Source organism: Cibotium barometz, chromosome 15 (genome assembly GCF_041138505.1).
Source record: "Cibotium barometz isolate CiBa-2024 chromosome 15, ASM4113850v1, whole genome shotgun sequence".
NCBI lineage: Eukaryota > Viridiplantae > Streptophyta > Polypodiopsida > Cyatheales > Cibotiaceae > Cibotium > Cibotium barometz.
The window spans coordinates 22,534,797-22,595,744 of record NC_141060.1 but is presented as its reverse complement, the minus strand read 5'-3'; the positions used below and the strand labels follow the sequence as shown (position 1 = coordinate 22,595,744).

Below are 60,948 nucleotides of genomic sequence, written 5' to 3'. Positions count from 1 at the left end.
AATCTTCTTCGAGGAGCTCAATTAACACTTTGAGAGGAGCTAAGATCAACCATGGCCATAAAGAGGAAGCAAAGTGACTTTATCTTTTATCTTCTATACCATAACGAAAGTTAAATTTATTGCATGTAAGGTTAGTAGGACTTTCAACGGTTATATAGCTTTGTTGTACAACTCAAAACATGTAGAATTTTGTATGGTTGGGTTCTAAGTGAGAGCTTTTTCCAAAGATAGCAATGTTGCAAGACCTATGGAATCCATTATTCTTAAGCCCCTATCATAAAAGCATGATTTCTTGTCCCACCATACCATGTTAAATACTTGCATCACTTTTTTTAAATTTTATTTTTATTCTTGGTTTGAGAGAAAGATTAGGATAACTTTATTTGTGAGACTAATCCTATCCACTTGTCTAGCTAAAGTTTGAGAACACATAGCCCAGAGTGCATTCACAAACTACTTGTTAATGTTTACGCATGCATAATTTTCGTGATAGGTCCTTGCAAAGGTATTCGTAATTTTGTATTAAATAGAGATTCTTGCTTTTCCTTTGAAGAAATTGAAGGCAAAGTAATGTGATGGCCAATAATATGTGCTAACAAAAATCAATGTGTGAAGTTATTCCACTATTTAAAAGGTGAGATTTACGGGTTCCTTACTAAATTCAATTTCATCAAGTAGTTTTTGTAGCATTTGTTAGTATCTTGTTTCCATGGTGATTTAAACTCACAGTCGGTTGCAACTTGGGAGAGGATCGAGATAAAAATGCCCAAAAATCTTGTATAGCTGGCGAGCTCAACACATAGAATTTTCGAACTACTAGATTGAAATTGGTTGCTAACCATGCTGATTTTGGTGAAAATTGGTCCTAGGTATTTTATAGGAGGCTTGAGATTTATAGGGTTTTAACTACAATTCAGTTAGGCAATTTTAGTTGCATACGAGTTAATTTTGCATATATATAAGTAACCATAGTAGAAATATGGCTAGAGTAATCTCTTGATTAATAAATGCAAAAAAATTGTAGAAATTTTTCCAAATTGATAGGCCACAAATTTCAATGGTTTAAATAAACCTTACTGTTGGTTGATTAATTAGTGGTAATATATTTTTTCATTAGAGAGAAGTCTTCCCTTTCTGTATGACACCGCTATGGTCACTCCCGTCTCGTGATGACGATGATGGCTAGAGCATTGGAAGTAAGTTAATCGACAGAAAAAGAACCCTAATTTGTTCTTAATGAGTGCACATAACCCGATTTGCGCCATGGCGTGAGATTTAATCGAGCTTCCATGCCTTTCAACCAGAGCTTGCATGCTTTTCAGCTAGATTTTTTGTTGCTCCCATCCTCCTTATGTTGTTTTTATGACTTAACCGTGATTTTTTTGTTGCTTTTATGCCGTTGATCAGATTCTCAAATGATTTTTTGTTGCTTCCATGCTCGTAATCTTGATATTTATGCTTGATTTTTTTGTTCTGTTGATCAGATTCTCAAATGTTTTTTTTTTCTTTTGGCAGGAGGACGAAGAGATGCTATCCGCCGCTCCAGACGGAGTCGAACAGACGGAAGGTACACAGATTTTAATCTCTCTTTTTTCTGTATTATTTATTTCATATCTTCCAGAAGAATCGATATGTTTTTCTTTCTTTTCACTGCCTTAGCATCCATGCAATGTCTATCACGTGTATCATCATCATCACCATTTAACATCTAATGTTCATCTTGTGCACGTTTGATCATCAGCGCCACAATCGGATGCAGTCCCTACAGTTGAGAACCAGCCCCAGCAGGTGGAAGACCCCCTCCATGGCAAGTTCACATGGCCGATTGAGAATTTCTCAAAACTCAACGCACGCAAATACTACTCAGATACATTTATCATTGGCGGATACAAATGGTAACACTTTCTAGATCCACAAAACCCATTTCAATCCCCATCAATTGGCACACGGTTGTATGGGAAGTCAAACTCGTGTTGGATCATGCAGGCGCATCCTTATCTTCCCAACGGGAAACACTGTGGATCACCTTTCAATGTATCTGGATGTGGCGGACTCGGCTGTTTTACCCTATGGCTGGAGCCGATTTTCACACTTCAACCTCGCCGTGTTAAATCAGTTGGATCCCAAACTAACTATAAGAAAAGGTACAAGTCAATTTTTATTGATTGTGTGGTTTTTTGGGGTTATTTGGCCAGTTTTTACTCGATTTGGGGTAATGAGGCTAATGAAGAGTTATATTAAGCTGTAGGGCAACAACGTTGTATCTATTATTAATTAATTATGCTATTTAGGGTAATGAGGCTAATGAAGAGTTATATTAAGCTGTAGGGCAACAACATTGTATCTATCATTAATTAATTATGCTATTTGGGGTTTTAGCATCAATATTGTGTGTGTGTGTGTGTGTGTGTGTGTGCACGCGCGCGCGATTTTATGCAAGGGTGGGTGTGTATGTGTGTGAGACCTTTAGGCTTGGGTTACTAGTAACTTGGGGACCTTTAGCTTTACAGTATACAACTGTTTTTATGTTGTAGACAGCCAGCATCAATTCACAGCTCGTGAGAGCGACTGGGGGTTCACATCCTTTATGTCCCTCCACGATCTCTATGATCCATCCCGGGGCTACTTGGTAAACGACACATTGATAGTAGAAGCAGACGTCAGTGTCCGGAAGATGGCCGATTACTGGGCGTACGACTCCAAAAAGGAGACGGGGTTTGTAGGTTTGAAGAATCAGGGGGCCACATGCTACATGAACTCCCTCCTTCAAACTTTGTATCATATTCCTTACTTTCGAAAGGTTTTTTACTATACCTTTTGTTCTCATGTTCGCTCTTTCCTTTTGACTGTGTCCGCCTATGGATCATTTGTTGCTAATTGTTTTTGACAGGCAGTGTACCATATGCCCACTACCGAAAATGATGTCCCTTCAAATAGCATTCCGCTGGCTCTCCAGAGTCTGTTTTATAAAATCCAGTACACAGATACCAGTGTTGCAACAAAAGACCTTACAAAATCTTTCGGTTGGGACACATATGATTCTTTTATGCAACATGATGTACAGGAGCTGAATCGAGTCCTATGTGAAAAACTGGAAGATAAAATGAAGGTATGAACATGGGTCACAGTTAAAGTAGCAGTTATGGCAGTTTTAGGCTCTCACATATGCTGTCTGCAACAGGGAACAGCAGTGGAAGGCACAATCCAGCAGCTCTTTGAAGGACACAACATAAACTATATCGAGTGTATCAATGTTGATTACAAATCAACTCGCAAAGAGTCGTTTTATGGTATCAGCTTTGCCTCATGTGTTGGTTCACATCAGTCTTAGGATTGGCTTACAGCAATGGTACCATGTGTCCAGCTGAACCCGTTCATGCACTAGACTAGTTAAAAAGCTGCCACACCAGCCAGCAGGCTCTATCTAGCCCAAGTGGTATTGCCTTCCCCTCTGACGTGCAGGTACAGGGTTTGAACCTATGGCACCTACATAATTATGTAATTATGATTACTCTCTCTCTCTCTTAAAGAAGAAGAAGAAAAAAGCTGCACAACAGCATCAGCAAATGGGAGTAGCCAGGTTGGTAAAGTGTCCTAGCACAGCTGTATGAAATAGTATGCTCTCTGCCTTGTGTCCGTCCAAGGAAGGTTAGAAGCTTTTTATGAAAAGACCCTTCCACTCGGTGGCCCCTTCTCCAACTGCTGCCCAGACACTGTAAACCCAGATGCCAGACTATCAAACAAGATTTTGCCATGTCGGCCACAGGGTTGGCAGAAAGCTCCAATCCGGGCCTTATTTTACAGTATCATCAAGTTTGATCTCTTGGAGCAAGTGTTTGCTATCAATGTCAAGTTCCTGTTTTTAACGTGCCATGTTGGCATGTTGTCTGTAGACTTGCAACTGGATGTTAAAGGCTGCAAGGATGTCTATGCCTCCTTTGACAAGTATGTGGAGGTGGAGAAGTTGGAGGGTGACAATAAATACCATGCTGAGCAGCATGGTTTACAGGTTGATGGCCAAATTTAAGCTCTGATGTATTCATATCATTGTCTCAATTTTTATGTCATCATATTTAGCTTGTGTGTTTGCTGGTTTTTTTAAATATAGGATGCCAGGAAGGGAGTTCTTTTCTCCGATTTTCCACCTGTACTTCAGCTGCAGTTGAAGCGCTTCGAATATGATTTTGCACGGGATGTCATGGTTAAGGTTGGCTATCCTTTGCCATCAACATGCCTCTTATGATTGTGCTATTGTCATCTTAAAGGGGTTGCATTGCAGTTATTTTTTCTCCTTCTACTTATTCCCTTTAATCATTTTCAAGGATAAAGGTAATTTGCTCACTTCGGAGGTTCAAAGAGATTTTTTTTCATTGCTTTATTAATTTGGCTGTCAATTAAAACTGGGATAGTGTTCTTTGGAGTGTTGGCATCGATAACATGCTTTTGGTCTCCATGCATAAAACCGGGATGGTATTCTTTGGGGTGCTGGCATTGATAACATGCTTTTGGCCTCTATGCATAAAAGTGTTTTCCTTATTAACTCTTGCGAGGGTCAAGTCGCTCATGCCATGGCATACCAAGCAATACATGACATCCTTGAAGTGGGGCAATGAGAAGGTTTTCATGATCCAAATATTCCTAAATGTGAATGTGAAGCTTTCCAATCACATGGATAGTTTTACATCCTTTTCCTTCAAAAGATGAGCATGGATGTGCCAATGGGTATGTAGCCTTGTGGTGTGGTTTTGTGACCAGGAAGGGGAAAGTGTCAGAATACGTAGTGGAGATGATGACAAAATCTGGAAACACAAGAGCAAGTGCAGAACAAACAACAATGGAGAGAGAGGCGTGTAACTCTACTATATATACACAAGATCCCGGAATGATACAAGATGAAATGGCAAGGGGTGTGGGGGTCCATTATATATGGACCCCAGGCAGCAGTTGGCCCGCTCCAGAGGCAGCCGACAGGGTCCAATCCTCCATGACCAGCTACAAGGGCCAGCGGCCAGCATACATGAGTCGGCCAGAACTGTACATAAGTTGGGTACAGTTGGCTAGAGGAAAAAACGCCTGCCAGCTCATGACTGCCCCCCCAAGCCATAGATAAATGGGAAAAATACGGGGAGTGAGGAAAAATGAGAAAAGCACCTACAAGGGCGGGCACACCCACAACAGAGGCCTTGGTGTCTCAGTAAAGACAGGAGATGACTTCTAACACCCCCTCTCAGCTCCTGGCCCTGAAACCAACCACAGGGAGCTGGGGTGCCGCCTGAGCAAATCCTAAGATAGCGACTTTGTGAAGAGGTCCACCGTACTGTCCTCCGTCAAACAGAACTCCAGCAAGATGTCATCAGCAACGATCTGTTCATGAACAAAGTGCCTTTGGGTGACCGTGGGTTCCTTCAGTGGAAGCCCAATCCTGCCATGCAACCTCTGCAACCTCACCACCTCACAAACAGCATCACAAGCAGTCCGGTACTCTGCCTCTGTCGATGACAAGGCAAAAGATGACTGCCTCTTTCTGCTCCATAAAACTGCCCCTGGGCCACCTGAAGTAGATCTCCTTGTGTCCGGATCTCCTCACCAATCTGAGTCACTCCAACCGTGGAGTTGGACTCCATCCATCAATCCCCCTCCTGTGTAAAAGAGTCCATGATCCTTTGCATGCTGCAGAAATCACAAGATACGCAATCCTACCTCCCAAAGAGTCATATGCAACCATGAGCTCAACTGCCTCATCAGGAAACTCACGTCCAATCTGGTGTCCATCAACCAAATCAATGAACCATTTTGCTTCCGAGTCAAAGAGGCATCACACTGCTCACAAGGATCAAGACCTGTTACGGTGGAAAGCCAAGTCCTGGAAACTTGCTGAAGACCACGCAAGGCCTTCTGAAACCTGTCAACCACCCCCTCTGAGTCCGGAACCACTAAGCCTGGAGAATCCACCTCCTTTTGCAAGTAATCAACTGCCACCTGCCTGAGGTCCCCGTGGAAAGAACATCCTCATCTACAGGAGTTTCTTTGTCCTGAATACTACGAGACATTAGAGCATAAGTCACCTGTAAATTTTTCTCTGACTGACGAACACAAGAACCACCAACATCCTCGAAAGTTCCTGCCAGCTGCTGCCATCAATTGGCAAGCTATCCTCCATCTGGTCCCGGAAAGCCTGCACCTGCAGCGTATCCACACTTAAGTGGCCATTACCAGACTGCCACTCATCACAAGACTGAGGACCTCGGAGAGAGTGTGCTGAAAGCTTGTAAACTCCATTCTCCACTCCGCCTTCCCAAACTACCTGGCCTGTTGCCTTGTCCCGGAGAGCAACAAAATGCTCATCAAACTCCACCCATACGCCAGTCTTGCTAACCTGATGCACTGACAACAGATGAAAACCAAGTGTCGGAACATACAACACCTGGGAGGAATGCTTCCCCCCTCTGCCACCATCGGGAACTATCTCCAACTTGCCCTCACTGTGAATTGGGATAGTGGATGTATCCCCAATAAGAATGTGACCAGAATACCTGCAGAGATCTTGTAAATCTGAACGGGAAGGAGTCATGTGCTTGGAAGCACCACTGTCTAGAATCCACTCCCGAGTATCCGTTTCCGGAGTGTCCTCGAACCTCCTCCCTGCCTGAAGAAAATGAAACATCAGTGTCCATCACCTCCAAGTGCACAAAAGCCGGAGTCTTCATGTTTGTTGCTGAGGAATCCACACCCTTCTCGGTCTTCCGCTTGGGACACTGCCTCCAATAGTGGCCTTTCTCGCCACAATCATTACAGGTCCTCTTTGCCTTTAGTTTCTCGCGGTCAGTGTCGGACTTCTTCTCAGAAGACTTCTCCGATGAAGCCTTTCCTTTGCTCGTGTTACGGCCTTTCAACCGTTGGCCAGTTAAGGCCTCCGAACCTCCACCCTGAGGAGGGTTCGAGAATCTTTCCTCCTGGTCCAAGACCATGGGCACAAGCTCCTCCCATGTGATGGTGTTGAGCCTGCCACTGGTAATCAAAGACGAGTAAAATGCTGAGTACTGAGAGGGCAAATGCGACAGCAACGTTATGGCCATGTCCTCTGACGATATCTCCTTCCCAGCTTGGAGAACTTCTTGCTGAAGAGCCTACAGCTTGTTAATATGCTCCCGTATCGTCAACGTTATGGCCATGTCCTCTGACGATATCTCCTTCCCAGCTTGGAGAACTTCTTGCTGAAGAGCCTACAGCTTGTTAATATGCTCCCGTATCGTCAACGACTTTGCAGGACTCATAACCCGCATCTGTACTTCCAAGGAAATCCTCTTCATGGGCGATACCCTATTATAAAGAGAACCCAAATGCTGCCATATACCTTTGGCCAGCGTCATATGCTTGATATGATTGATTACCTGTGGTGTGCAGTTGAGGAAGATAAATGAATGGACCCTGGCGTTGACACGATCCCACAACTGTGCCTGTGCCTCCCGGTCCTTACGAATTGACGGTAACTCCCCTTCCTCTACCTCCGGCCGTGGAACCCCAACAATGATGAAATCAGCAAGGTCGTAAGACTCCAGAATAGATTCCATCATAACCTTCCATATGCCGTAGTTGTTTCCGTCCAACTGACGGTCCATCGGGAACGTGGGGAGTGTAGGGATCTTCACATGCCTCTCAGCCATCTCTAACAAATCTGCCATTGCGGGGATGTAATCTGAAAAAAGGGTGGGTGGGAACAAAGAAGAGCTTACACCTGCAAGTGGTTGTCCAGCAAATCAGCCCACCATTCTCTTGCTTCTCTTCTCGAACAGTCCACCAATCAGCAACACAACAGTCCCCCTCTTGCTCACACAAATCCCAAGAACAATCAAGAGTCTAGGGCTCTGATACCATGTCGGAATACACAGCGGAGATGATGACAAAATCTGGAAACACAAGAGTAAGTGTAGAAAAAACAGCAATGGAGAGAGAGGCGTGTAACTCTACTATATATACACAAGATCCCGGAATGATACAAGATGAAATGGCAAGGGGTGTGGGGGTCCATTATATATGGACCCCAGGCAGCAGTCAGCCCGCTCCAGAGGCAGCCGACAGGGTCCAATCCTCCACGACTAGCTACAAGGGCCAATCGGCCAGCATATATGAGTCGGCCAGGACTGTACGTAAGTCGGGTATTGTTGGCCAGAGGAAAAAACGCGAGGAAAAAACGCCTGCCAGCTCACGACTGCCCCCCCAAGCCATAGATAAATGGGAAAAATATGGGGAAAAATACGGGGAGTGAGGAAAAATGAGAAAGGCACCTACAAGGGCGGGCACACCCACAACAGAGGCCCTGGTGTCTCAGTAAAGACAGGAGATGACTTCTAACAGAAAGTCCTATGTTCAAATCTCCGTAGGCTTTGGGCCTCGATCATGAACAACCTCTAGTCCTCTGGACTAACTCCATCATTTCTTAAAGTCTAATTTCTTGGACCGACTATATCATTTCTTAAAGTCTAATTTCTCAAGTTGCTAGGATCTACTCAAGGGGAAGAAAAAAAGTATGGGCATGTTCCTAGATTCATCTAGGTATATCTTTATGCTGTATTAGCAAACATGCAAATTTCTACCTATATCTTCTCTAGGTTATAAATTGCACTTTCTTATAAGGTGAATTTGGGCATGTTCCTAGATTCATCTAGGTATATCTTTATGCTATATTAGCGGACATGCAAATATCACATTGTGAATTTTCGTCCAAGTTGCAGCCAGTTGATATTGTGTTAATTCTTTCTATCTTTCGTGGTGCATATGCCGTATCAACTACCTTTTTGTTGTAATTATTCTTTCTATTTGTTATGATCCTTAGTGCTAGGCTTCATTATGGTTGAGTTTGCCCTGTATCTCTGGAGCTTTGACAGAAACCCAGTACACAGACCTTGTATGAATGTATGCTCTTATGTGAGCCCGCGCGCGTGGGGTGTGTGTGTGTGTGGGAGCATATATTGATACCAAGTTCTACACCCACTATTGGACATTGATGACGTTAGTGGGGATGTCGTAGTATTTGGTCCATACTATGCATGATGGAGTTGATGATTTATTGTCTTGTGGATGACTACCATGAGGTTATAAATTGCACTTTTCTTATAAGGTGAATTTGGGCATGTTCCTAGATTCATCTAGGTATATATATGTATATATGAGTATGGATGTATCTCTGTACCCAAGTCTTTCAATCCCAAGGCTTCAGCCATATGGGTGGAAATGAAGTTAATAGTGGATTAATTGTTGATTGTTTTGCATAACTCGCAAGTCTTCTCTAGTGTTCCCTTGCACAATAGGTACTACATTCACATGAGCCTTCTTATCACAAGGCTTACTTGCATCAGGAACTCATATGGTCTTTGCTACCACATCGGGTCTTTCAAGAGGTAGTTCTCCTGGCAATGCATCGGCAGAACAATCTTTAGATGCATTAAGAAAATTCAGCCTATCTTGAGTCAATACATCCACATTTACATTACTTTGTTCAATTTTGTCACGAACAAAAACCAAGTAGCGGAAAGACTCTTTCATTGCCTTGTTAATTTGGATGTGAGATACAACTGGGATGGAATCCCCTTCTTTGCCAGCATCAATGACATGCATGCGGCCTTTATGCATAAAAGTGATCTTGTTGGTTTTATATTCTTTGCGGGGATTAAGCCTATGATGCCAAGGCTTACCAAGCAATACATCACATCCATTCAGTGGAGCAATCAAGAAATGCTCATGATCCAAATAACCCTGCATATGTATGCGCAACTTGCCGATAAGAGGAGTCACTTGCACCACTTTGCCAACAAAAGCAGCCTCTGCCTCAATCTGGGGTCCCATGTCCCTAATCTCCATGCCCAAGGTGGTTGCCATCTTTGTAGAGATGAAGTTATTTGTTCCACAATCATCAAACATAAACAAGGCAAGCTGATTCTTGATTTGTTTCCAAGCTTTGCATACCACCCTCTCTTTACCATCATGTGCAGTGTTACCCTGCACATCGAGAATGGCATGCGCATTTGCCTTGGGTGGCTTGCCCTCTTGCTTTTGCTTGCGGGTAGGGCATTGCCTAAACATGTGCTCTTTACTACCACAAGAAAAGCATTTCCTCTCTTTTGCATATTGCTCCTTTGCTCGGGGGTCAAGCCAAACTTGTTCTTCTTTACTCCAATGTCCTTAGCTTTACCTCCCTTTGGGGCTTCCTGAAAGCTCTTTTTAGGTGGCTGTCCACCTTTTTGCAGGTTTGGGACAGCCCTCTCTTTGCTCTTAGAACCCCCTTGATCTTGCTTAATTTTAAGAATCAATTTCTCCGTAGCAAGAGCAGATGCTATGAGCCACTGAAGGGTGTGTTTCGGGTGCAATTCGATGCCCGAACTTTAAGCTGGTTGCAACCCAGAGCGAAACTTCCTTTTCTTTTCATCTTCGGAGAGTTGCATAAAGGGAGTAACCTCAAGCAAGACTTTCCAAAATTTGTTGACATATTGTTGCACACTCTCATTATCTTTTTGCTCAAGTCTATCCCACTTTTGTGTGAGAGATTGCTCCGCATTTGGAGGCAAAAATTGGACATAAAATTTGTTCTTGAACTCTTTCCAAGTACAAATGGGATCTTTGGTGGTCTTTTCAGTGATCCACCAATGGGCAGCTGTCCCCTTCAAAAACATGCTTGCATGATGAATTTTAGACTTCTCAGTGAAGTCCTCATCACTCAAAGCAATGTCAAACTGAGCCATGAAAGCAAGCACTTTGGAGGCATCATACTCTCCATGAAAGGCATCAAACTTCACGGACTTGTCTCCTGTCTTAAACTCCTCGAGCTTTTTGGGATGTGATTCATGTTCTTTCTTCTCTCTTTCCCCATATCCAACAAGGCAGCCCTCTTTGCATGGGCTTCATGGGCAACCAAAGATGTTTCACGAGGCACGGTGGCATGTGCATTATGAATCTGTCGCCCAGATGCATGTGACCCTCCCCAAATGATGCAATGTCTCACCATGAGACAACTCAATGGGCAAAGTCTTTCGGCTTGCATGTCGACCACTCTCTCCATGATAAACATGCTTTGAATCCACAAGGCCATCATGTCGCCCACTAGCTCCAACATGCACAAAATGTTTCCTCCTGTCCCATGAGGAGTAGATGCATGGCGAGAAGTGACGGATACCTCCCCGGGGTGAATCCCTTGGGGCTGACCAAGGTTCACACATGTACAACATTTTTTTTTTTTGAGAAAAAGATCCTTCAATTAGTTAAAGAAAAAACAGCCACAAAGGGCTAGATACAACCACAGAGGGCTAAATACAAACTCGCCTCATTTAAGGGCGGGAATCAAATGATCATGAGGGGAAGAGACACTTCTCCTCCGTCTGGCTGCTCTATAAGAAGAAGGCTATCTCATAAGAGGGGGGGGGGGAAACAACCACACAGGTGGTCTTTAATGCCAAATGGGGTCACTGTCTCTATCTGTGAGGAAAGGGCTAGGCCTCCAAAGTCTCAAGAAAGCTTCCTGCTGCGTCTGCATGCGGTTAGAACCTCCTTGTAACTTCCCCCATTGATTGCGGAGGCATGAGAGTGTGAATGATATCAAGCCATATGCTCCTGATGGTTTCCGTCGGCGGAGTGTGGGTACCCTTGATGGCCTTGCTGCATCTAGCACGCCAAATGTGCCAGCTGCTATGCTACTGTAAATCTCCCATGTCTGGCATGAGCCTGGCCGCCAGTTGCTTATAGGTGGGGCTGTGATTGGTACTGCCGCAATACGATGGTGAGAGATCTGATGGCCTAGCCCTCCCCCATTCTCCTCATAAGCCTTGACCACTCTTGTCTCTGTGGCCCAAGTGAGAATACCCACATGTACAAGCTTTTATGCAACCTTTTTATACCATATGAATAAAAGAAAACCCTGACCCCAATCTCTCTCTTCTTCTCTCTCCTCTGTTTTAATCATGCTTAATTAGCGTGAATGTTCTTTATCAGGGTTAGGGCTTTGGATCAGTACAACAAGGCTTCTGCGCATGCAACACCAAGCCCATGACGTGGCAAGGTTTGTGGATGCTTTTGGCAAAGCATTTTGCCATGATAGTGGCCTACTGGAAACTGCAAGATTTGAGCATGTTGGGGAAAATGTTTGAGCGATACTTGAACGACTTTCGTACTTATGTGGCGCAGTGTAAAGTGGAACCTTTCCATTGTTTACGCATGGGTTAGATCCAGATTACAAGTTGGAGGTCTTTAGGAATGGAGCCAAGACTCTAGAGGATGCTATTAAATTTGCCCAAGACTATGATAATATCCATGGTCACAAAAACCCCCCCCCCAGCAAGGATTTGGCAATAAAAAGTGATCCCATGATGGCACTAAAAGCTCATCCGAACCCCAATAGTGGACCGATCAACCTAGCAAAGTACAAAGATTCCCAACTGCCTGTCTAGGGCTTGCACACCTTGGAGAACTCTCTCCGTGCCAAACTCACTTATATAGCAATAACCAGGCTATTATTGGCCCATTGCTTTTATTATAAGCTTTTAGTCGCTATAAGTCTCTAGTAGCTTTTTATTGACTCTTCCCGACCTCATCCTTGCTAGCCCTCAGTCCTTGGGTAGGTTCTATTAGTCCCACACTTGGCTTAGCCCTAATCCTAATCTTGGGCTAGCACATCCCCTTAACCTCGGGTTATCCTAACGCTCGGTTAACATTGGTCCAAGGCCTACTTAGGGATGTAACATTTATCCTAACTCCCGGTTAACATTGGCCCAAGGCCTAGTTAGGGATGTAACATCACCTCCTTGTTTCTCTAACACAAGTTGCATTAGGCAATCTGAAATTGCTTCTCATTGGAGACCAACCACAATCGGAAAACAATTGCACAAAAACTTAGATCACTTAACAATTATGAACAACATAAGTATCCACAAATCTGAAAATGACCATACACAACTTGACATCACCACTGGGGCCGGAAAGGCCCTCCCCCCCCCCCCCCCCCCCCCCCCTCAATACAAATTGTATTTCTTGGAGTATTTGATGATTACAAGTTTCATGGGCTTATGAGCCAGATTCTTCAAACATGGAGTGAATACAAATGAATCCAATACAATAGATGTTGCCGGTGAAGAGAGAATTTGTTGATGAAGACAATGTCATAGGCAATCTTCCACCTTCATTGGGCTAGGCACGCGCACTACACTGGTCTTCCGGGACCGTGCACCAATAGGCACACCTGTACTAACACCTGGCAGGGTGATTCACCGCGGAGGGAGGAAAACCTGGTTCTCCCAATAAATTTGCTTCTAAATTTCCCAAGCCCACTGACCTTCACTGGCTCTCAAAGCTTGAGAGCACGGTCAGGGCAAGTCCAGGGAAATAGGACTTCATAGAATCCCAAAAGAAAGAGAGAAAAGAAATATTTGCAATAGAAATTTTGCAAAACAAAATAGATAAATTTGATTTGCACAAATCTTGCTATACAAGAGAGGAGAAAACATGGTTTTTATTGAATGAATGAACCACTGCCATTTCCACTTGAAGTGTGCAAGCAGTTCAATATTTTGGTTGCAATTGGCGGGTACAGGCTGTGTAGAGTAATACGGAGCAGGTACCAACAGCAAATAGGGCCTCTACAATAGGTAGAAAAGGGTTGTACGGTTGCAGTACAGAATCAGGTACTGGTGGTAGCCTTTGAAAAGAGAGAGAGAGAGAGCGGTCGGGTTCCTTCGAAGAGAGAGACTGTAGCACCTTTGAAGGAAGAGAGAGAGAGAGAGAGAGAGAGAGAGAGCAGTCGGGTTCCTTCGAAGAGAGAGACTATAGCACCTTCGAAGTGAGAGAGAGAGCGCAATTCCTTCGAAGAGAGAGAGACTGCAGCACCTTCGAAGAGAGAGAGAGAGAGCAATTGGGTTCCTTCGAAGAGAGAGTGTAGCAGGAGAAGGTAGTTGCCACCTTTCCTCCTTGTCTTCACCCATACATGGCCTCCCCCAGAAGAGTTACATGTGTAATTTTCATGGTACGTACACGACTTTCTTTAAATGATTTATGGGCACCCACACTTATTATTGCCCATGGCTAAAAGTTTTAATGAATGTGAACACACAACCTTATAAATACAAAGGTTAGTATTAGTTATAAATATAACCTTAGAAGGTGGTTTTAAAAGAATACTAACCACTTGTTCACATGCAACAAAACATGTCAGAAGACAGGGCAAACTTCATGGCTCACTCGCAGGCGTCCCCACTCAGTAATTGGCACGTCATAGCAGGCAGATACACAAATACAAGTCACGCCAAAACAGTTTCAGACATGCAAAGATGAATGCACGTGCACATGTAATGGACGAAATCAGACTTTCATGAAACTTGTACAAAACATACTAGTTGGGCACAGATCTCGTGCAACAGAATGTGAAAACCTTGGCCTTCCTATGGAGTAACAGTCCCATAGGCAAGACGCGATACAAACACGGATTCTTCCGTGGAGTGACAATCCCATGGACAAGATATCGTCCTGGTCATACACGGGTGGCACGATACAGGCTCCCATCCATATGGCACGATCTTGGTCACACACGGGTGGCACGAAACTAGCTCCCATCCATGTGACACAAAATGACTGGCCCTTTCATGTGAGACATTGGCTTGGCCTCATGTGAACATGGCACAAATCTGGCCGCTCTATGGAGTGATAGTCCCATAGAAGTAGCACCAGAAATGGAGATGGATCGAATGGGTGGCCAAATGGTGACACAATCTCCCATTCTCATAAGCTTGTACCTTCATTGTTGGGCTCAAGCACGGCCACCAAGCCCATGTGCCTCGCCAAGTCCATCCTATTTCATCAACGAGTTCTCATAAATCATTAGTCATGGTTATTGTCCAGCTTGTGACAATCCCAGTGTGGTGTTGTCGGTGTTGGCATTGTGGTCATTTCAAATTGTGTCTAATTGTGTAGTTAATTAAGTTAATAATTAATTGCTCCAAGATCTGCACTCTCCATTACATTTGCTCGAACAGTAATACAGAAATGTGTAGTAGGCTATTGGACGTGCTTGTATTTGTGTAATTTTAGTCTTATGCCTTCATTTTCCCTCTCTTAAATGTTTGCATCTAGCTAGTAACCTTAGAATGAAGAAGTTTGTATCTTCTTTGCAAAAGTATTATTTTAAAGATTTTTGATTGTTGATAATGTTTATAAAAAAATCCTGGTTTGCTTGTGTTATAGATCAATGATCGCTATGAGTTCCCATTGGAACTTGATTTGGATAGAGAAAATGGTCGGTATTTGTCTCCAGGATCGGATCGAAGCATTCGCAACCTGTATACGCTGCATAGGTGAGTATCACAACTCAAATTTTGTATGCATAGGCGATAATTTTGTATGCATAGGCGATAATTCCTGAATGACATCTAATTCTGTAATGGTGTGCTGGTTTGTATTGGTTAATTGTAATTCCAGATTGACATCTACTGTTGTTATCTGTTGTGATAGTGTGCTGGTTCATAGTGGCGGTGTGCACGGTGGCCATTATTATGCTTTTATCAGACCAACACTTACCGATCAATGGTATGCAGCTCTGCTGTAGATTTACATGCATGCAACTATATGTATGTCTTTTAAGTTCAAGACCAAATTTGTTAAGTCTTTCATGCTCGCACATGTTGGCTGGTTTTCCATTGCCTGTTTCTTGTAGGATTCAAAGATGCTTGTGCTTGTACTTAGTCTGTGAATGAGAAGCTTTTGAATTTTTGGTTTGGCAGGTTTAAGTTTGATGATGAGCGTGTCACGAAAGAAGAGGTAAAACGAGCTCTAGAGGAGCAATATGGTGGTGAGGAAGAGGTAAGCATGCAGAGGCTAGGCTGGGTGCTGTGAGCAGTTGGTTGAAATGGCAGTGTCAGCAAACAATTTGTATGGTAATCTGCTGACTGTTTTTGTGTACTTGGTACTGTCCAGCTCCCTCAAATGAACCCGGGGCTAAACAACACGCCTTTTAGGTTTACAAAGTATTCAAATGCATACATGCTTGTTTACATCAGAGAGTCAGACAAGGAGAAGGTTATATGCAACGTCGACAAGAGGGATATTGCTGAACACTTACAGGTATTGTTCTTTGATTCATGAGAAACTCACAAGATTTGTATTCCATGTACAACTTGGCTTTATAGTTGCATACAAAAGGCGCAACTAACCTTATTTTTCCGTACTGTAAGTATGCTCTGAACCACATGGTCTGTTTGTGTTATACATTCTGCCTGGTACAAGATGCTCTGTACGGTATAGGATGCACCATATATGTACAGAAGAAATATTAGGGCAAGTTTTTACTTTTTCTTCAGAGCTTCTCGTACAGCACATTGAATTCTTATTCATATCCAGGTGAGACTGAAAAAGGAACAGGATGAAAAAGAAAGGAAGAGGAAGGAAAAAGCAGAGGCACATTTGTACACAATCATCAAGGTTGGAACCTAGGTCCGTCCATTTTGTCTAACACTAAAATGTCTTTGTTTTTTCACTGCTTGTAGCCCCTAATGGTGTGTTTTTCAGGTAGCATGTGATGATGATCTTGCTGGTCAAATTGGAAAGGACATTTTCTTTGACTTGGTGGATCATGATAAGGTCCGGAGTTTCAGAATACAAAAGCAGACGCCTTTCAAAGCTTTCAAGGTATGTTAAAAGGTGTCAGAGATCCACACGACAGAAATTTCACTTTATGAGAAATTGCAGCTTGGATGGATGAAGTTATGGGCTAAGTTCTGGATAGGCACCTCTAAGGCATAACTCCTTGTATACGATCAATTGTGCCTGTGCTTGGGAGCTTTCTTGCATTTTTCTTTGTTTGGCATTTTTCCTTATTTTTTGCTATTGTACTTCTGATGAAGTGCTTGCTTGTATATACTTTTTATGTATCATAGCTTTTCATGCAGTAACCTTTATTTGTCCCATCCTCAGGAAGAGAAAGCCAAGGAGTTGGGTGTTCCAGTGGAATACCAACGATTCTGGATTTGGGCAAAGCGGCAAAATCATACTTACCGCCCAAATCGGCCCTTGACTGACTCAGAGGAGTCTCAGTCTGTAAGTGTGCTAACATAGAGATGTCCCCTGTTAAGGTGAATGGTTGCAGAGGATTGACTACCTACACTAACATTGCAGGTAGGTTTTCTAAAGGAGAGCTCAAACAAAGCTTACAATGCAGACTTGAAGCTGTTTCTGGAAGTCAACAGAAGCAAGGTATCCTAATTGGGGGCAGTTTGAAATCTTTGTGAAATAGTGGTCTGCACAAGGGCTCAACAAGCGTAGTTTCTCCATGTTTAATGTATCAGGATCAAGGAGTTCTTCAGCGTCCTCCTGATAGAACCAGAGAGGATATTTTACTTTTTTTCAAGCTCTATGATCCAACAAAGGAAGAATTTCGGTAATTTTCTTACCCACTACCCTTAGGCTTTCTTTGCTGGTACCTAGGCTCTATTTTGAGATTGCCTGAGGGGATGAATGCTCTTCCTAGAAAAACTTGGGGTGGTTGCTTGGAAGTAGGTAAAGACTTCTGGACAAAGTCTGAAAAGGCTTTCAATCATAATGACATCATAGAAATCTTTCATAATAATATAGAGTAGCTATTCTTAGAGAAGTTGTCGTTGTCATTGTGCCAATAATAAGTTTAACTGCCTTTGTTGATAATTATTTGGGACATAGTTACAGCTGATATGTCTATGTTTCTTAAGTTACAGCTGATATGTCTATGTTTCTTACCTTAGCCTTTTCGAAGCATTTGTCGTTCGGTCTTGCCTTTAAGCCGCAAATGCAACTTCCTATGTGGGTGCGCTAGTTTCTCTATTGCGTCCTCACTCCGTTGTCACATTGGAATGCTCTTTTGCCAAAGGGGTGCAGGGAGAGCTCTTAATGCCTTGATGGAGGCAAGAAGAGATCCGTCTTCTCTCTCACAAAAGGCGGGCGAAGAAGAGGAAGCTAAGGCAAGAAAAAACCCTGAAGTCAAACCTATCCAGCATGCAATCAAGCAAGCAAAATTCAATAGCAAGTAAGAAGAGGGAAGAAGGAGAGCTCACAAGAAAACTATTCCAGGGGAATGATTGTATATGGATTATTTTCAAAAATGACTAATGTTTTGTACCCTGGCCAAGTATGAAACGTTTCATACCCATTTTTTTTCCAGGCAGTTTTTTTTTCCCCATGTTATAAGATAAGGCTCTCTGATAGCGACCCACATATCATACTACAAACAAAAAACGATGGCTGCGAGCTTTTGTGCATGAAACACATCTACATGGGAAGCTTGTTTTTCAGATTTTTGGTCCCTGACATGCATCTCCATGCCTGGGGGACTTCTTGCATGAATATTTGAGGTAGAAACAATCTACACATTGCTTTTGTTAATTTTTTCCAAAAAATCAGATTTTGAAGTTGGGGTTTTTTGTACCAGGCTGTCTCAATCTCTCCCAAAAATCAGAATGCATTAGCATCTAGGAATATGCCTCGTGCCAGGGATGTTGCATGGGAGCATGTCACAAAGTTGTCAAGCTATGAGAAAATAGGATCAGAGAAATGGAAGTACACGTTTTTTGCTTTGATAGCAGGTGGTAGTGTAAGCTGTGTGAAGGCACACTTATTGGGTTTGAAAAGGGAAGGGGTTTCCTCATGCAAGGATGTTTCCAAGTAGGTGTATGAGTGGGCACTGGGAATGACATGGGCAGCCAATCTGATTTTCCTAGTCAAAGTGTATCTGGTAACATTGGATGTAGCTCAGCTTCAGGAGCCCATAGGACTGCCTTGCCCACCAGAGGCTCCCTACAAGAACATGGTGCCCTTGCATGAACAGACAAGAATGCTACAAACATTACTCTTCTCCACATCTGTCCACCCGTCACACAAAACAAGGCAACCATACTTCACCCATGTGGCCTTCAAAGGCTCCATCTCTTGCTTCACATGCGATGTCTCCCTTCTTAGCTCTTTGGTATGCAAGGACTTGTAACTGGGTCCCTCCCACTCATGTCCTTTGTGGCTGATTGCTTTAATTGCTTTCTTGCAACGAGGGGTGCGTACCATGTTAAATGACAAAGCACATTGTATGAAGAGCTTTGTCAACTCCCTAGTAGCTTCATTTAAAGCCTGCTTCTACAGACCTGACGTGATGTTAGTTCATTTGGAGGAAGCTGCGTGAGGCGGTGATCCTGGGCGAGTTTCCACGGTCCATGTGCAGCCCAGAGCTTGGATTTGCTCATTGAGGATGTTGGCGAAATTGGGTGGGTTAGTTAGATCTTTAACACATCTCGCAGCAGGGTGAAATTCGTCACAAAGAGGCCCAAAGTTCTTGCAATCTATCGGGCTAATAGTGATTTGGATCTTCACAAGCCATCAAAGACCAGATTTGCATACATGTCATTGTAGTTGGGAGGTTGGTCAGAGTATGCCATGGGCTCTTGCGTACTGTTGTCTTCAGAGAGTGGCAGGTTTGGGAGCATTGTAACCAGCCCAAAGCAGTGGCATTTACAAGGTTAGTGATGAATAATGCATAGTGGGCAAAGGCCGAGAATCCTTTGTACAATGTGCTATGCATCACTGATATAGAGGGCAACACTCTTGGACTCTTATATGAGTTCATGGACAGGATCGGTGAAGCACTTAACCGATGTGGTAACCAATGACATTAGGGACTTTGAAGTTGACAATATGCAACCATGGCTGTTGTTTCCCTTTTTTGAATCATACCATGACTGTTTTTTAGGGTCCAAGACATTCGAGAGGTGTCGAATCGTCGATGGGATTGGTTCCATAAACCAATCCATGCGGTTGCCCATATGCTGCACCCTTTGTGGCACAATGAGGGCCAATACAACTACGAGACAGGAGGTGATGTTTGATGTTGAAAACTGGGCATCTATTCCACTTTGCTCACTCGCCTGTCCTTTTACACAACAATGGTCTTCTTTACTAGGATGATCATGCCTTTGCTCCACCCTGGGAACTGTTCCTGAGAGCCTCTGGTATGTCTCCTTGAGCATACAACTCCCAGGGCTGCTTTCTTGTGGTTTTGCCTGTGGCCGACTAGCTCCATATTTGCTACATCGGTTGCATTTCTTACTATGGATTTGTGCATCTTCTTGGGACTTCTAGTGCTTAGCTTGGTCGAGCATGATGCTTAGATACCAATGTGAAATGCGGAAGCAAGGTAGGATCAAAATGTACCGTACGGATCCAATCCGTACCGTACACCCGTACAGTACGGGGATCCGTACGTTTTTTTCCTTTTTTTTTTTCCTTTTCGTTTTTCGTTTTGTCCTTCTGTGTGGCGTGCCTGCGCCTTGCGTCTGGACCCTGGAGGCCGTACGACCTCAACCTTCCGGTGAGGGCCAGCCGCCATGCTCTCTCTCCTCTACAGTCGCACTGTCTCTCTGTTCGCTACTGTCGCCGCCACCTTCTCCCTGGGCTGCCCCCTGCTCACCGTTGCCTCAGTTCGCCTCTGCCCTCACCGCCCCTGTTCGCTTCGCGCCTCTGTGCGTAGCCGCCCTCTCTGTTCGCCCCCACTGGCCCGCATCGTTTTCCCCCCGTTTTCCCCACCCACCGTTGCTCAGGCCCCCAAGGCAGCAACATAACTCTCTCTCTCTCTCTCACAAGAACAGATCGGTAGAGCTGAATAAAGTTAAAGAAGCAAGAAAGAATGGCAAATGGGCAATATACAGAGGAGGACAAGCAATCATTAAAGAATTCCGTATCCCACCCCCCTCAAGAGCAAATCCATCCATGGATGAAATATAGCTATTTTTATTTTGAACCTCAATTTCGAACTAGATGCAATAGAACCCATTGTAATTTAAACTCTTAAGAGTCTTAAGAGTTCATTTTGAGTAATTTTTTTTTCAGTTTTATGCCTCTTTGGCATCGATACCCAGAGTGGAATGTAAATGGATGTACCTGATCTGTCCCATAGGTCGGATTCGGCCTCCCGTGGACGTTAATATAACTTTCTTTCTTTCTTTCTTTCTCTCTCTCTCTCTCTCTCTCTCTCTCTCTCTCAGAGCCTTAGCCCACCATCTGTGGACCGTGCATTGAGCTCTCAGCCTCTCTCTCCTTCAAGTCTCTCTCTCTCTCTCTCTCTCTCTCTCTCTCTCACAGCTGAGCTGCCCACTAAATATTATGCATTGGTACGTATTTTTATGTATTTTTACCAATGGTACGTATTTTACGTACAGTACGTATGGATCCGTACAGTACATAACGTTTGGTACCACCTTGTGCGGAAGCGTTGTCTTACTTGATCCAGCTCTAAGTCTACTCATTAAAAACACTAATGCAAAAGCAATGATTAGATAGAGAGAAGAGGAGGTTCTTTAAAAAAAAGAAAAATAAAAAAGAAAATCCTTGTTTGATATTATTGTCTTTGGCAATCCTTCTATGGGGTACCAATGGTGAATGAACAAGTGAGCTTCGGTTGTGGCCGTTTGCTTGCACGTGATCAACATGCAAAACTTACTGAATCGGTCCACAATGGTCATGCACTGTGTTCCGAGATCCTAATGCAGCGGGAAGACGTCTAATAAAGTTCATGGTGATGTCTTGGAAAGGGCCTTCGTGAAGTGGAAAAGGTTGAAGCAACCTTATCTGTTTCGTATGAGGAACCTTCACTTTCTAGCATATCTGGTATGCTTGGATATGTTGATAGACATCCCGTCTCATGTTAGGTCAATAGAATGATTGCTCAAGCTTCTCTGTTGATACCTCGATGACCTCCGACGAGAGTGTCATGAAGAAGTGCCTGTTGCTTTTTCCTTAGTATGCACAACCGGTTCTTGTAAAATAACTAGTCATCATGGATGGTATAGGGACCTAGTTTTGACTGCAGGGCCAATCTGTACTAGTCGCGAATTTCAAAGAATCCTCGTACTGTGCCTTTATATATTTTTCTTGTATTTAAGCACAGTGGATTCTTGCAAATTTTGAATTGTGCCTTTCTGACTTAGAGTATTGGCAACGGGGTTATTCTTGTTACAAATGTATTCAATCATACCTCCAAACTTTTGGAAGATCTGACTCCATCTGACTTATCTATCACTCCATTGGGTACTAGGCATGGTTTACAACCATTTAAGTGCCTGATGATCTTGTCTTAATTGTGAACTCTCTCTTGTAAAGGAAATGTTTCCAATGTTTAAGAGTTGTCATCACCTCCAATAACTCCTTGTCATACACAGGATAATTATTTTCTGCATCATTTAATTTCCGGCTATAATAAGCCACCGGGAGTGCCTTCTTGCTGGAGGACAACTTCTATGACTAAATTGCTGGCATTGGTAATCACCTCGAAAGGATCATCCCATGAAGCCAATTTGAGAACCAAAGACTCAGAGGTAACTTTCTTCATTGCATGGAATGTCTTGAGTGCTTTGTTCGTGAAGACAGACACTTTCTCTCGACGCGTCTTCATACCCTTGAGCAGATCTGTAAGAGGTACTATAAGATTGAAAAACTTGTCCATTTGCGAACTATATGCTTGACAGATACCGACAAAAGAGCGGATCTCTTGAGCATTTTTGGGAACATCTCATTGAAGAATTGCCCTTACCTTTTCAGGGTCGAGGCTAATCCTATGTGCACTGATAACATATTCCAGATAATGAAATATGTTCTCCAAATTTGCTCTTTTTTGCATTGATGTAGAGTGTATCGTGTTTTAAAGTTCAGGTTCTTTATGACACTGGAGAAGAAATTCTAATTCTCAAGGACAAAAACCAGAGTATAACATAGACTTGTATAAATTAAAAGCATAAACCTTAATAAATAAAATTAAATAAACAAGAGAGAAAATGAGAAAGAGATTACCGTCGACACAAGATTGGGTTGAATCTCTCTTGGATGAGCGTTACTCTTGTACCACTGACCCATATTTATATTGTATTAGAAAGCTTTCTTTTCAAAAAGATAACTCTAAAAACAAAGCAGTGTTTTTGAGTTTTTGAGCGTAAAAGCTCTTATAAGAAATATAGCAAGCTACAAATATAAAGTCTTAGGTCTATCAAAAATATAAAATATTAATTGGTATGTATAAACGTTTGAGATCTTAGCCTTACAAAAATATTAATGAAACCCTAAAAGATGTTCACATGTCTTTTAAAATATCTCATAGTGGTTCTAGACACGTTCCATCCGCAATTAATATATAATCCACCACTCAATTATCGCCTACCGTCTACATCCAAAATAATATTAGTCAATGCACATAGCTGATTAAACACTTTAATCCTTACTCTGCCATACTAGCACACATTATTGATTAAACACATTAATCCTGGTAGATGATATAAATAAAAGGCGCATCTAAAATAAAATATCTCGAAATAAAATAATAGGCGTTCCCATAGAGATTATGGCTAGCTAACGCGTGGAGTAATGGTCTCATGGTCAATGATAGACTCAAGCACAAGATGTTCTTCTTCATCTACCAATTCAGGAGGTTGTTCTAATGTAGGATGAGAAGGTAGAAGTTCTTTTACTTCGGGATATTTTATTTTGGATGCGTCTTTTATTTATATCAGCTGTGTGTGCTGGTCTGGTATAGTTAAGTTTAATGTGTTTAATCGGCTGTGTATACTGACTAATATTATTTTGGATGTAGGCGGTAGGCGATGATTGAGTGGCGGATTATGTGTTAATCGCGGGTGGAATATGTGTTGTATCACTATGAGATATTTTGGAAGACATATGAACACCTTTTATGGTTTCATATTTTGGCATTAATATTTTTGTAAGATTACATACCAATTAATATTTTATACTTTTGGTAGGTCCAAGACTTTATATTTATAGCTTGCTATATCTTGTGCTTTGTTTTGGGAGTTATCTTTTTGAAAAGTAAGCTTTCTAATACATATAAATATGGATGAGTAGTATAAGGGTCACAGAGATTCAATCCAATCTTGTATCGACGATGATCTCTTTCCTATTTTTTTTTCTCTCTCTTGTTTATTTAATTTTGTAAGGTTTATGCTTTTATTTTATGCAAGTCTATATTATGCTCTAATCTTTGTGCTTGAGAATTAGAATTTCTTCTCTAAGTGTCATAAAAGTCGTGACACACTTTTCTATAAGTTCCACAAAAACCCGAGATATTATCTTGTTAAACGTTGTCGCCAGTGCATTGGTGAGTTCCGGACACATTTTACACCTTTTATCTCAGACTCGTTGAATCTTTTGCAAGACGTTAATATATCTTCTTCTTCTCCTTCTCTCTCTCACGGCCACGCCGCCACAGGAAGTACGGGCCATCATCTCCCATCATCACAGGACCTTCTCGTGCCAGCTCAGTTTTACCACCTTGAGTACCATGTCACAACGGTCCATGAGGGATGTATTAGGGTGATATGAGAGCTCTCTGCTCATGTACTCGGATCAGATTTTAAAGTTCAAGATTTTTGTTATCTTTCTTTATTACTATTTTGTATCCAGGATGATGTACCTCATGGATATGATGTAACATTTTGGTCTCATAGGTTACTTTGGAAGACGTTAATATAACATTTCATTTCATCTCATTTTATTTAAATTTTGGAATACTATCTTTTTTATTTTTTTAAATTGTACTTTTTAGTAAACGTTGGGTTCATTTAAGAGTCCAAGTACTTTTGAAACCGAGTGACTAACTCATGCTTGGGTTGCTGATGAGAGCATGAGTATTGCTTGGCTTACCAAGTGAACCTTAAGTTGTATTTTTTCTTTATGTTCTTGTATTATTTACAAAACTTGTTCTTGTGATATCTTGTTTATTTTTGTTCGTTGTTAAGTGCATGCAATTATTCGCTCAATATGTAAGATCTCATGAAGTTATATCTTTTTAGTTCTTATGTTGGTACGTGCAAAGATTGATAACTTCGTTGGTTTCAAAATTTTGACAGCTATGTAGGGAGCACTTTTGTGAAGGCTGGAAGTAAGCCTCAGGAGATGGTAGACAAACTCAATGAAATGGTTGGATTCTCTCCAAATGAGGAGGTTGACCTTTATGAGGTTTGCTATTCAGCTACTCAGTATTGTTCGCCATTTGATCTTAAGTACAAAAAAGAAAGTGTTTTTGTGTGTTTTTTTTAAATTGCATTTCAATGAGTTGGGTTTGCTTCATTGTCTCAAAGTGCACCCAACTTCTTGTTATCCTCTCTAATTTGAAAGTAGGAGGTGGTGAGTGCGTCTTGGGTGGTCTCTTTAGGAGGTGTGATGGATGATTGATCTCTTTAGTTTTCTTTAAGCCTTTTTACCATGAAGAGGAAGAAGACCATGCATCTCTGATTGGAGTATTGGACATGTGGATTTGCAAATACCTTTATCTTTGCTTATTTCAAAGTGTATTGATAGGAACTCACACAATTTCCACTCTATACAATTCTAGAGATTATGAGAGAGAAAGAAGGAAAGATTTATTAACGTTTTCTAGGGCCAAAATGGCATGTGAGACCTATCTGAAGGTCCTCTAAATGGTATCACACCGAAGAAATGATATAATTAACTGACTTCTGAACTAGGATGTACCAAAGAAGCCTTGTGATTTACTAGCGGGTTCTGGACGTTACCGCATTGTTGATGTGCAAGCTCATTCGGTGCGAAAGGAATAGGGTTACAAAGATAGCAAAACAGCTCATCTTTTAAGGCTTGGAGGGTGCATCTCATCTTTTAAGGTTTAAGGGCTTCGAGGGTGCACTTTCCATGTCTACACAATGATTGTTGTCTCGTGAGTCTTGTAGATGCTTCATAATTTCGTGTGGGTTATAGTCTAAGGGATACGTCAAGTCTTTAAGATGTCTTGAGACAAGCTCCTTGTGAGCAGTCCTTTGGTCTGGTAACATTCAGCTTGCCCAACCTATGTTGACTAATCCATGCAAAGAAAGGAGTAAGGAGTCATGAGTGCTTGGTTGGTGTCTTCTTGCATGCACCCTATGCCTATGAATGCCATGCAGAGAGGATCACACATTTTAGGTCCTTATACTTGATGATTCTCTCTAAAGGACCAAATTCCTACTCGAACAACAAAGAAACAATATATTTTAAAGGACTTTTGAACTAGGATGTGTCAAAAAAGCCTTGTGATTTACTAGTGGGTTTTAGACATTCTTGCTTTGTTGATGTGCAATCTTAATCGGTGCCAAAGGAATAGGGTTACAAGACTAGAAGGATCTCATCTTTTAAGGTTTGAGGGCTTAAAAGGTTAAACACTACATGTCTACACAATGATTGCTGTTTCGTTAGTCTTGTAGAATCTTCACGATTTCCTGTGGGGTATAGTCTAAGGGATACTTCAAGTCTTTAAGATGTCTCAAGACAAGCTCCGTATGAGCAGTCCTTTGGTTTGGTATCAGTCAGCTCGCTCAATCTATGTTGACCAATCCATGAAAAAAAGGATTGAGGAGTCATGAGTTCTTGGTTGGTGTCTTCTTGCACCCTATACCTATGAACGCCATGCACAAAGGGTCGCACATCTTAGGTTCTTATACTTGATGATTCTCTCTAAAGGACCATAACAATGATAGGTCCCTTGAATATCTAATATGCTGAATAATGGAGTAAATCTGTCTCCATCTCCTATGTAGTGCATACTGTAACTTGGTTGAACACAATGCTAATCAATACACTTAAATACACTAAGAATTGATGGACACTTACTCAAATACAAGAAGTAATTTGCTGAATTGACAAGAGACACACAATGAGCCGGAACAGGCGACCCCTCCCTCAAATAAAGTATATTGATCTTGGGAGAATCAAGTGCATAGTGTCATGGGCATTTCTGACTAGATTTCCATACCAATGCATATAAATACAATATTGCAAACAAGTGGTTGTCGATGTAGACTTGCAATCCACACTCCTCTCTCAAGTACCCATGTTTCCTACCATCTGCTCTCTATTGTTCCACCAACACATGGTAGCAACAATGTGCAAGAGAGCACGTAGGACAAGAGAACACTACACAGGGTATGTGATCTTGTAATCCGGTTCCTCCCTCTTGCTACTTGCTTCCATATTTAAGCATAAAAGCTTACCAATTGCAAGTAGAGTCGATGACAGCGGAAGTCTTCGTGATGGAAGTCCTTGGAGTGATAAGATCTTCGATTTGTCGCATTTCTTCGTGACAAAACTCTTCAAGAAGATGAAGGGAACCTTGGGAAAGCTTCCCTATGGTTCAACTTGAGAAAGGAGGGCTGAAATTAGGGTTTTCAGCAGAAAGACTAGAAATTACAGCAATAAAGAGAGCTGTTTTGCTGAATTTCAGTCATTGGGAGTGTGTAGGAGAGTGATTAGCATCCGGAAACACTCTTGGAAGCTTGAGAAACACCTTAGCAAGCTTGGAAATGGAGTTGGGAAGGAGAAAGTGCGGAAAATGCAGCCCAACAGCCCTCATGAAGGAGGCGCCAATCTCTAGAGAGAGGAGGAGTGAGGTGGTGAGTTGTCTAGTGTAGGTGGCAGGCAGGTGCTTTGTGGAGCAAGCTAGAGTGGACACATGGCTGGTTACTCTCTTTGTACAAAGGGGATAAGGTCTGGGCGGTGGACATTGGGTTATGTCCACCTCGGAACATCAGTGTGTGTGAACACCGGGCTGGTCATAATTTATAAGTGAGTTTTGGTTGCCCAAAACTTAATGAATTGTGTACACACCCACTTATAAATTAGTGCCAACTCCTAACGCTAGGTTTATGACCAATACTTACTACCTGTCACATGTCACATAACCATGTCGGCAGACAGTTTCACACGCACGGTTCGCGGGCGGGCGTCCCCTTACTCGGAACTACACATTGGTCAAGCAAGCATGAAAACAGCATGCAATTTCAATCGCAAGGAAGCACATAAAGATGCTATGCAATGCAGCATTGGTATGGACAATCCTCGTTCGTGAGACTATACCAAAATAGACGTGCTCCAGGCAAGTACACGAAGTACCAGACCCAATGGAACACCAATCCACCAGGCATTTCCGGGCATGTACACAGAGGCACAAGTCCCAACGGAAAGCCAAGTCCATAGTATCACATGAATGGCATCAATCCCCGGCATATACAACTGCCATGGACACCAGTCCAATGTACATACATGATAAGAAAGCACGGGCGGACCAATTGGGTGGCCAAATGGTGACATCCCCCCGGCTTCTAAACAGTTGTCCGCAACTGAAAAGCATTCAAATATGTCTGAAGCACATGCGGGCAATCTTTGAAGAACTCTTCATCTACCCATTTAGCATCAATGGGAAGATAGTTCTTAAACTTGACAAGGTAACGTCTGACAACTTTGCTTGCAGCAAGCTTGCGTTCCTTATGATACACAATCTGCTCTGGCTGCAAGATCTCCTCAAGCTCATCCACTTGTGGTGGATCCTCAATGACCGTTTCACTCGGCTTCGGCCCTACATACTTGCGAAGGAGACTCACATGAAAAGCATTGTGTATGTGCCAATGACTAGGTAATGCCAATCTGAAAGTCACTTCATCGATCTTCTCGATCACTCGAAAAGGCCCATAGTACCTGGTTGCAAGCTTAGGGTATGCGCCCTCTTTGCCAGGCCTCTTTGCAAGTCTTGCTTTCTCAAATGTCAGCAATACCCAATCCTTCTCTTTAGCATCCAATTGCCTTCTATGCTTGTCGGTAGCCTTTTTATGCTTGTCTTGTGACCTTACAATGGCTGTCCGCACCTGAGCAAAAGCAATATCCAAGTCTCTTACATACTCATCACATAGTAACATGGGACGGGTAACGGGATGGGGATTCCTGGGAACCAAGACGAGGAACGGGGACGGCATACAAAATATGCAATTTTAAGTAAGCACTCATTTAAGAAACTTAACAATACTAAAACAAAGTCACTTTACACTTCCAAAGCATCAATATTAAGTCATACTAGCAAAAAAATGGGTGTTACAAAAAAGGAGATCGGGCGCCCAGGACCCAGTCGCCAAAGGCTAAAGCAAAAGACAAGGACAAAGGCCTAGGCCCTAACCACGTAAGTGGCATACAAAAAAGAGACTATCACTAGAGTAGTAAATATGTCAAAAAGCCTCAAGGGGCATGTGAAGTGCTGGCCTCACGATCATGGGTCCTTGCAATGCGTGTAGGCTCCATAGAGATGTCCTCCACTTGCTCCTCCAACTCCTCATCATCTTGAGACATCTCCCACTTGGTAAATGCATCAGCCTTTGCAGTTACACTCTTGCAAAGCATTCGCAAGTTTGCATTCACAAAGACTAGATCATTTGCCCGTTCCACCCCAAGACAGTTCCTCTTCTTCGATGCAATGTGATTGTATGAGCTCCAAAGTTGCTCTAGGCAAGAGGAACTCACTGCCTGGCTAAGAATGCGGATGGCTAGATACTGAAGCTCAGGTCCATCCGAACCAAAATCTTCCCACCACAAAGCATCCCCAACTTTGAAGCGATCATCCTATGCATCCATGTCTCCATAAGAGCCCTGAAAGCTCCTATACCTAGACAATTGGTCACGGATCTTCCGCCTAACATTTGGGTCAGGCACAAGTCGAGTCAAGACAAGTCTCCATAGCTTGCTCACCTCTGCGTCACTTTCTTGCCTCGTACCTGTCCTCATCTGGCTCCAAATCCCTCAGCTTCTTTATCTTGCTGTCCATAGCCTCATATACCTTGCCGATGCATGGCTTCATACCATCCACAAGCCTCATCAAGTGGACAATAGGTTGAACCATAGCATCAATGCACTTCACTTTTTCCCAAAAATCAGGGCTCTCTGCTTTTTCCTTGCATAGAGCTCCTGTCTCAGTGGAAGCCAATGGTGAAGAAGTGAACTCGTCACTAATGAACAACTGTCTCAATGCACCACTACACTCTTTCAATCGGTGGAGCATCAAGAAGTTGTAGGCAAACCTTGTATCTGAGTATTTGAGGAGCTGACGGCTAGATTTTTTGGAGAATTCATGGCGTAGGAACTGATGGTTTGTGACATTGGGCCTCCCATGAGCTAAAATGGCAAGAGAAGGCTACGATGACAAGTGGAGAGCCACACAATAGCTGAAGTGACAAGTGTGAGGCCACTTGTCTCACTTTGATCCATTTTCTAACAAGTGTCAGGCCACTTGTCTCACTTTGGTCCACCTCCTTGCCACATGTCCCAATCTAAGAGATGGGTCCTTCCATAAACTTTATCTCTAAAAATATCCCAACCGGTAGACATTCTGTCATAGGCACTTTGTCAACTCTTGGTATCTGCTTAATTCCAGATGTAATGACGCGAACAGAATTTCCATCGGAGTCGGGCCAAAAATAGCAACTCTCCTAAATTTTAGGAGTGTGGTCCTTTGTATTCTAGGATAATCCCCCATTCCCAAAGCTTGTACTTTCCAAATATTTAAACATCCTGGAGTCCACCAGACCCCTTTCAGACTGGAAAATGTCCATGCTAGTGACATCCTCCCCAGCTTCTTAAAAGTTGTCCGCAACTTTAAGCTTGAAGCCATATATTCAAGATATAATCATGTCCCATTAAGTGGGTGAGACAAGACCGTCTCAAAAATCCAATATAACTGAAGAATCCATGTCCCAAAGAAATGGGCGAGACTAAATAAGTCTCCATAATACCAATATCAAAATCATGTCCCAAGATAAACGGGGGAGACAAAAAACAATCCCATAAGTCCAGATATCATAATCATGTCCCAAGGTAAATGGGCGAGACAAAACAGTCCCATAAGTCCAGATATCATAATCCATGTCCCAAGTAAATGGACGAGACAAAATAAGTCTCCTGCTAATAAGACATCGGTCCACATGACCCTTGGCATAGACATAAGTCCCATCATGTCCACTTTACCACTTGCACTCTGTGTTGGTACTCTGACCACACACCTTGGATGAGAGGTGGGCTCAAGTAACAAGATAAAACAATCACCAGCAGGCATAGATAACCTGGTGTTCCATAAGCATTTCTGCTACACATAGTTTATAGGCATTTCGGCCACCAACTCACACTACCCTCTCAAGTGCCCATGTTCCCTTCCATCTGCTCTCTATTGTTCTACCCACACATGGTAGAAACAATCTTCAAGAGAGCACGTAGGACAAGAGAACACTACACAGGGTATGTTGTGCTTGTCACTACCCTTTGAAGTGCCCATGTTCCCTTCCATCTGCTCTCTATTGTTCCATCCACACATGGTAGAAACAATCTTCAAGAGAGCACGTAGGACAAGAGAACACTACACAGGGTATGTGAACCATGAGTTCCATAAGTCCAATGCATCCCAAATAAAGGGAGCCAAAAAGAATAATCCATAAACCTGAGGATAGATCCAAAGAAGTCCAAGAATCCATAGACCTGTAAACCATAATCCTTGTATACGATAACTCTTACCACATACTCCGTGCTAACCACACACCTTGGAGTAGAGGTGGACTTTATCCATAAAAGCATCATATCCATGAGATATCCAAAGATTTCTTCTCTATAAACTCGGACAGATTTGTCCATAGAAATTGCTTGTGAAGCCCAATATCTATATAAATCTCGTCCAAGAAAGAAATCTCCATAGATATAATCCATCCCAATAAAGGGAGCCATGAAAAGAATTCATCCCATTAAAGGGAGCCATAAACAATGTTTCCCTGAAACCATCTCAAGGCAAACAACAACACCTTTCTCCTTGCATAGCTATACAAGGGTTAGTGTACATCAAAAACACTTCATAGTAAATAGCAAAATCACCAACTTTGCAAACTCAAAGTATACTTAGCTTTTCTTTGCCAGGTTGGTCATGAAGCCAAAAGAAATATCTCGTCACCATATCCTTAACATATCCTGAGATATATCTCCATATAGCTTGCCTGTAAGCTTGATAATATAATCCACAATATCCATATGGAAAGAGTGCTAAATGTGTGCACATAAAGCCAACTCCACACTTCCACGATAAAATTCTGTGAATTCATAAATCCTTAGATCAAGCTGTCTATTGCTCATGCTCTTGCTTCATAGGCTCTGAAGTGGCTGGCCATGCTTAATAGCAATGATGGTAAGTGTGGTCCCCACTTGAGATCTTTTCTCTTCCTTATTGATAGAAGAAAGCCTCCGATTCCAAGGAAGTCTATGCTCTGATACCAATGTAACTCGCGGCGGCGGGTGCCCGGGGGACTAGGGCCTTTGACACACTTGTTGATACCATCAATGCATATTAAAACATTTAAACATGGCCACAGCCTTAACACATATCCATCATCACTTTGCATAAAACATAAAGCTGGACAAAACATCCATAAATGCTGAAAATGGAGCTTGCACGTGTGACACCGCATAGAGGTCGGAATGGGCCGACCCCCCCCCCCTTGGAGTATTTTATTACCCAAGGAGAATAATATCATGTACAAGCTTTAGGGCCTTACTCTCCCCACGGGAGATGCCGGATTATCCCTATACAAATGCCATAACACAGCCCAACACAAGGCAACCAAGCCGGAACATAGGCTGTAGAAATGCTGAGCCAACAATGTAATCCATATACCTCCGTGTGGGTACTGATTCTTCCCCAAAAACCACGGGTCTTCATGCAATAGAGCTGGTACAGCAAGTACAACTCTTCATTCAGCCGGTACAGCAGGTACAATGGCTGGTACAACAGGTTCGGTGGTTGGTACAGCAGGTACAACAAGTACAAATGCTGGTACAGCAGGTACAATGACTAGTACAGCAGGTACAACGGCTGGTACAGCAGGTACGATGGCTGGTACAGCAGGTACAGCAAGTACAAATGCTGGTGCAACAAGTACAATGGCTAGAAATCATAATAAATGATTAAATACCCTTGCCTTCAGTATTTCTTCACGATGGAAGCCTCCAAAACAGTCCCCAACAGCCGGTATTCTTCATGGGCAGCCTTCAAGAGAGAGAGAAAGAGAGTAGCCATCATTCGGGCAGCCTGTAACGGTGGTAGAGGCTAGTGTGTAGCAAGAGAGCCTCTCTTAATGAAGAGAGAGGGCTCCAATTTATAGATTTGGGCCTCCCATGAGCTAAAATGGCAAGAGAAGGCTACGATGACAAGTGGAGAGCCACACAATAGCTGAAGTGACAAGTGTGAGGCCACTTGTCTCACTTTGATCCATTTTCTAACAAGTGTCAGGCCACTTGTCTCACTTTGGTCCACCTCCTTGCCACATGTCCCAATCTAAGAGATGGGTCCTTCCATAAACTTTATCTCTAAAAATATCCCAACCGGTAGACATTCTGTCATAGGCACTTTGTCAACTCTTGGTATCTGCTTAATTCCAGATGTAATGATGCGAACAGAATTTCCATCGGAGTCGGGCCAAAAATAGCAACTCTCCTAAATTTTAGGAGTGTGGTCCTTTGTATTCTAGGATAATCCCCCATTCCCAAAGCTTGTACTTTCCAAATATTTAAACATCCTGGAGTCCACCAGACCCCTTTCAGACTGGAAAATGTCCAGGCTAGTGACATCAGGCTTGTGAAATTTGCAAATTTTGACCTAAAATTGCTAAAAATTAGCAAATTAGCTTCATTATCTCTGGGGCTTTTCACCGTTGAGCCTGCAATTGCAACATTGGCATTGATTTCAACAGATTTGGTGCATAATTGCACTAGAAATTTGGGGATTTAGCAGAAATTGGCACTATTTTGTAGAAATTGGCACGATTTTGCAGAAATTGACACGATTTTGCAAAAATTGGCACTATTTGGAGGCAATTTTGGGTATTACAGGCACATTTGGTTGGCATTGGGACATTTCCCCCAAAGTTTTGGGTATTACAGGCACATTTGGTTGGCATTGGGGCATTTTTTCCAATTTTGTGCATTACAGCATTTGGTATAGGCGACAATCGCATTAGCAGATTTACAGGATTTGCACACTTGCAGCTCTTACAGGTGTCAGTTGATTGTGTTATTCACGGCAGATGTATACATTTGTGGTTTGCTGCAGTATATGTATGCCATTGTGGACACTTTGACAGATTTGCATTATCATGCAGTACACTTGCAAATTTGGGACATGCATATGTATTTCTCGTGGTGAAGGAGTTCCCTTTCAGTCCATTGGTTATCTTGCTAATTATCTCCCGCATTCTTACGGTTTTGCTGGGCATTGCCTACTCTTGGTGACTGTGACAGATTTGCTGTGCTATCATGGCCAATAATAATAATGACCTCTTTGGAATGATATCTCAAGAGGACAAGCTCAATGGGGACAACTACCCTATGTGGGCTTATATGATGCGTCATGTTTTGGTTGCCAAAAATGTATGGCTGTATGTGGATGGCATTGAGGAGCGTCCTCTTGCACCTGCTCAAGCGGAAGGTGAAGTGATTTCCGCTCACCCTCATGCAGGTCCACCTCCTCGTCTTCCTCCTACTCAGCAGCATCGTACTTGGGATGCTAGGGATGCTCAGGTCCATACAATGATTGCTCTCTCGTGCCGCAGGCATATCATTCCGCACATTCATTCTTGCACCACTGCAAAGGGTGCTTGGGATACCTTGGCGGCATTGTATGCAGGTCACAATGAGGCTCATGTAGCTTACCTTCAGGGCAAGCTTAAGACTGACCGCATGCTTGAAGGAGACTCTATCGATCAGTACCTTACGCATGTGGAGGACCTACGAGAGCAGCTCATTAACATTGATGAGGTCTTGACAGATGGCTATCTTGTTCAGACAGTTTTGCGTAACTTGCCTGACTCTTATCAGACATTTGGCACCACTTTGCGGTTGTTGGCTGGCAATGCACCTAATGCGGTCACTTTTGACAACCTTGTGACTCTCTTGCTCAGTGAAGAGCAATCTCGTTCCAACAGGAACAACATGATGTCTGTTGAGTCAGCAATGGCTGCTCCCTTTCGTGGGAATATATCTGGGCCTAAACCTAGCCCATCGGATCCTCCCAAGACAGACGACAAGCTTGAAAAGAAAAATCGCTATAACTATTGCAGGAAAACAGGGCCCACCATAGAGGAATGCAGGAAGTGTATTGAGAGTGAAAAAAAGAAGAAGCTGGCATCTTCTTCTACAAGTGTAGATTAGGCCAATTTGGCTACAGATGTGTCAGCCTTGACCCTTACATCTTCATCGCCTGCAGAGTTGTCTTTTGATGCCATTGCTTTTGATGACTATGCTTTATAGTCTCTACTCCATGGTATGCATTGTTTGGCAGATGCATTTCAGGAGGGATTTTACTTGCCCACATGCAGTTGGTGATGCCTCATGGTCACTTATGCTTGTTGACCCTTGTGCTGGTCTATGCTAGATGCTTTCTCTGATGTAATGTCTATTGGAGATGCCTTTTATGCTGTTTTCCCTTGCAGCCCAGCGAGATTGTTTCTACAGTGTTGACATTGTCACTTTCTCACATGTGATGTTTACTGGGAGTGCCTTTTACACACTTGGCCAGTGTTGTCTTGCTCTCATGGTTTTGACATGTCACATGTATATTATTCATTGTGGGATTATGCATCTTTAAACTTGCCATACATGCCACTGATCATGGCATCGTTGAGAGTTTACCTATCCTCTCATAGCATTGGCTGATGCCTGCCTGGAGTCCCCACTTTTTCTCCCCATTTTCAGCTTTTCCCATTGCTGAATTTTTACTTTTATTAGCCCTACCATTGCTGATTTTTTCCTCATCGGATCCTCCATTGACGAGTTTCACTTTTGCAGCTTACATTGCATGTCTCACAAGCATGACTTTTGGATCCTGTTGCCTTTTCACTTGTGTATATTTGCAACCTCTTCTTATGCTTATCACACTGGTGCAGTTACAGAGCATTGATGTGGATTACATGGAGTTCAGCTTGGTATTATGTGATGCCTCTTGATTTGATGCAGCTGATGTCCACACGATCTTTGCCATGCATTTCTGGTGATGCATATATGTACTACTGTGCTCTAGCATTAGCACTATGACATTGGGGATTCTCCTTTTCCCCGTCATATAGTGCTTGCTTTTTCCATTGGCACTAGAGTTCACTCTTACTGTGGCGCATAGTGCAGGTTAGCATTCACAGCTTCATCACCCTGCTGTTACCCTTTCACACCATTCACTTGAGGGGGTTTTGTTGGTCATGTCCACTCCCGGCTAGTTCAGGTGTGAACCCAGCTTACTCACGGGCACTTTTTCCTTGTGACTGGACACATGTTTTTTCCCCGTGTGAACACACTTATGTGTGTTGGGCACTTTTGTCAAATCCCCACCGGATCTCCTCGTGATCGTTCTTGGTACGAGACTCGAAACCTGCAAACCAACAAACAAACAAACAACAAGGGGGTGCAGGCCTGACTCACCTCCCAACCATGACAACCGTGGGCAAGCCCACAGTCTTGGCTGTCCCCACCGAGCCACGAGCTGAGCTAACTAGGTTGCATGATACATCGCAGTTGGACTAACAAGGGGTTCTTCTGAAGGACAGCCTTGGTTGGAACCTGTGAAAATGGGTCTGAAAATGGTATTGAAATTGGAACACGAAAATACTGTTGCTCATGGTGGATTGAGTGTAAATCTCCAGGGGGAAGAGGGGGCAGTTTTTAGACTACAATTGGTTTGTTGAAATTTAGTATTTTCGGGCTTCAAATGCACACATGCTGCAGAAATAGGTACATGCTTTTATAGAATGGTTCTCTTTAATTGTCGCATGTATGTGCAGGAGATCAAATTTGAGCCAAATGTGATGTGTGAACCCATTGACAAGAATGCGACTTTCAAAGCTTGCCAGGTAAGTTTTGAACGTACATGTTGTAGGTTATGGATGTGTTGCCAGGTAAGTTTTGAAAGTACATGAATTTAGGGTCATGGGTTTATGGATGTGTTGTCTGCATTAATGTGGCTGCATCTCTAGTGTGGTCTTGTTTCTGCTTTGTGTCCTTTCAATTTTGAAAGGCTTCTGGAAAGTGAGGTCATGTCTATTTACCATTGATTTGATTCTACTCAAAATTGATGTGTTGCTCTTGTGCTTCTGATGTAGCTAGAAGATGGTGACATCATTTGCTTTCAGAAATCCCTCACTACAGAAGAGATAGCACAGTGCCGCTTTCCAAATGTTCCATCGTATTTGGAGTATGTGCACAATAGGCAGGTATAGTCATATAAATACAGCTTTTCTTTCAAGTATGACTTACTTTTCCATGAAACTCATCACTCTTTCTGGTTGCTTTGTTGATTGGACTCCATCATATTAAAACCATGATTAAAACCTCATGTTATAGCAAGCATTGACTGTGCCCCTTTCCTTTTTGTACACCCCATATTGCTTCCCAATTCCTAAATTTGAATTGACATTCTTTTGAAGATTGTACATTTCCGTCGGTTAGAGGCACCAAAAGAAGAAGGATTTTTTCTAGAATTGTAAGTATCTCTACCTGCTACTACTGTAAGTTGTGAGCACAAAGCTTTGTGCAAAACTATTCATTTGCATCGTGTCTACCAGGTCTAAACATCACACGTATGATGATGTCGTGGAGAGAGTTGCATATGAATTGGGTGTTGATGATCCGTCCAAAATTAGGCTGACCGCACACAACTGCTATTCACAACATCCCAAGCCACAACCAATCAAGTACCGTGGTGTCGACCGGCTAAGTGATATGCTTGTACACTATACACAGGTTCATTCTATCATTTTGTATTCAAGGATTTGGTCTTTCTGATTCACACTTAAGGACACATTGCTTGGCAGTTGGTATGTGCTGAAGTTTGCTTTCTCTACAGGTCTCAGACATACTGTACTTTGAAGCATTGGATATTCCCCTACCTGAGCTGCAAGGTTTGAAAACATTGAAAGTGACGTATCACAATAACAGTACCGAAGAGGTGAGTAGGATGTTGAACTTCTTGTGTTGGATGAATCATAAGACAATGTGTCAGGTTGGTTACACATAAAGGTCCCTTCCCAAGGGAGGGACCTATCGTGCTCCCACAAAGTTTGGACGGGATTGCCATCTATCCGTATTTAGCCTTATGAGCTTAATCATCTTATGCGAAACCATTGTTTGGAATTCAGGTCTCAGTGTTGAGTATTAGGCTTCCAAAGCAGAGCACCATCGGTGATGTTATTAATGAGCTTAAAGGAAAGGTAACTTTATGGAACCCTGTTTTCAGGTTTGCTAGGACACTCACATAAGTCACCCTTTTCCATGCATGCTTATGGGCTAATATGGAAACTTGTGCAGTTTTAATGGCATGTAGAAGAGCCTGCTTGCATTCAAATGATAGCTATATATCTAACACAGTTGTTACTTCTTAAAGGTAAATTTATCCAGTCCACAAGCAGAACTACGAATACTTGAGGTTTTCTACCATAAGATCTACAAGGTGAGATACTCCCTGTTGTAATACTGACCATGTACATGAAGTCAAGTAGCTAACATTTGCTAGATTTTGCAGGTTTTTGCTTTGAATGAGAAGATTGAGAATATAAACGATCAATACTGGACCTTGCGGGCTGAAGAGGTTCGACCTTTTTCCCCAATCAGAAAGGCCTTAAAAGGTGTTCATTCTCTACAGCACCATTTTGACCATCTTTTAACGCATGCAGATTCCAGAAGAGGAGATGCAGATGGGTCCTCATAGCAGGGCCATACATGTGTACCACTTCACACGTGATGCCACACAGAATCAAACGGTGCCCCCTTTATCACTTAAGGCTGTTGTTGCCTTTTGACAACACTGGCAATTTTTAATGAATGGCTTTTTTGCAGTTACAAAATTTTGGAGAGCCGTTCTTCTTAGTTGTGCATGAGGATGAGACACTGGCTACGCTCAAAGAGCGTATGAAAAAGAAGCTGCAAGTACCAGACGAAGAATTCTCAAAGGTGGTGCAGCTTGTGCATTCTTCTCCATTTTAAGTTACACAGCTTCTTTATGGGAGCCATGAAAGCTCATAGAAAGAAATGATAAATTGTTCTTGTGGAGCACCTATAAACAGTTTTTTTTTTTTTTGGGGGGGGTGGGGGGTGGGTTTACCTTCGCAGTGGAAATTTGCCTTTGTTTCATTAGGGCGCCCAGAGTACCTTCAAGACAATGATGTCGTAGCAAGCGGTTTTTCGGTATGTCTTGTGGTTCCTCTATATGTCTAGTTGTCGGCTCAAGTTTTTGTCTATTATTTTGAGTGTAAAGAACATGCATGTTTTAAGTATTAGATACATTTTAGGAGGTTATCTTTGATTGAACATGCACGTTCAAGTATTAGATACATTTGAGGAGGTTATTTTGATTGAACAGAAACGAGATACATATGGTGCTTGGGAGCACTACTTGGGATTGGAGCACTCTGATAGTGCGCCGAGGAGACCTCATCAGGCTAATCAGGTTTGCTGTCTGAACTGGTGAGAATTCATTTGATGTAGTAAATATTTTTTAACAGTCGTATGCGTTAAATGCAGAATCGACATGCTTATGAGAAGCCCGTGAAGATTTATAACTGATGTGAGCTCATGATATATTTACTTGTGGTCATGAGGCCATTCTTTTCACAAGGTCCCCCCTCCAAAGACATCACATTGAGAGATGTGCAGGGTGCCTGTTCCAACACTCGGTTACGTATTTTACTTCATCGAGGGCGGGCATGGTTAAGGAAATATCTCATCTTCCCCATCATTAAAAGCTGCAGTTTGCACCACTGTAGTAGGATGGGACATCCTAACCTAAGGATTTGAGCCTTTTATACCAACAACATGCAGAGTGTAGACTCATTTTTTACTCAAAGTCAAGCTTGGTTTGCAGCTATTGGTCTTAGCACTGGCTTTTTTGAAGGTTGGCCACTAGTTGGGACTCAAATGTGAGTTGCTTTTTGTGTATCTTTACAGCTTGGTTATTTTCCCACTATGTATTTAGTGGTGAGCTTGACAATAATATACTCTTTGTAATAACGTTGAGAGCCATTTTTGGTGGCTATTGACGTGGAAGGGTTTTCTGGAGATTTTCCACGTGCGTCTCATGTAATATATCAGCCTTTGAGCGCAAGGCATCTGTCAACTGAACATTCAATTCTTGAATAGTTTTGCTTAGCTTCATCAGAAGCTAGAGTGGCTTCTAAGTCAATTCTTGAACAGTTTTGCTTTAGCTTCATCAGAAGCTAGAGTGGCTTCCAAGTGCCCTTAGAGTTTTCTAGGCAGAAATGAAGCCACCCTCTATCGGACCTTATCTATTGATGTCTCCACACCAGAAGAGAATTGACAAAGTTGTAAGCAACACTAATATCAAGAAGCAGATCAAGTTTATTACCATTTATGATCCCCTTTGAACGTGGAACATGAATGTAAGGTTTGGAATTTTCTGCTTGTGAAATAGCATGAGAGATTTTTTCCACTAAACAATGCAAGTGCAAATGCAAACAGGTGGGAAACGTTGTATATAAACTTTTACACTATTCCTCATGCATTTCAGAGTTTAGTATGAGGTCTCCACCATGATGTTTCTTTTCCCTTTACATGCACGTGCAATAGAAATCTTGAAAATGACTACCCCAAATCATTAAGCTACTATTTGTACCTTATCCTAGTTTCAAAAGGCAATATTTTGATATTGAATGGGGAAGCAACCTGATGCTTGTCGAGTAAGATACTCTTTGCGACAGGTTAGCCTGTCTGTTGAAAGCTGATTGTGGCTTGGTACATGCTGACCTTGATTTTGAACTCTGCATGGTTCCATGCCTTCATGCTTGTAGTTGTGTGGATACAATGTATTGAGGAGCACAACATTTTTCCTGGCCAATAAGGCTTAATTGGCACCATAATAGTTGGGGGTTTTATGATGTTTCGATGGAGTATGTGTGGGTTTTTGAAATCGAGACCCAAGTCTAGAGAAAGGCTATTCTTGTAAACTTTTTCAGCTTGGCTTTGTTTAGCAAAGAACATTCTGTTGCACACTAATTAGTGCAGCGCATATAATCCATACATGTTAGGTGTAGTTTAGGCTTCCAGTGAGCTTTGGGAAATTGGTTTAATCATCCCACAAAAAGAGGCAATGGGTGCGGACACAAGCTCACAGCGTAGATTTGGATCTTGATAGCTTTTGTAGAGGTGGATTACCAGATCTCCTAAATACTAATCATTGTATGTGACATGACTTGATGGTACATGTGAGGGTTAAGTGGTTTATATTCTAGCAGCATAATAGAATCGAACTCTTGAATGCTTGAGGAAGGCTTTGAGTTACAATTGGGTTGGTGTGTTGTCAATTTTTTTCTCGTCTCTAATGTTTATGTTTGTACTCGCCAGCTTTATCATGCAATCGGTCTCCCCATATAAAGGGGCCAGCTCAGAGTCTCATCACACCAGCTTGAGATTGAGGCAGGTAGTGCAGCACGGATCCCCAGAGCAGAGAGGCTATGCAGACTATGCCATGAGGAGGTTGAGAGTGAGGAAAATTATGTATGCAGATGCAGAGCATATAGTGTCATTAGAGAGAGATACACCACCATCTTCAGTGGACATCCCTCACTCCGCCAGATCATGGAGTCCGCAGACCAGCGCAGATTTGGCCAGTTCTTGCTAGAGACACAGCGCCACAGAGAGACACTGCTACGGACTCATACCACAGGGAGAGGTGGGCGACAGCTCCAGCTCATTGATTTCTTCCAGAGATCTATCCCAATGCCTACCCTGACACAGGAGGGGGTTACACTTCAGCGCGCTGCGGACCTCCGAGCCAGACGGAGACCGAGAGCACCAGGCTACCAAACTCCCAGACTACATCAGAGGGAGATCACAGAGATACGGGCTTGACATCAGCACCATATCCAGGAGCGGCTACCTCACTTACACTCACACCCGAAGATCATGCTCCGAGGTATTTTTGCTTCACCATCACTTATGTATCACATATTACACCCCCATTATGGTACTGGTTGGAGCTAGACAGATCTGCATTGCATTCTTGTATACCCTACGCATATAGGTTGCATACTGAGCCTCTAGCAGTAGTGCTCTATCCATCACACCCCCCCACTAGCTCAGTACTTTCATAGTTTATTTCATGTTCATTTTGTCCTCTTTTTTTTTTTTTGTGGACATCCAGAAGACATTAATAGTTGTACATTGATTTGCCTCATAGGTCGAGTTCGGCCTCTAGTAGATGTTAATACAGCTCTCTCTCTCTCTCTCTCTCTCTCTCTCTCTCGTCCTCAATTCCCCTCAACTTTTCTCGCTCTCTCTCTCTCTCTCTCTCTCTCTCTCTCTCTCTCTCTAGTCCTCAATTCCCCTCAACTTTTCTCGCGCTCTCTCTCAACCCCTTGTTTGCTCTCTCTCGTCTTGTTTTCTTTCTCTCTTCATCTGTACATGCACAAGCACACACACACACACATAGAATAATGCTTTAGCTCTCTTGCTTTTTTTCTTTCTTTCGTTCTTTATCTACACACACACACACACACACACACACACACACACACACACACATAGAACAATGCTTCCACACAAGATAAAATAGCTCTCTCTCGCTCTCCCTCTCTCTTCCACTCTCTCTCTCTCTCTCTCTCTCTCTCTCTCTCTCTCTCTTTGCAATGAGGAAAGCTATACACATCGATACAGAAAATGGAAAAGGCCCTGACAAAGAGTACGAACAAAAAAAAGAAGGTGATGGACAATGCCCTCAACATTGTCTAAAAGGGCCTATCGGAGAAGATGGCAAAGCTCAAGGTGGAATGTGCAATATTGTGCCACAATGCGGAGATCCAAGCAACAGAGATTTCCACTCTCTGGGATGAGAAAGCTACCCTTCAAGTGGAAGTCCAACAATTGAAGGAAGAAGTCACCATGCTTACCACTGGCCCCACCATCAAAAGGAGAATCCCACATGATGTCATATCAAAAATTGCGGAGCTCAAAAAGGTAAAAGAGTTTCTCAAGAAGAAGACGACCAAAGTGAAAGCCTCCATGATATTGAGAGCCACAAAGAGTTGAGGTCATTATCCAAATTCATATTAATAGACATTTTACCCAATTAAGGAAAAATGTTTCGCCTCTCCATGATCATGAAAGCCACAGAAGATTGCAAGGTTATTATCCATATTTATACTATCCAAGTCAAGGTTTATTTGATTCAAGATGAGGAGAATTTACCTTATTATAGAATAACAAGAGTTCAAGCTATTCAACATAATTACCTCACAAAACACCCTCTTGTTAGCCCATTATCACAAGACTAAGTTTAAAAACTAGGATGTCCCCAATAGCATTGACACCCTTATGGCCCAATCAAACATCGATGTGGCTCAAGATGGACATCAAAATCAAATCAAGTGAGGTGATCAAAATACCAATTTGATGTCCAAAGCTCTACTCATGTGAGGAGACCACTAGGTTATGATCACCATCCCAACGATTACACTTCAAGGTCACCCAATATTGTATTGGCAAAGGTCTAGCCGCCTTAGACAACACTAGCATAACCTAGCCCTTGTGTATGCGATTCGCTCCTACATGCGACCTTGGCTTACTCCTTGATCAATGGTGCCCTAGGTAGACTTACAAATGAATAGACATGGGCAAACATAGTCTAACAAAATAGCTATCAAAACAAATCACTTTTACATACTCAGAAGAGAAGCTATCACATGGTTTCTTGCCCTTGTCACAAAGATGGAATGGTGACATCTCCCTCTTCTTCTTGCTCTCAAAAGACGGCTACAAAAGATAAGGAAAAAAAGTGATAGCTTCCTACATCACACTCCTTAATCAGATACAATATCCAATCATATCAACTTGGCACATTCCCTCAACACACACCATGAATAGATACGGCCCATAAAACATGTGAAAAAATACATAAAATCCCAATAAAAGGCACAGTTCCCAAAACATTGAGATGCACAATATTTTAACACCCCCTTTGCAACTCATAGTGTGTAAAGGTCTGAAGAAGATGAGTTGATGAAGATGCAACCATGGACACTCTAGTATTGTGCAGTACCGGATACACCTCGGAAAGAGCACTTGCCAACCTGACTCCTCGAAATAGAATTCCACATGAATAGCAAAGAAATCTGCTTGGATCTAAATTCCCACATGAGTATGTAGTGAGTTCCAAGTATATAGAATGATGATGAACCATACCCATAATTCCCCAACAGTGGACTGTGAACACATCATGTCCCAAAACCTTAGACATCCTATCCATACCAAAGTTGACCTTGTTTTGCCAGATTTTTAATGCTTGGAACTCTGACTCACAGTTCCTATGCACCAAAAATGAAGCTCCTAACAACCCCCTCTCCCACCCACAAGTCTCCTCTGGTTGGAAGCACATGGGGGAAACTATCTATATAACTAGAGAAGAACACCATCTTGGTCTTCCTGAGACGGAAGCACCCTAGGAGCTCTAGATGAGTCATTAGAAGTATCTGTATCATTGTCCTGTGTTGTGCCTTTGCCCTTCTTCTAAGATAAAGACTTGCCCTTGCACTTATCCTTCTTCTTGGGACAAGCAGTCCTTAGACAAATGTCCTCTCTTCCCACACAAGAAGTAACAACTCTAACCTTTCTTCTGTACTAAAGCAAGTGACTATTAAGAGACACCTTTCTTCTGTACTAAAGAAGTGACTATTAAGAGACACCTTGATCTTACCCCCCCTGAGAAACAAGGACGGACTCTTCTTCCAAGAGAGAAGAGAGCCGAGGTCATCAAAATCCAGTTGACTTGTTGTGACCTCGCACCTCAAAGCTCGAGAAACTGCATCATACACTGGGGGAAGCTTTATGAGGATAAGTGTAGCCAACTGAGCCGAGGACAAGGTAGCACCCATTGCCAGTCATAACTAGTCATGGATAACCTTGGCCTTCATAATATTAGGGAACACGTGCATGGAAATACCAGCAAGAAATACTAGACTGTAGAGTTGAGTGTGCAAATTAACTTTCCTCATCGAGGAATCTTGAGCATAGAGATCCTCCAACTTGGACAAAACTTGATGTGTACTAGCAAGAGTTTGCACAGCTGGTGAGACAACCTTTGTAATGGTCTGCACAAGCACTGAGTGCGCCTTTGAATCATGATCCTCCCAATCTTGTAATTCTACAAGGAATTCATCCTCCTGAACCTGGGTCCAACACCTTGAGTTCTGAGGATGCTCGAGCTTCTTCTTAGTGTCCTGAATAATCCTCCACAAACCCTTATGAATGAACCAGACCCACATATTTAGCTTCCAATGAGCATAGTTGCTCCTGTCTAACTCGTCCTCCTTGTTCATAAGGGGAGGATCCATATCCACAATAATAAAATATGCTGCAAAACACAAATCTTAGCACTCCAAGACTTCTCTCGAGCACTTTCCAAACAGAGCGAAGCACGAGGACCAATCAATCCTCTCTCAAATTGGAGAGAGAAAGAGGCTGTGAGACAGTAGTAAAACAGTCCATCAAATGCACCCGGAAACACCCAACCGGAGAGGGGAAGCCAAGGGAGAAGCAGGGTTGTCGGGGCCACTTGTTGTTGAGTCACACCACACGTGAATAAACCACCTCCAAAAGCTGTCTTGACTGTAAAAATAGCCACCACACCACCAACCACTGTAGAAAATGCTTTGAAAAAGCAAAACGCAGCCACCTTGGACGTGCACCTTGTTGCCTTGTAGGGGTTGCATAGGCCAGGAGCACCTCCAGGAGAAAAAAGCTGATGTGAAGAGGCAGAACACGTAGGTTCAGTAGAGAAAACATAGCGAGTAGATGAGAAAACACAGCCACCTTTTGAATCCAAAAACGTAAGAGGGAGAAGGGAATTAAAATGCAGATGGGCAGCTGGGACCTAGTTGTATGATACCATTTTGGAGTATGCACTAGCGGAAGCATAGACAAGGAAAGAGACACAGAGAGAGAGAGAGAGAGAGAAAAGGAGAGAGCAAGATCACCTTTATTAAGCAAGAGGCTTTTACAATGGTAATAGCCATAGCAAATGGGTAATACAATGTGTAGGGATTGGATGGATAATAAGTCATGAGGGAGGCCCTTTATATAGGGAGGCAAGAACCTAGCCGACCGGTCCTATAACCCACACAACATGTGAAAAAATACATAAAACCCCAATAAAAGGCACAGTTTCTAATGCACTGAGATGCACAATATTGTAACAAAACTAACGCTGCTAAACTAGTCTATATATAGTACCCAAGGTTGACATCATGGACGTAGGTTGGCCAACCCACGGCTTGTTGGTCCAAAATGACCAACCGACCATATTATGTGATTGGCACCATATTACACTACAACAACACAGTCTCGTATAGGGACTAAGCACAACTCCCATAGCCATCTAAGACTCTTCACGGGAGAGAACACTCAAGCCTTGTAAGATAGAGAGAAGGAGAGGAGAACGCAAGGGTCATATTGGTTTGCACCTCAAGCCACTCTTGATAAAGCAACTCTCTCTTGTGAAGAGCTAGGGTCCTTAATCTTGCCTTCTTTGTTTTCGTTGGCAAAGGATCTTTGCAAATGGGTGGGGAGCAAAGAGAGAGAGAGAGCACTATGGAAAGCTCAACCTTTGCTTCTATGCCACGGTGAAGGAAAGCATGAGAAGGTAGACAAGAGAAGGACAAAGGGAGAAGAGAGCATAAATCAACACCGTCACTCACCTACACAACCCCAAGGCATGCATGCAACAAAGAAGAAGGGAAAAGCATACAAGCAAGTTAAGTAATCACACGAGCAAGGAGACTCAAACTCAATTGTGAGAATGTGATTATGTCTTTTCTCAATAGTCAAAATGTCTTATATACACTACTCATATGTACAATGCCCAGTCTCTCAACTAATGTATGGGGGTCTAATAAGCCACTCTAGGCTGATTTCCTAGCCTAATTGTATATCATTGACATTACATAAGTCATAAGCTTGGTGTTTGACTATATTCTGGTATTACATAAGTCGTAAGCTTATAATCATTTTACATGAAGTGCATTACTTGATATAAAAACATGGCTTGAAGAAGTTATCGCGTGTGGAGTAATGTTAGTCAATGTGGATGTTCATGAGAGAGAACATGGCTTGAAGAAGTTACCGCACTTGGAGTACTGTTAGTCAATGTGGATGTTCACGAGAGAAAATGGATTGAAGAAGCTACCGCGCTTGGAGTAATGTTAGTCAATGTGGATGTTCACGAGAGAACACTCAAGCCTTGCAAAAGACAGAGAGAAGGAGAGGTGAATGCAAGGGTTATAGTGGTTTACACCTCAAGCCACTCTCAGTATAGAGTAACTCTCTCTTGGAGAGTTAGGATTCTCAACCTTGCCTCTTTTGTTGTCACCACAAAGGAGCTTTACAAATGGGTGGGAAGCAAAGAGAGAGAGAGAGAGAGAGAGAGAGAGAGAGAGAGAGAGAGAGAGAGAGAGCTATGGAAAGCTCAACCTCTACTTCCTAATTACCGTTCCAAAAATATGGCTTGAAGAAGTTGTCACACGTGGAGTAATGTTAGCCAATGTGGTTAACATACCTCCCTCCACTAATCACCGTTCCATCCTTAGAATCGGCAAGTGAAGCTCCATGGGAGGCTAGTGGTAGAAGCCACTGAAGAATTTATCACGTGTGGAGTAATGTCAACCAATGTGTTTAACATACCTCCCTCCCTAATCATGGTTCCATCCTCAGAATTGGCAGTGATGCTCCATGGGAGGCTAGTGGTAGAAGCCATTGAAGTTCCAGTAGAAGTCAAAGCAGGATTTCATCGTGTACTAGGTGGCTCGATGCTTTGTACAATGTTGAGAAGGTGGTTTTGAACATATCCTCAAAAGTGAGCATACGCTAGCCTTGCATTGAATGTACTCGCTTGTAGTAGCCGCCGTGAGTATTTGGTGAAGTGTGGGGCTCTTGTTGATGTTGAAAGCCATGGCGGCCGGTTGACCATCAAATGTGGGCCATTCTAGAAATTCCACCAAAAGTACAATGATAAGCCTTAAAAAGCAGATGGTGCCCCCACCATATCTAGGTCTGACACAACATCATAATCCTGGATGAACTTGCGCATAGTTTGCAGCATCCATTCTTTAGTGAGGACAAGGGGGTGGTCTTGCAAGATAAGATTGTGGCCACTGTTGATAGAACTTTGTGCTCTAGATAAAACTTGATGAGGCTAATGTAAAGGTGATAAATGATCCTATTAGTGTCGAGGGTAGGGTTTGGGAATTGCCTTTGATCCAATCTTTTAAGTGTGCAGTCAATATCAATCTTATCAAGACGATCACGCCAATTGAATGGGAGGTTAGGGGGGTGCATCTGTTGTTCTTTGAAGGGTGTGCTGCAAGGATTTCACCTTCTTCCCAAGACCTATGGTGGAAGAAAGGGGTGGCCAGCTTGGGAGATGAGGGGGTGATGACAGAGTTGGAGAAGTGGGTGGGGATCTCTAGGGAGGAGGGGCAGGTGGTGAAGTGAAGGCGAGGAGAGGTGTAATGGAGGTAGTGGGTTGGTTGAGGGGGAAGTTACCGAGGCTTGTACCTTCTCTTTGCCTTTGGTAGAGGTAGAGGATTGGTTGAGGCGGAAAGCTACTGAGGCTTGTACCTTCTCTTTGCCTTTGGCAGAGGGGCCCGAAGTAGGTGTGCGAAGGAAGAGGGGCAACCTAATGGAGAAGGCCCTAGGAACACCTCATTCACTTGCTAGGGGGCCTTCTTTGGAGAAGTCTTTGCTGTCAGATGCATCATCATTGTCATTGGCCCTGGCAGTGTTTGTGGTGTCATCCTCTTCATTCTTGACTTCAAGTGTAGGCTTCATGGAGGACTGATAAACTTCTAGGTCCTCTCGGGATTCCTTCTTATCAAAGATGTCCTGCGAGTATGCCACATGGACTGTGTCAAATAGGTGACATTTGGTGGTGCGCATCATCTTGCTAGTAGTAGCAGAGATGCTTCCAGATGCGATGGTACATTACAAGGATTCCAAGGGGGGTATAAACAGTGCTTGCCTCGACGACGATGAGAGATGGCGATAGGCATTGTCAAAACAACATGCCAGACATGTGTGCATCCACTGGATCACCCAATAGGCATTGTCAAAACAACATGCCAGCCATGTGTGCATCCACTGGATCACCCTACTATTGGTAAAGTAGGGGTATGGGAATAACTCTTGTGGGAAAAAGAGCTCTATGAAATCCCCCTCATCCAATCGGTCAGAGAAGTTGAGAACATGGCACCAGGATTGAAGGTTGAGGTAAAGGACACGATGAGGGAAGTGGAAGAGGGTGGAGGGCTCGGTGAGACAGAGATGGTGAGGGAAGTGGAAGAGGGTGGAGGGCTCGGTGAGACAGAGATGGAGTTTTGGAAGAATAGCTTGACAAGGGTGGTGTGGGAGGCATAAGAGGATGGTGGAGAAAGCGGTGGTGGGGATCTCCTCATCGAGGAAAATGTTGTGCTAAAGGAGGTTGAGTTGGAGAGTGCAGTGTTGTAGGATTGAGGAGGCCTGAGGGTGGTTGGGGAGGGATAGCAAGGTTCGAGAGGTCAGTGATCACATCCATCAAGCAGTCCACCTTCTTCTCGGTGGACGTCTTGTGATCTGCTCAGGTTGGGGTCTAACCTTGTGCACTGATAAAAATTTGTCGAGCTCAGCAATGGTAGTGTCCTTAGCATCTAGTGTCATCCAAATTACTTGCAGTGCTCCGACATTTGGTTGTAAACTTTGTCCATGATCTATTGGAAGTTACAGGCCATAGTTTCAGCTCTTAGAAGTGCGAAAATGTGTGGATGAGTTCTTCTTGGGTTTCGGCTTTTGCGGCTCAGTCCCCTTTTGATCTTCGTGTAAAGGACTTCTAGTTTGCGTTGTAGGTGGGCAATCCTAGAGTCAGCTTCTAGGGCTTAGACCTATAATCTATCATTGAGGGCAATGGCTATAGCTTTTGGGTCTCCAACTCGGCAAGATTTGCGTGTGCCAGGAGGAGGGCTTGATATGCCGCATCCGTTTTCTCCTTATACCAAGCTGGAGAAGGGAGGAGAAGATAACAGGAAGCCCTATTAATGAAAAAGGGCCCGTGAAAAGCTTTCGACGGCGGCCAAGGCTAGGTTGCCTTGCTAGATCTAGCGGTTGTCCTCTGTGATGCTTTGTGCTTCATGGGAGGTAAAAAGGGCATTGAAGTTGACTCAGTGGGAAGACTAGCTAGGCCTCCGAGTCCGAGCCTCTAGTAAGGTGCCCCTTTTGAGACCTAGTAGCACTCCTGGGTATGGTAAGTGAGCTCGACCTTCCTATGTCTGACTAGATCTAGCTACATATCATGTGGCCATTGACTTCTCAAAGTAGCTCCATGCCTAGTGGGGAGAAGTTGGTGGCAGCTACCTCATATTCCAGAAGCTTGGTGACTTTGGTGGCTTTCCTCTTCTTGGTGGAAGTAAGGAGTATTGTGTTAGAGGAGGTCTCAACAACAAATGCCCTAATAGCAGCTAGTCACCACATGATGAGAGTAGAGGATGCTAAGGGCTATAAGGTAGGAAAAAACTGGGAATAGTTTGGCTAGGTGCAAAGGAAATAGGGGGAAATGAGACGGAGGCCTTTTGTATTTATAGTATTTTACTTGCGTACACAGTGGATACATACGTTTGCAGGCCATTTTTGGGAACATGTGTATGTAGAACAATGTATGTGCTTTAGAGCTCCAAACGTGAATGCTGAGGGATGAATGTGCAATGGTAGAAGTGAGCGTGCATGTACATGTGGGAACGCGCATGAGCAAGTGGAAACATGCATGCACAGATGTAAACATGCATGTGCATCTTGAATTGTTTTTTTTTTTGGAGGAATGCCTAAGGTGGTGGTATTTTGATCACTGGAAATCAAGGCGATGGGCCATACCATGGGCCAAGTTTTTACCCACCACCATGGACCCCCCATCTAGAGATGTACTGCCCCCCCATCTAGAGATGTACTGAGAGAAGGCCCGTGATTAGAGAACCAAATGTGCGCATTTGGTTTGAGTATCCATCTTGTTACAACCTCTTGTTTCTCTTCCTTCTTTTCTTCTTCACACTACTTTCTTTGACATTTTTCAATGAGATTTTTTTGATGAGGGCCCTTCTTTATGTGGCAAGGGGGTGAGGTATCTATTTTTGGCCCACATGGTGAGGCTTGAGAGGGAGACCGGTGGTGGTATGGAATTTTGTGGTGTAGGGCTCTCTACTGCATGATGAGAGGTGGTGTAGGGCTCTCTACTGCATGATGAGAGGTGGTCGAGTGTGAGGTGAAAGGATTATCATGTCGCAAGTATGTTTGGAGATGATCCTAGGGACTCCATGAATAGGAAAATTTTTTCCTTGCCTTTTGTGAGGTTTGCTTCGAGGGTTTCCGTGTTGCTGGAAACCTTGGCTTACCATTGCCATTGCTCCTTGGTGCTTTTTGTTGTGACTGAAGAGGTGGGGGTAACCGATAGTGTGACCTTAGGGACCCAAATGCTTTTGTTACCTATGTAATACCCTTGGGCCACTAGACGCATGTTAGGCACCCACCATCTTTGTGAGCACATTTTTTTAGAGGTTAGCTTGCTCGATGAGGCATCATGAATTATGCTGATTTTTGGTAGCAAGAGTTGTCTCTGCTTATCATAGTAGTGCTGGCCTCCAACAACGTCCTTTTGACGAACCATGTTTTTGGTTTCAAGTTAAGGTTCGGTGTTTGGATATGTGGTTTAGTCGATGGCATGGCTTTGATTGGCGGATGTTGGACCTTTTGGTTGGGTACCCAGATTTTCAATTGCCCTTCATAGAGTAACCTTATGCTTGGAGAAATATCACCACTTATCGCCCCTCTCATAGAACCATTGTTGGTGTGCTAGTGGGGATGGACGGGTAGTCCGGTGTTAGTGGTAGTGGCGTTAGTTGGGCTAGTTTTTGGAGAGGCCACTTACATTGGGAGAGGTACTCAACGGCTAAGGTTGATCTTGTGTAGGCGAGGCTTTTATTGGAGCTTGGTTACTCACCCCTATGGTCAAGGATAGGAGAGGCCTCTTTTTAAGTGGCTTGACTCATACCTTTGGATGTTTGATGGGTGGGAGCACTTCTTTGATGGAAGGATGGTTCTCTGGTGTTGAAGTTTGACAAGAACTCAGCTCCTCATCCATCATTAGTTACCGAGGAGAACTTCTTCACGTATGGTACTTGCAGGCATGACATAAAACTTTCCTTCCAAAGGGTTATTCCCAATGTAATACATACCAGTAAATGATCCTATGCATGGGGTTTTAACTGTGCTCTTGCACATTTGTGGCTCAACAATGGCACCAAGTTGTGTGGGACACTAGGTTATGGCTCGCACTCGTGTGTCAAACAAGGACGAGTTTATGTTCTAGGCTAGTATTGGTGGTCATGCCCATCTAGTTTGGCGGGCTTCACCTCCTAGTCCTCCTCTTCTAGGTCAACAACTTGGACCATGTTTATTGAAATGTGACAGTTGCACAACTTTTCTTGGCGAGCCTGAGCTTCTCGCGGCCTCTTGTTTTAGTGTATCTTCTTTTATTTTTTCTTCTTTTATCTGATGAATGGCCTTCAAGGCATTCTCAGTTAAGGGACCATAGTAGCGTCTAAGTTTGCTACCATTGAAGAATTCTTGCATTTCAACACTGCGAAGTGTTTCAATGCGTGCTGATCGTTATAGGGTGAGTTTGCAGATAAGGAATGGTACCAACCACGTACTTAAGCTTGTGCCTTTTTATTTTTGTTCTGTACAGGAAAAGCATGTCCTCAACTTTGATCTCTTTATCCTTGAGCCTTTTATTAAACCATTCCTTACACCTCAACTTTTCGACTATCATTTCGTAGATGGCGTGCAGTCGAGCTTCATCCAAGCTTCAAGTTCAAATAATCGGTTGATCAATACATTCTGTGAATCTCTCCTTGATGACAATTCTTAAGCTTGGTACCAAGAATTCCTTGATGACTTCAAATAATTGGTTGATCAATACATTCTTTGTGAATCTCTCCTTGATGACAATTCTTAAGCTTGGTACCAAGAATTCCGTGGGCATGATAGCATGTGTTTAGTATGTTAAGCAAAAAGGTATCATGTGGATGGTGACTTTCTAGGCCGTCCTATGTAAGCCCAAAGAGCAATTGGTAACTTATTTTCCCAGTCATTGTGTGAGGCTTCTATCATCTTGGTCAGGATATCACATATAATCTTATTGGTGCTTTCCATCTAACCATTGGCTTGGGGATAGTAGGGTGAGGACTTGCACTATGTAGGACCATGAGTTCACTCAACAAGAACTTGATTACATCATTGATGAAGTGGATTTCCATGTGGCTCACTAGTTCAAGGAGCAGACACCCAAATCTAGTAATTATGTTCTCCTAAATTTGGCTATTACCCTTGCATCAATCTTTTGGGTCGCATGGGCCTCTACCCACTTGGTATAATAGTGTGTGGGGCAGCAATGATAAATCGTGCTTGAGTACCTCAAGCCACTAGACTAATTGGTCCAACAAAGTCAATGACCCACTTCTCAAATGGTTGAAGGGACACTACAGGGTGTAGGGGCATGCTGACACTGATCACAACCTTTATAAATTTGGCTACATCTCCAAACAAAGTGGGCCACCACAATCCTACCAACAATAGAACATTTTTGGCAATGTGGTCTATTGAGAAATGTCCACCAGCTACCTGAGAGTGGGCTTGCTCTCTCAAGGATGTGTATGTATTCAAATTCATGAGAGGACAATGCCTCATGATCTTGTCTTAGCCTAACTTGTATAGTTGTCCCATAATCAGTTGGTAAGGGGGGCCTTTTTATAAACCGTCGTGCTCTGTCTTGCAATTGAGTGGTCTCTCCTAGGGAAAGCCATTAGCCAAATAATGGGAAATCTCTTCAGCCCATTCTGGAACCATGTAGAGTTTGAAGAGTGGGGCATCATCTAGTTTGTCCTTAACTCTGACCACCACCTACGTTTCTCCATTGGGGATGCACGACAATTGATCGGCATGCACGTGTTGTGAGCCTTTCCACACGGTCACCATGAAATCAAACTCTAGAGCCATGAATTATTCTCCCTATGGCGCACAAGGCTTATTGACCAAGTAGAGAAGTGCCTGATACGATTTTGTTCGCAAGAAGATAATGATGATACTTCTTCATAGCATAGACCATTAAGAGTCCCTCTTTTCATGGTAGTGTAGTTTTGTTCATCATCATTCAATTAGGTTGGAAAAGTTAACAGGGAAATCAATGTTATGCTCTCCTGGTTGTGCCAAAACATAGCCAATTGTGAAAGACGAGATATTTATGTGCACATGGAAAATGATATCCCAATTAAGAGATCATAGAATTGGTGCGCTTATTGCTAGGGATTTCTTGTTGAGAGTATCATAGGCCTTTTGACACTCATTTGTCCACTCAAAGATGACAAGTAGCCTATACAAGGTTCTTGCAATGTCGACATATAGGACTATAAATCTTCTATAGTATCTGATATGTCCCACAAAATGTTGGACACCTTTGAAATTAGTGGGTAGTGGAAGCTCAAGTAGCTTGTTGTCATTAGTGGAGGTGCCATGTTTAGAAACAATGTGACCTAGTATTACTCCATGTCTCACCCAAAATTGGCATTTGAGTGGGTTGAGGGATATTCAATATAATTTACTTTTTTCTAGTACCTTTCTACTAAGGCACCAAAGATGTGCTTTCCATTTGGAATCGATACAAAGGTCATCCATGAAAACTTCAAGGGACTCCCTAAGGTATTCCTTATATGCTATGCACATAAGTCTTTGGAAGGTGCTTGGGGAGTTGGATAGGACGAATGGCATAACTTTGTACGCATAAGTGACCTATAGTATTATGTTGATTATTCTAGTCCATTTCCACTTGGTTATAGTCCTAGAATCCATTAAGGAAGTTGTAGGTCTCCTTTCCAGCACATGCTCGGTGAGAATGGTAACGGGTAATGGTCCTTTACCATGGTTACATCAACCTTTTTGAGGTTAATATAAACACAGATCTTCCCATTTTTCTTAGGTAATATGAGGGTGTAAGCATGTTAACGTGCTACGCTTTTTATGTTAGCATGTACCAAATAGCATATCTTGCTAGCATATGAAAAAGAATAATTGCTATATGTTAAATATGCAAATTTATATTCTTTGTTTTGATATAACTTGTGGTAATTATGTTTGGTACTCGTGGTAAATTATAAGATATGACTCGCGCTAAATATATATGTACTCATGCAAAATTGTGGTGAATTTTTAGATTTCACTACTCATATGCGATTTGGTAAGGTAGAAAGAAGATTTGACTGCTCGCATGGCAAATTCCTAAGGTAGAAAGGAGGTTTTTTGAGAGAGTTGTGGAGTCATGAAGAAGGTGGGGGCTGCAAGCAAAGCAGGGGGGAGTGGGAAAGACAACCAAGCCCAAGCAGAGGGCATATTCTGGTTGGGGAAGGAAGCAAGAGGATATTAGCTCATAGTATTTGTAAGAAGAAAATACAAGTTCAGAGCCAGGCACAGAGCTACAAAGAGCAAAATAAGTGCAGGGAGGGAAAGAAGCTCTGAAACACGTCCTCAAAGAGCTGAGTCTAGCTCTCCACATGCCAAAAAAGGGAGAATTATTTGATAGAAAGACCTCTCCATTGACCTCTCCATTGCAATATAACCGTCAGTCTAGTATGAAGTCGCTTGCAGGGAAGGGAAGGAGCATGACAGGTTCTGGTATCCTCTCTCTCTCTCTCCATCCCCATCTCTCTCTATGCTCTCCTCTTTCTAAGAATGTCCCCATCTCTCTCTCTCTCTCTCTCTCTCTCTCTCTCTCTCTCTCTCTATGCTTCCCTCTTCAGTCGCTATCTCTCTCTCTTTTTCTCGTTTGCTTATTTCTTCCATTACATGTATGGAGGCTGGTGGAAAGCTCCTCAGGTAGTCTACCCAAGACAAAGAAAGTTTTGTCAAACCATGGCAGAGTTCAATACACATTATGGCCTCTCCATGGAAGGTGCTGGTCTGAAACTGTTGAGGTGGGATCAATTGACAGATGTGAAGTGGTTCAGTGTTTTCAGACATGCCAAAGATCCCAGTTAGTACCGCATCAAATGTAGCCATATCCACAATGATGTCTATGATGAGCATCTAATATTGTTTCATCACAAAGTGTACCAAAAGTTTCCTCTCACAAATGTAGCCATATCCACAATGATGTCTATGATGACCATCTAATATTGTTTCATCACAAAGTGTACCAAAAGTTTCCTCTCACAAACATGGAGATCACTGCAACATTTTCCAAGGGGTATGTGAAAGAGTTTAGCCCTATGGTTATTGAGAGTGGTTTGGCCATCCACTTCAAATGGGCAGAGTTAACTATCCAATATTTGCAAGACTTGCAAGAGAAAGGCTATTATGAGAGCCATTTCAAGAAATGGAGGATGCGTAATGAGGACTTGCAAGCACCAAAAGAGTCTGAGTTGTTTGAGGATTTATGTGATGAGGAGATTGTCGCATCTAATAGTACACCTACCATGATGGAAATGACTGCCAAATCCACACCCCTCTATCATCAAACAACTCGTCACTTGTTTAAGAAGAAGGGAGTACACCTTGGTCACTCCACAATGCCGTACCCATCATTTATAGACCCAAATTACTTGTAGAGGATGAAGGCAATTGTCCTTCATTTGAGGAGGCTCTTAAGTAAGGCCTAAGAAGATCTAAGAAGTGCACAACATGAGTTAGAGGCTGCAAAGATAGTAAAGGCTAGCAATGACAAGGTTAGTCTAGCTGTCGAGGCTCTAAAAAAGAGGCTGAAAGATGCACGAGAAGAATTATTATCCTTACCAAAGAGCAGTACTGTCTATTCAAAGTGGCAAATTGAGCTTGAGGTTGTCATTGACACCATGAAAGACACTCTTCAAACACTTGAGGTTTCTGAGATAGAAGATATGCACCTCGAGAAGGATCTCAACGTAACCATGTTTCAGGTAACTACCAATTAGCATGATAGAAACACCTTATGTTTAAACTATGTATAGCTAATGTATTTAGCTAACTTGATGTTCTCTTCTTCTATACTAGAGATTGAAGTGGAGGTGAAGCAATCTGAAGTTCAAGCATGTGAACATCAATTGCAGCTGCTGGTGTTGCATATGGAGAGCCAGATATCCAAGCATTCCTACCTCATTATATAATGTGGCTATCGCCACCACAGTTACACATGTAGGAGAAGGCACAATAAATAAAGAAACCATTGCAGATTCAGCAGAAGGGTCAGACCACAACCAATTTATTGGTTGTGGCTTGTCTCGTGAAGTTGAACAACTTGTTGCCATGGTCATGCTGCCTTAGGTATCACTTGCAAAACAACTTGGGCCTGGATGCAGGGCTACAAGATGTGGGCAAATGATACCCTCTAATTGGTTGTGTAAGGTTGTCGGACAAAGAGATCCAATCACACCAAACCGAGGTAAGGGTTACTAGAGTAGTAGGTCAAGATATGTTAAAATGAAGCAGGTTTCTTATGTAACAATGCGAATCAACATAATTATATGTGTTAGTATGATAATTAGCATATCTACTATTCTAATTAGCATATCTATTATGCTAACTTGCATATCTAGCACACTGAGACTAGCACTTCAATATGCTAATTAGCTTTGTTATATGCCAACTAGCAATCTAGTATGCTAAATTTTCTATGCTAACTAGCATATCTAGTATGCTAACTAGCACATTTGGTATGCTAACTAGCATATCTAGTATGCATATTACAGTGCTAGTAGTCAGCACTCTGGATATGTGGCATAAGTGAATCTGTCATATCCAATGACCTCATCTAAAGGGACCTCATCATCATCAGGCAATGGCACCATACGGTGATAACCCTAAGGCTACACATAGGCCTTGTTAATGCAATGGTTCCAACATGAATGCATGCATGCATCACAAAAGCATGCCAATGATCTTGTTGCAAGCACAGTTAGATCCCATGGGTTGTGACCACGGATTGCATGCAAAGAGTGAGACTTATTAATAGTGGCACAATTCCACTTAGCTTCCTTATTCACATCTCCCAATTTAATCTCCCAAAACACATGGTCACATTCCATTTCTTTTGAAGGATATGCTGCGGTTGCTCCTTCACACAAGTTGGCTTGACAAAAACCAACCACATCCACTGCACACTTTAAAGTGGCCCCTTTTTTCTTTCACTGTTCATGTGTCAATGTTCTTTTTAACAACTGCTCCTGCACCATCATACTCTCCTTTGCCATGCCTTGTTCCAAAGAAGAACTAGCTCATCTCCATCTCTGTCAGTCTAGCATATCTTACAACAAAATAGAAAGGTTTAGAAGCCTTGAATTGTGAGGCCACACCATCTGACCAAACCCAGTGTTGTTTCAGAGTGACACCTTGTCTTCGCCAATCACAATGCAACATAAACCAATGTTGAACAAACAATGTGTCATGCACCTTGTCATCTAATATGAAGTGGACTGTTTTGACTCTTCCCATGCCTTCTCATAGTACGTTATGTGTATGAAAATAGTTACTTGACTTGAGTGCTAGTGCATGGACTGGATCTCATTTTTCTCCTTGAATGCACAATTCTCTGCAAAATCTACAACTGAAACAACCACATCATCATGAAATTTAAGTATACATTCCTTGAATTGTTGTGATTGCCATCAGGTGATGTAGTTATGTGTGATGAAGAGCTTGAGCTTGGTCTTCAAGAGTTAAAGAAACTCCCAACATTGCTTGTCTTTATTCAAAAGATCTTTTTTTAAAATTTCCATGCTTATCCATTGCTTCAACATATTCAAATACTTTTACAGTAATGGTCATACTTTCTTTCTCTCTCTAAGACGGATGTTTCCAACTTCTTCACCATTCTTTCATGCTCCCATTAGACACTTCTTGTTGTGGAAAGATGCATCTGTTTCCTTTGGGCAGATTATTGACTCCCATAGATGTGTGACACCGTTGAAAATGGTAAGTGAATCTGAGCAACCAATTCTCGTGCCAGTACCTGTGGCACAAATGCCACATGTACAATTGCATCCCTCTTCTTGGATCCCAAAGGTATGAGACTGCATGTGGTTCACCGACGTGTAAAAAATGGCTTCAGTATCTCATCCCAATGTTACAGTCTGGATACTTTGCTTTGAACCTGTGGAAGAACTCAACCTATGAAATTTCATAATAATGCATTAATCTCAGGTCTAGATGGACATGTGGACTCATCACTTGATTTGGCTTTAAAAGTTAATAGTAAGTGCTAGAACTAGCAGATAATAGTTAGCACTAGCATTGTCTTGTTTGTTATTAGTAGACAGCGCTAGTTAGCACTTTACCTTTCATAGCATCACGTGTTAACATATCCACATGTCAATCAACACTAAATGTTATCAGACCGTGCTTATTATTAGACCATGTTTTCTAGCATAATCTAGTCATTAGCATGCTTGTTATTAGACCATGCTAGTTAGAATAATTTAGTCATTTAGCATGCTTGTTATTAGGCCGTGCTATTTATCATACCATGCTAGTTAGAGTATCTATTCGCTAGCATCACATGCTTGTTATTAGACCATGTGAGTTAGCGTAATCTAGTTATTATAGCACATGCTAGTTATCAAACCTTGCTAGCATAGATCATCTACTTGCTAGCATCACATGCTGGTTAGACCATGCTAGTTAGCATAATCTAGTTATTAGCACATGCTACTTATCAGACCATGCTAGTTAGCATCATCTACTTGCTAGCATCACATGCTAGTGAGACTGTGATTGTCATCAGACCATGCTAGTTAGCATAATCTTAGTATAATCTAGTTATTAGCACATGCTAGTAAGAATAATCTTAGTATAATCTAGTTATTAGCACATGCTAGTTAGCATAATCTTAGTATAATCTAGTTATTAGCACATGCTACTTATCAGATCATGCTTGTTATTAGACCATGCTAGTAAGCATCAACTAGTTATTTGGCCATGCTAGTTATCATACCATGCTAGTTAGTATATCTACTTGTTGCTAGCATCACCACATGCTTGTTATTAGACCATGTTAGTTAGCATAATCTAGTTATTAGCACAAGCTAGTTATCAGACCTTGCTTGTTAATAGACATTCTAGTTAGAATTGTCTAGTTATTAGGCCACGCTAGTTATCATACCATGCTAGTAGCATCATCTACTTGCTAGAATCACATGCTAGTTATCAGACTGTGCACAAAAGTAATAATGATGTGTCAGTTACCATTGGATCAGGCAGTGCACTAGCAGTGTCTTGGGGTAGGGATGGCTCTAGGATCTAAGAATGTGAAGCTCATGCTAGCATGCTCTTGAGTCCCTACATGGCATTGTGGGACAGAAGATGTGGGTGGGTCCATGGTATAGCCGGGTGATACTACAAAAGTAGGATCTGCCCGCTCTCTAGGGGGTGTTACCATTTTGCTCTTGCTTGGGATGTCCCGACTTGCTTCATAGGTCTTTGGATCCTTTCATGTTTGATGATCCTATGTATGTTATCGTAGATTCCCTACAAGCTTTCCTCCTCCGTTGTGTCCCCACCATTTGTTGGAGTTTTTTTTGACCCCTAGGGCTTTTTTTTTGGTGCATTGCATGTGGATGCTTTATGTGTTACATTATTTATCCCCACTATAAATGCATAATATTTTAAATATTAGCTCACACATGCACACCATGAAAATTACAATGCTACTCTCACTTGGTCTCGGCCACAAAGCTTCTCCTTCTCGCAAGAAATCCTAAAGTAAAGGCATATTCGCATGAAGATATTGACACACTTAACCATGTTCAATGCTGCTCAAAGAAAAGAAGATCGTCCTTTTACATGGAAATCATGCGAGAAAGGGCCAACGCTCGTTAGGTAGCCATAAGAAAACCATGAAGAAAAGAAGAGAAGACAACTTTCGATGAGAAGAGTGTATTGGGAGCTGTTTTGATGAGCAAAAAAAAGGGAATACATTACAGTAAAAAATGGGTAGGGTGGCCCAGAGCATAATGGGGCACATCCGTGTGAGAAGCGAAGCATTTTCTT

The 60,948-nt window shown here is 42.6% G+C and overlaps 1 protein-coding gene across 1 annotated transcript; it reads left to right on the top strand.

Annotated features, from left to right (window-relative positions):
* The first annotated feature begins 904 nt into the window (after positions 1-904).
* On the top strand, positions 905-40,227 carry LOC147631072 (ubiquitin C-terminal hydrolase 12-like). Its single transcript, XM_086809399.1, has 32 exons — positions 905-1,196; positions 1,516-1,567; positions 1,742-1,895; positions 1,987-2,144; positions 2,535-2,800; positions 2,891-3,109; positions 3,182-3,290; positions 3,894-4,009; positions 4,109-4,207; positions 15,217-15,326; positions 15,484-15,558; positions 15,753-15,831; positions 15,946-16,092; positions 16,369-16,449; positions 16,537-16,656; positions 16,942-17,064; positions 17,143-17,220; positions 17,313-17,404; positions 24,894-25,002; positions 36,651-36,719; positions 36,969-37,079; positions 37,293-37,348; positions 37,431-37,608; positions 37,712-37,813; positions 38,004-38,075; positions 38,249-38,314; positions 38,387-38,452; positions 38,538-38,624; positions 38,701-38,814; positions 38,974-39,048; positions 39,224-39,310; positions 39,385-40,227. The coding sequence occupies exons 1-32, from the start codon at positions 1,170-1,172 to the stop codon at positions 39,424-39,426; spliced, it is 3,339 nt and encodes a 1,112-aa protein (XP_086665525.1). The 5' UTR covers positions 905-1,169; the 3' UTR covers positions 39,427-40,227.
* Positions 40,228-60,948: the final 20,721 nt, after the last annotated feature.

What these genes read in the sequence shown, in the direction of transcription:
- LOC147631072 (XM_086809399.1), top strand. Translation starts at nt 1,170, where the DNA reads ATGACGATGATGGCTAGAGCATTGGAA. An exon ending in CTGAGCAGCATGGTTTACAG is followed by an intron (nt 4,010 to 4,108) that starts GTTGATGGCCAA and finishes TTTTAAATATAG; the next exon opens with GATGCCAGGAAGGGAGTTCT. An exon ending in GAAGGATTTTTTCTAGAATT is followed by an intron (nt 37,349 to 37,430) that starts GTAAGTATCTCT and finishes CGTGTCTACCAG; the next exon opens with GTCTAAACATCACACGTATG.